Source organism: Furipterus horrens, unplaced genomic scaffold (genome assembly GCF_987537825.1).
Source record: "Furipterus horrens unplaced genomic scaffold, mFurHor1.1.pri manual_scaffold_2, whole genome shotgun sequence".
In the NCBI taxonomy this organism is placed as follows: domain Eukaryota; kingdom Metazoa; phylum Chordata; class Mammalia; order Chiroptera; family Furipteridae; genus Furipterus; species Furipterus horrens.
In genome coordinates, this window is record NW_028327172.1 from 8,183,697 (window position 1) to 8,252,421 (window position 68,725).

At 53.1% G+C, this 68,725-nt stretch overlaps 3 protein-coding genes across 5 annotated transcripts in view; 1 reads left to right on the forward strand and 2 right to left on the reverse strand.

The window, feature by feature from the left end:
* Positions 1-1,138: 1,138 nt before the first annotated feature.
* LOC150017689 (pepsin F-like) lies at positions 1,139-10,233 on the reverse strand. The gene is made up of 9 exons (XM_090267474.1): positions 10,181-10,233; positions 8,922-9,075; positions 7,967-8,084; positions 7,763-7,881; positions 6,394-6,593; positions 4,272-4,388; positions 2,778-2,922; positions 2,590-2,688; positions 1,139-1,456 (listed from the first exon to the last, which is right to left on the reverse strand). The coding sequence occupies exons 1-9, from the start codon at positions 10,231-10,233 to the stop codon at positions 1,310-1,312; spliced, it is 1,152 nt and encodes a 383-aa protein (XP_090123600.1). The 3' UTR covers positions 1,139-1,309.
* A 9,000-nt stretch (positions 10,234-19,233) lies between these two features.
* Positions 19,234-54,501, forward strand: VPS37C (VPS37C subunit of ESCRT-I). 3 transcript variants are annotated; one of them, XM_090260750.1, is made up of 6 exons: positions 19,234-19,310; positions 19,858-19,991; positions 48,384-48,482; positions 51,600-51,771; positions 52,726-52,808; positions 53,542-54,501. In XM_090260750.1, the coding sequence occupies exons 3-6, from the start codon at positions 48,390-48,392 to the stop codon at positions 54,280-54,282; spliced, it is 1,089 nt and encodes a 362-aa protein (XP_090116876.1). In that variant the 5' UTR covers positions 19,234-19,310; positions 19,858-19,991; positions 48,384-48,389; the 3' UTR covers positions 54,283-54,501. The 3 variants fall into 3 exon arrangements, with proteins under 3 accessions (XP_090116876.1, XP_090116869.1, XP_090116883.1); XM_090260743.1 differs by lacking the exons at positions 19,234-19,310; positions 19,858-19,991 and adding an exon at positions 28,404-28,671; XM_090260757.1 differs by lacking the exons at positions 19,234-19,310; positions 19,858-19,991 and adding an exon at positions 47,825-47,965.
* A 4,370-nt stretch (positions 54,502-58,871) lies between these two features.
* CD5 (CD5 molecule) overlaps positions 58,872-68,725 on the reverse strand; it is an 18,937-nt gene continuing 9,083 nt past the window's right edge. Inside the window, exons 2-11 of the mRNA XM_090260765.1 lie at positions 67,990-68,028; positions 66,407-66,712; positions 66,016-66,075; positions 65,416-65,754; positions 62,965-63,255; positions 62,161-62,286; positions 61,380-61,433; positions 60,303-60,425; positions 59,744-59,835; positions 58,872-59,313 (exon numbers count right to left, since the gene is read on the reverse strand). Of these exons, the coding sequence (XP_090116891.1) occupies positions 59,747-59,835; positions 60,303-60,425; positions 61,380-61,433; positions 62,161-62,286; positions 62,965-63,255; positions 65,416-65,754; positions 66,016-66,075; positions 66,407-66,712; positions 67,990-68,028 (1,427 nt within the window). The 3' untranslated portion in view covers positions 58,872-59,313; positions 59,744-59,746. The remainder of the gene's footprint in view (positions 59,314-59,743; positions 59,836-60,302; positions 60,426-61,379; positions 61,434-62,160; positions 62,287-62,964; positions 63,256-65,415; positions 65,755-66,015; positions 66,076-66,406; positions 66,713-67,989; positions 68,029-68,725) is intronic.

The following is a 68,725-nucleotide window of genomic DNA, read 5'->3' on the forward strand; positions in this document are numbered from 1 at the left end:
TCCACCTTTATTCTTTACTCTTTCCTTATTTCTTCCCATCCCTGGCCTCTGCTTGGGGTCTCCAGGTGGGAAGAAGTGATGCCCTGGTCCCAAACTTGCCACTCTGTGGCAGCTCAAACCAAATGGTTTGGAAGCTGTCCCCGGAGGAAGCTCAGGATCGTATGCTGTGAAAGGCTGAGGCTTTGTGCATCTTGGGTCTCCCTTTACGTGACAGCCTGCCTCCCCAAGACAATCCTGGAGGCCAAGGGCAGGGCCATGCTGGCATCTGGTGGGTAGGAATGGCCCAGGCATTCATGTGGACTCATCACTTGGGAAGCAGGACTAGGTGGCAGAGAGCTGGTGACTGGGGCGTTTGCCTGCCTCGGTGTTTGTGTGTCTGTTGGGGGGACAGTATGGAGCCATCCCAGTTTGAAGGGCCTCACCTAGAGCTCCCCTCAGGACGGAAGGGCACTACCGAAGTTCCTTTGAGATGAGAAAAACTAAATCTATTTTTATCATCCCTTTGAATGAGGGGGTGGTGGAGTTGGTGAGGGAGTCACAAACTCTTTTATCATTTAGAACATCTCTCTCCCACTTCTGGGGACGGCTTCTATCCAGCTCCAGCCAGTGGTTCTGGAGGAAACTGTCAATCACCAACCTTAGCACATGACCATGTGACCAAGAGCAGCCAATCATAGTACCCCATGCCTTGGCCATGATGATGGTCCAGGGCTGGATACATAACCTTACGTGGACCAATCAGATCGCTCCCTGGTGCTCTGCTCTTTTCTGTGCTTCTGTCCTGTTCAGTTAGATGCCTTAAGGATGCGAAACTCTGGGCCAGGTGGTGGCAAAGTCCTTCCCATATGGAGAAGCCCGACAAAAGAAAGCTGTCGGGAGAAGAGAATCAAAGATGAGAGGAGGGAGAGGGATGGAGAGAAAGAGTGAGCTGATGGGTTTTGATTTCTTGGGTCCAGTCACCAAGCTCTGGTTCCTACATCCTGGATCTTCAGTTTCCTTCCAAGAAGTGTCCTTTTCTGATTAAGCCAGTTGGAGTTGGGCTCCTCTCACGTGCGGTCCAGACTAGATTCTAGAGCCCTGCCTGATTCTGAGGCACTTCCCAGACCCAAAGACAGGCACCATTTCTATTAGCACCATCGGAGATGAGATCCTTTATTTCCTGCCGAGAATAGGGCTTTGCAGAGCAGCAGACGTAGTCCCAGCTGTTGCCCCCAGGCGGGAACGCCTCGACTGCATGTGTGAGTATGTCTGGAGTGGGGTGTGAGTGGGCCGGGGAGGGCCCGTCTGCTTCCTGGGGCACCGCCAGCATTTATGCAGCCGCGGGAGCCAAGCCTATCCTGTTGTTCGCCCGATCGAAAACGGTGAAATACAGCCTCAGGAAGACGTCCCCCAGGATCCAGAGGCTTGAGTGGCTTAAGGAGTCATCAAAGTTGCTGTAACAGGTGTCAAAGAGACCCTGCAGGAGAAGAAAACACAGCCTGAGGCCGCACCTGCCACGCCCTTCAGGATCAAGAGCCGGCCACTTCTCAGACTTGGTTCCTGGCTTTCCTATGAGCCAAGTGGCTCTTTCTGCGGCGACAGAAGTGGGGTGCCTATCCAGGAACTGAGCTGCAGAGCATGCCTTTCCTTCTCCCCTTCACCCCATGCAGTCTTGAAGACTGAGCGCAGCCACCTCTGGGCAGCCTTCCTGGATCCATGCCCCCCCCCCCACCTTGGCCTCTCCAAGCTGGGTGGGCTGATTTCCCTGGAGCGCCCTGTGTCTTTAGCCCTCGTCACACTGGATCTGCCCGGACGCCCCTTTGCCCAGCTCTCTGGGGTGCCATTTGCATGGAATCTAGTGTAGGCCTGCCTGGGTCTCCTTGTGCCTCCATGAGTCTGGGGGCTTAGAAATATTTAAATTCCTCTCTTCCTCAAGGTCTCCTTTGAGTCCGTTCACACCTCCTCTGAACTCCCATGGGGAAGTGGCATTTATTAAGCCTCAGCTATGTGCCAGGCACTGTGGGCACCATGCATCCTTTATTCATGTTGGCATCTAACCACCCCCACAAAGGGAGGAGCTGGTACCCCATTTCACAGAGGGGGAGCTGGGGCTTAGCAACCTAGGACTGGGGTGACCATATGATTTATCATTGGAATCAGGACACTTTCGAGATGGGAAGGGAATACAGTTAAAAATTATGGGTGGGACCACACACTGGGACTGTCCCCAGTCGACCCCACCTGTCCCTATTCCTTTGCCTGTTGCCAGGATTGCTGCAGCTGACTTTCCATGATCATCCATCCAAGCGCCCTGGTTGAACTGAAGCTCTTTGAGGGCAGAAGCCATTAGTATCCTGTCTCCTTGAGCCTAGCACCATGCCAGCATGGGGGTGGTCACTCCACATTTATCTGAGGATGATGGATGCCCCAAGCCTGCCCTTTGCTGTCATATCAAGAGGTTTGTTCTGTGGGAAGTGCCCCTCCAGCCTGGGGAGCTTGGCAGCACCTGCAATGGCATGGCTTGGCCTACAGGGGGCCTCTCCCAGCCACAGCCCCGTGGGCCCCACCAGTCCCAGCTTTGAGAACCAGCCCTGAGGGTTGGCCCCTCACCTTCCGGATGTAGGCACTGGCTGGCACTGGGTACATGAAGCCATTGATGGTGAAGACGATGGCAGGCAGGGTGTTGATGGCTTTACAATCTACGGCGTACTGTTAGAGAAAGAGGGAGGGAGATGGTGGTCTAGCTGACCCTGCTGTGTGTGCAGAGCCCAGGAGTGACCCTGTGCAGGACTCCTCACCTCGCCAGTGTTGGTGATCCCAGCGTTGATGGTCTTCAGGATGTCAAAGATATCGTAATTTGGGCCGATCAGCAATGAGGTCCCAGTATCGGCAATGGCCTGGCAGCCGCCTTCACAAGCAATAACCCTCCCGTTCATGGAGATGCTGAGAGACAGGGGGACAAAGAAGTCACCAAGATCATTCTGTAGCCTCCCCCCGCTGCTGCCCCCTCCCTGGCTATCTCCAAACCAGTCCCTCAGCGCATGCCCTCCTCTGTTTCCCTTTATTCTGATCCCACTGGTCTTCTTTGACTTCCTTTCAGTTCTTGGATACCTTGAGCTCTTTTGTGCCTCAGGGCCTTTGCACTTGCTGGTCACCCTTCCTAGAATGACCCCTACTCCCATTGTCTGGCTAATTTCTCCTATCCTCCAGGTTCCAGCTTAATCGTCACTTTTTCAGGGAAGTCTTCACTGACTAGATCAGACTCCTCTCTTGGTCCCCCTTGGGGTGCCCTTACTCATTTCTAGAGCGTATCAAAGTGGTAATTCAAGATTTGTGTGACTTGACCTCTCATGTACATCTGCCCTACTAGATGGGGAGAGCAAATGCCCAGCACACAGTGGATGCTCAGCATGTGTTTGCGGAATGAGCGAGTGGGGGAATGAGGGTCAGCTGAAGACATGTATTTGGTGTCTGACCAGCCACGAAAGGCACACAGTGAAGATGGAGATTCTCCTGAAAAGCAGATGCTCAGAGTGGTGGGAAGAGAGTTGCATGTTGTCCCCATCCCCCTTCCTTGGACACCGAGGCCCTTGGCCAGGGAATGCCTGAGCTAGTCCAGGGGACAGGACATGGACCTCCAAAGGACGCGGTATTATGCAGAATTCCATCAATTATTGTCCCCTTGTTCTCAGGCCGCTCCTGAATCCCCAGCTTCTTCATTCTCTCTGTTACATCTCCTGGTGCTGGGATGGGATGGGGGCGATATCCTTTTGTATGATTTGCTTTCGGGTCTCCAGAATGAAGCTGATGTCTCCCTATGCTGGGTAGATTCCCTCTAGGGTGACCAGCCTTCTGGTTTGCCCAGGACTTTCCCTGCTTTTAAACTGGTGTTCCTGTGTCCTGGGAACCCTCAGTCCTGGTGACATGGGATGGTTCATCACCTTGTCACAACCCTGTTCAGACTCCTGAAATTCTCCTGGACCTCCTCTCACTGTGGCTGCCCCACAGCATGCTGGGAGCAGACCTCCCAGGCTGCCTGAGCCTCTTCCCAGACCCTTCAGTCCCCAGGCCTGTCCCCTGTCATCGTGCTCCGTGACTCGGGCCCAGGCCAGCTTCTCTGGTCGGGACCCTGATCAGGGGGTGTTTATGAACCCGAGTTGGTGTGTGTGTCTATGCGTGTCTGTGTCTGAGTGTGTGTCTTAGTGTCTGTTCACGTCGGCATGTGTCTGTGCCTCTGTGCGTGTGTATGTGTGGGGGTGGCGCTGGTGTGGCCCTCAGAGGGCGGGGCTTACCTGTCCACAGTGAACTGCCAGAAGCCCTTTTTGCTCACCGGCACCCACTTGAGCTGCCCCTTGTAGTAGGAGCTGTCCACGCCACCGAACATCACCACGCTGCCCACCTTCCCGTTGCTGAGAGGGGAGGCAGAGAGAGGACTCGTGAGGGGGGACGATGCGTGGCTTTTCTGAAGCTCGGTGACACACCACGCCTCAGGGTTGCTCTTCCCCGCGATTGCTTATCCACACCTCACACAGCCCGTGGCGTAGGCACTATGGTTGTGTCCATTTTACAGGTGGGGAGGTTGAGGCACAGAGGGCTTGAGTACTCGCCCAAGGTCAGTCCCAGGGCTAATGAGTAGCAAAGCTGAGGTTTGAACATGGACAGTCGGACTGGGCTTTGACCGCCCACCATTCTGAAGACAGCCAGGTCCCCTCCAGCCGCCAGAGCGCTCGGAGATGCTCCCGGTGGGTGCTGTGACAGAGGGGTCTAGCCTGTCATTTTTCTGAAGAGCTGAGGCCACTGGGAAGCCTCGGGCTGTGTGCTCAGGCTCCCAGAGGGTTGGCTTCACAGGCCCGCGACATGTGCCATCCACAGGGCCCAGGCTCCCGAGGGCCCCACGCCCCTGCTGTTCCTGTCTTGAAACCCCTAGTACTTTTTGAACAAGCGGCCCCTCATTTTCATTTTGCGCTGGCTCCTGTAAATTCCGTAGCTGGTCCTAGGCTCCCAGTGACATGTTAGTGAGGGAGGAAACATCCCTGCTGCACCCCGCTCCTTTGGGGGGCATCGAATCTATCAGCACATCCTGTTGCCTTTTCCTTCTCCCTGTGTGCTGACTGCCTCACTGCTCTCCCTCTTCCCTCCACCTCCCTGGACCAAGCGGCCACCCTCTCCCTCCTAAGAGGCGCGGCAGCCTCTTCCCCGGCCTTCCTGCCTCCTCTCTGGTCCATCGTGCTCCCGCGCGCGCCCACGGTGAGCTTTCAAAAACGGAGATTGCGCAGTCTTTTCCCTGCGCAACCCCACGCCAGAGGCCTCCACTCTGCCTAGAACAAAACCCTGGGGTGGCCCTGCCCCTGCCTCCCGCAGACCTCCTGCCCTCTGCCTCTGCCTTCCTCCTTCCAGTGCTCCAGCCACACTGGCCCCTGCCATCTGCTGCGGCGCCTTCGGACCTCGGCCTCTCTCCCACCACGAACACGCAGTTCAGAGAGGTCCCGACACTGCCCATCGGAAGCCCCGCCCTCACCGCCGTCTGTCCTGCCACCTGTGTTCTTGCTTTCCCAGAACCAATGACTATCCAGAGTTAGCTTTTCCTTTTATTTATTTACCTCTGCCTGCCCTTTCTCCCTCTCATCTGCCTTCTCCATGTGAGCAGAGCAGCGCCCAGCAGGTGTAGGTGTTCAGTAAATATTTGTTGAATGAGTCATCTCTTTTGATTGGGTACAAATGTCTCAGAGGTCACGCCTTAGAGCTAGGAACGTGGGTCCCCGCAGAGCCTACTGCCTCAACCACACCCTCTGCCTCCTAATTGGCTGTATGGAGACAACCTCTGCCTTTGGTGGGAAGACGCAGGCTGTCAACAGCCTCCTCCTCCGGCCTCTGCTTCTCTCTCCTCATTCCATCCAGGCCCTCAGCCAGCCAGGGACGTTAGCTTTCCCTGCTGTCGAGCTTGGTGTCTAAAGACCTGCTGATGGCTTAAGTACCCCACACAGGGGACAGTCCCGTGGGCGGAGTTCGAGCCCTGCCGCTACCAGTGTACGCCTGGGCGACTTTGTGCAAAGGTCCTCTCTGAGCCGCAGTTTCCTATCAAAGAAGGGAATTGAACTACAGGGGCGAACACACTTTCTAAAATGCTAGTTCATCGTTATGTTGGGCTCTGCAGGCTGCATGGCCTCTAACACAGCTGCACGATGCTGCCACCGCAGAGCAAGGCAGCCATGGGCAGGCGTAACTGAATGAGCAGGGTTGTGTTCCAATAAAACTTTATTTATAAAAACAGGTGTCCCTGGGCCACTATGTGCTGACCCCTGGACTTGACTGTCTCTCCGGAAACTGGTGGATCAGGTCATCTATCATTTTTTCATGCAACTGAAAGCATCTTACAGCCGATTTGGAGAAAGGGCTTGTCCAGCCCGGACTTACCTGCTCAAGTAGAAAGCGAAAAGGTTCTCCGAAAGGACGCCTTGAACCCACAAGTTGTCAAAGACGGGAGTGGTGCCAGCGAGCGCTATGTTGGGGTAGCTCAGGCCCAGGATGCCATCAAAATCCCCATATTCCAAGGCCTTGCTGACCTCTGTCTTGCTCAGGCCAAACGCCTGGGATCGGCCGACGAGGCTCCCGATCTGTGGGAGAGGAGGGTAACCTCCTGTAAAGGTTTGGGAAGCAGGGCTGGGGCTGGGCTGGCGGGGAGGTGGGTAGAGAGAGACCACTAGCACTCCAGGGATAAACTGAGGCGTGGCTGTGACTGGCGTTGCCCTCAGATGGTCACAACAAGCCAGAGCAGGAATGCATTGTGCATTGCTGGGGAGTTCAACCAGCACCTGCTCCTCCTGCGAACATCATCCTAGTTAGAAAAGCATGCTTTCTCCTCTGTTTTTTTAATAGCTGGAGAAACCGAGTCTCAGAGTGAGACCAAGCGTTCCTACTTGAGGACCGAATGAGCAGAAAGCAGGATCATTTTCTTCCTGGCATTGCCGTGACCTGATGACAGAAGTGGAGGGGATGCGTTGTAATTCAAGGTGGATTCTGCACCCCCCAGGGGACAGAAGCAAGTTATACCATATAACCACCAGAGTTCTGGTGAGAAGTCTGCCTGGGAAACACGTTTCTGGATGTGTGTGTGTCCTCAGGCACTTTGGGGAGGTGCCCCAGTTTTTATCAAAGCCCCCCAAAGGAAGAATGTGTTTATCAGGGCCCTCCTGCCTCTGTGGCCCCCCGCTTCACCTGCTCTGGTGTCTGGAGCCCTCAGCAGCCCCCAGGGGCCTGAGATGAGTTCTGTCCTCTCCTGAAAAATGCCCCACACCTGCCTGAATCATGACTCACATCCCAGCTCTGTCTGGGACCCGGGGCAAGGCACTCCCTCTCTCTGGACCTCAGTTCCCTCTTCTGTACAGTGGACGTAACAGTAGCGCCTGCCATGTGAGGTTGTTGCAGGATTAAACAGGTGACTACAATAAAAGGGCCTGGCACAATCTGAGAATATAAAAATGGGTTTTTCCTCACCTCACCCTGCTCCCAGCAAAACCAGCCTGGAGCCCACCACGGGAAAAAGAGCTGCATGTCCACGCCTCCAAGCCCCTCCAACACCACGACCTGCTCTGTGGGTTAGCCATTCTGGGGGGTTGGCAGCAGGACCACTATCTCCCCGAGAGACACAGCCCCATGAGGCAGGCGACCAGCTGCTGGGAGACGTCGGGAACGACGGGTGCTTCCAGCTGCCCCTGCATCTGGCCCTGTGAGCAGAGGTCGCCCCCAGACCCAGCCCCGCCTCCGCCTCTGGTTCCCGCCTTACCCTGATGGTGTCGTAGCCCAGCAGCCCTGTCATGCTCCCGGAGCCGTAGTACAGCGCGAAGGACCGGTTTGTGCTCTGAAAGGTGGAGGACCTCCGAGGGTCGAAGGTCGTGTGTTTAACTGCAGACACAGAGAGTGGGTGTCCATCAGCCTGCTGGAGACTGGGGGTGGGGAGGGGTGCCGGGACAGGGCTTGGGGCACTCACCACAGGCAGGACTGGAGCAGTAGATGGAGGGCACCCATGAGTCAGCGGAGCCCGTGTCAAAGATGACCTTGAACTGCTGAGGGGGTGTTCCGATGCTGATGCTGCCAGCGTAATACATCTGCCGGGGCCAGAGAAGGGTGGTTAGGCCAAGCCCCAGGCCCCAGGGTGCCTGCCTCTGTCAGGATGTCCCATGTCTCCTGAAATCACTTTCCAACCACCCCACCGCACAGCCACTGCTCCGGCCAGTGCCTTCACTTGAAAACTTCCCCAGTCTCCCTTGTAGCTCTCTAAACCCTTCATGGTCCAGCTTGAGTGCTTCCTCCTCCAGGAAGCCTTCCTAGGTCACTCCAGGCCACTTTCTCCAAATTCAAAACCTGTAACATTCATATCATGCAAGTGGCCTTATTTGATTTATTTCCTCTCTGTCTCTTCTTGCTGAAGGGATGAGACTCTTTGTTATCAAGAACAATAACCATAATGTCAGTGATTATATAACCTCATACACTGTAGGGGCTCACTAACTTTTTACTGGCATCATTTTTGAGGGCTGTGGAGGCCGAACTTCCTCTGCCTGGAGTATCAAACTTGATTCACAATTGGCTTTGTTGTTTGATCAGACATGGCTCACCCTTCAACTATATAACTCAGTGGTTTGTTTAGTTCAAAAGGAACAGAATCTGCCAAACCAGTGCCATGGTTCACAGTTGTCCAATGATACATCCCTGGCACTGAAGTGGATATTCACCGGCCACCTGGTCATTGCTGGAACCAGTCATCACAGACCAAGAGTTGAGGGTGGGAGTGACCTCTCATTTGGGGATGGGATCCCTGTTCCCCAGTTGTGCTGCCTGCGGGGGCTTCAGCCCCAGCATCCTGGCTCCCGCCTCCAGATGAGCCCCAGTGCTGGACCAGGACTCTAGGGGGCACTGTGGAGGGCTACCCCCAGCGCACTCACATCCAGGTAGTTCCTCATGGATTTGTACGTTACTCCCGACTGTTTCTGAATAAACCTGTAGGCATGGCTGTAAGGATGCTCCTCCAGGTAACCTTTTAGCAGGTCTTTTTCCCTGAGACTTTCTCGCATGGACTTGATCTTCGTCAGAGGGATTCTTTCATCGGCAGAGGGAAACAAATAAAAATAAGACAACAATTCACTGCCCCATGTTTCAGTGTAACCACCACACCCTGCGTTGTCATCATACTCAGCGTTTTCCAAGTATTTTTTTATGAATGTCATGTTATTATCAGGGCAGGCCACCCCACAACATGGAAATACCATGGCAGTGGACCTAGGGTGGAATATAGGTTCTGTCGTAACCCTGGGTAAGTCATACGGCCTTTTGGAGCCTCAGCTTCCTCATCTATAAAGAAGTGGCATGATAATGCCCCTCCCCCCATAGAATGTTTTGGTTATTAAGTGACATGATGGCTGTAGCACACCTGACCCAGAGGCGATCTTGACCACGACAGCCCTTACTATGGCTACTGTCATCTCACATCTCTTTCTCAAAGGAACCTTGGGAGGAGGTAAAGTGGGGACCATCAGCCTCTGTTACAGGGGAGAGATCTGAAATGCAGGGCATGTGTGACTGGGCTGTGCTCACGCTGCCTGTGAAGGCAGCACCGGGCCTCGAAACATCCCTCCTGGCCTCTCTCCAGGGTGCAAGCAGAGGGGAAGGCTGAGAGAGGAGGCCAGGAGACGGGGGATATACCAGGAAAATTCAGAGGCTAGAGGAACAAGAATCAAAATAGAAAAAAACAAAACAAAACAACCCAGCAGTTTCGCATGTACAGAGACATCCAAAGAGATGGAGAGATGGAGGAGGGAGATGCAGGAGTGAGGACACAGGGACACACACATGCACGGAAACCGAGAGAGGGCAGCAGGAAGGCCTAGGAGCAAATTGGAGAGAAACGCTCTCCCTAGATGGCACCACACTTCCAGCCGCGTGGGTGGTGCCCTGAACATTTCCGGGGAACACCCTGCTCACAGAGCCCATGTGCCGCCTGCCAATGTGTAACCCCACGGGCCTGTCCCAAGGCCCCTGGGCCCCACAGTGCACACGGCAAGCTACTCATCAATGAATGGAGGCTTGGTCTTCAAGACAGGGAATGGCTGCATTCCCCTCTCTACCCCTGGATGGTGGAAGAACACGAGGACAGTGAGGAAGAGCCCAGAAGAGAGCTGGTGCTACCTGTGGTCCCCATACTCACATGACCAAGCACTCTGAGAGGGCCACCAGGCTGAGGAACCCAATCCACTTCATGCTTTCTCCTTGGACCCACGCACTCAGGGACGAGGGCGTTCTGAGCATGCAGTGATGGGCGGGAGCTGCGGGTTATATTTGCTCTCACCTGTCCTCATCACCCCCTTGGGGGGCTGTTGATGGCTCTGATAAGAAGAAATACAAACCTCCCGATAAGATCTTTATTCCCATCAGCGTTCTTGAGGAAGGAACTTAGAAATTTTTCAGAATACAGAGATCTTTATTGTAATCTCTTCCTTGGGGCTTGGCTGGAAAAAACAAACAAACCCCAAACCACACAATCTTAACAAAGAATGGAGAGATGCTTGCTATCTTGGAGATAAAAACACAGCTAATCATGTCATAAAAATCAATGCTAGGTACCATGCTTGACATTCTTGGTCTCATGCTGTCTTCATAGTGATCCTGTGAGCCGCACGTTGCTGTCTGCACTCGGAGAGATTGCTAGGAGGAGCAGAGGTCAAATGGCAGGGTGAAGACGTCAGGGCAGCCCGCTGACATACGAGCGGCTTTAGGTAATGGGGAGAGGCGGCACAAATCGGGCTTCCTTATGATGCCATTCTCCTTCCCAAACCTATGCTAGAGCAGCGTTACAACAGTATGGTTTTTTTCAACAATAGTCGTCGTCGTCGTCGGCAGCCGTCCGTCTCGAGAGACGATGGTGTAGCTTCTTAAGAGTCTATCTGCACCGCCGAGAATGGCTGTGCAGTCCGACTCGGGAGTGACACGGTATCTGTCTCCTCCCGTGTTGAATCGACATCTTGCGATGACGCTGGAGTGTCCTCTCCAGTGGAGCTGAAGCTACAGAGCCTGGGCAGGGTGATATGGAGGGTCTGCTGTTGCCCATGCAGCAGACCCCCCCTCTCTTCGCAGCTGAATGGTCCAAGGGAAAGACGGAGCCAATACAGCTTGGCTTCAGGTGCGCCGCAGGAGTTGCCGGTGTTGACTACAACGTCAAACCGCCTTAGGGACTCCAGCTCCGGATTTTCTGTCGGGGTTTACTCCCTTAGCCTTTCCCCTGAAGAGGTATGCCGCAAGGCAGCGGAGGTTTTTTGGAGTCAGACTTTTCCTTCTCTGTCAACAATAGTATAATTTGAATATCAGAAGAAATGCGATGCATGCATCTAAAAGATATCTTATTCATCCCACACACTTTTATTGAGGACCCGTTATAGGCTAGAGTCTGGGCTAGATGCTGGAAGGTCAAGTAGGACAGGCGGTCCTTGCCTTTGGGGAGCTTGCAGTCGAGGGCAGAGCTCAGGAACTCAAGGCCCAGAAGGCGAGGGGGGCACCCCAGCACGGGGCAGCACTGGCCCACCACAGAGGGCGGCCTCTCCTGAGCTCAGACCAGAGGCTGCCATGCTAGAAAGCAGGGTGGGTGGCCAGAGTTTCAAGAGATGTCTGAAGTCTGGATGTTTATGTGAACCCCCCTGATTTGTAAACGTTAGCAACTAATTTTTTTTTTTCAAAGTTTGTAGTGTGAGCCAAACTTCAAGCAACTGTTGGCTGGATTCAGCTTGCAGGCTGTGGAGGTTTTATTTCTTGCCTAGAGGTGGGAGTAGAGGGGACTCAGGGGCATGTTCAGTCCATGGTGGTTGATTGACTAACAGACTGAGAGCATCCTGACCATGTTAATTGTCCTTCCATTGGTAATAAAAAGACCCCCAGGGTCAGATAAACCAACAAACTTAAAAACATCCACTTGCGGAGCCCCTAATGTAATTTCCCCGTAGGACCCATGCCTTAGAAACACTTTGTCTGCCAAACCAGCCATCCAAAGGAGTAATCCATTTTTAAGTATCTTATCAATCGAAGAAGATAAAAACTGACCACCAGAGCTTCTGCTCAGCCCGAGAGGAACAGGATACCCAGGGAACGGGTCTATTCCAGCTGAAGTAAAGAGAATGGGATATACGTTCCCTCCGGGACCCCCAGGGCCTCGGAGTGTGAGGCCTGTGTGGGTCTGTCCCTTGCACAGAGGCTGGCCTAGTCCCCAGGCTGAGGTGGTAGGCGGAGTGGGGGCTCTGCATTTTACACCTCCTTACTGAACATTGTTAAAATTCAGTTTGGCTGGTTCAACCCCTATGGAAGGGGTCTGACAGCCTGTAGCAAATCACACACACATGTCCTTTAACTCAACCACTCTTCTAGGGCTCTATCCCAAAGACACACTGGCAAAAATAAAAAAAGATGTCGGTACAAGCTGTGCACTGTGATGTTCTTTCCAAAAGCAAAAGCTTAGAAACACTAGGAGGGCCCATCAGCAGGGGAGTGTTGGGTAAGCTCTCGTGCGTTCGCCCACCGGTATAACGCAGACGGAAAGAGCAATGAATGGGCCGGATCTCCAGGGTATATTGATTCGTTTTAAAAAAGGGGCAGAACTATGTTTACGATTTGCTGCTTTTACATACACATAGACAAATACACACATACGTATGTTTTCAATGAGACACAGGAGTTAAAAATAAACAAAAAACGAATAAAAATTGTAATTTAGAGTGAAGAGCAGGGATGGAGTGAGATTTTTCTTGTTTTATGTTCAACTTTGCAGTCAGATAAATGTGCTGCAGAATAAAAACCACATAAAAGTCACATCCCTCGAAAATGAGCACAAATGAAAACAAATGGGCCTAATTGTAGCATACAGAGCAAAACATGACTTCAGGTGGCTTTAAAATGAAGAATTTTTCCTGCAAACCTAAGTGTCGCTGGTTCGATTCCCAGTCAGGGCACATGAATAGGTTGTACATCAGGTCTCCAGTTGGGGGAACGTGAGAGGCAACCACACAGTGATGTTTCTCTCCCTCTCTTTCTCCTTTCAACTCTCTCTAAAAAAATAAATAGATAAACAAACAAATAAATAATAAATGAAATTGTAAAAAAAAATAGTGCTTTCTTAAAAAAAAAAAGAATTTTTGACTTTACATTCATTGTCAGATATTTTCTAAGCACAAGAACACACACACACACACACACACACCCCAAATTAAAAAAAAAAACAAACCCAAGAAATCTGAAACTGTTCCTGCAATCTCATTGTTGGTGATATCGCTACTATTACTTTGACACTTAACTACGCTGCAGGTCAAAGCACATAAGTAATTATGCTAATGTTGTTATGAAGCCAGATTTTTGGCGTAAAAGAGATGTAAGTATAAAACAACAAAAAATAAGGCAAGGAAAACCCTGCGATTTTAAAACTTGAATTGAAAATATAAGTTTGTACAAATGATTTTGTTCTAAAAATATGTGTCTTCTAGCTGAGCACACTGAAAAGCCTGGAAGCAATGAAAACCGATAACAGTGACTCGCCCGAGGCCTGGCATGTGGCCTCTGTCATTTTCCACTAAGGGAGGCAGAGGTGTCTGGAGCGATGGCTAACTCCGGAGCTGGGCCAGCAGATGCACCAGATGAGCCTGGGGCATCTTGAAGGGCCGGATGACTGGGATGACAAAATGCTCAGGAATGGATAGGAAGAGGCTTCCAGCTGGCCAAAAGTAGGACAATTTGAGCATCACATTACATCGATTGAAACAAGTTAAATATGTAAAAAGTCAGGAGTTTCAGCAGATGTACAGCAGCGAATATGTCACCCTGAGAGATGGCTAGGGTGCCAATTATTATATTACTGTGATCATCAAGAGAGCAGGGGAAATAATGACCCACAGGTATTGCTATTTTTGTCTGGATGAAGTATATTTCACACAGCTACACACAGTGGGTGGAAGAAAGTTGTTTTTCTATGGAAAATACCGGCAATGAAATTCAAAAGGAGTGGCAGTATGAGGAAATCGGTGTTTTACGACCCCTAATGAAGCGGTGGTTCTAGGCAAGATCATCAATGGATGCTCCGACCCAAAGACGAAAGGTCAAGAGGAAGTTTGTAACGAATGGATGAGGTTGGCAGCATCAGGACCCGCAGACCAGTCTCAGCATCCATAAAAGTGGGGTAACTAGACATTATGTGCCTCTTGAAATGATGCAATAAGAAGCTCATGGAACAACCCATAAACTATTCCAATAAAAGGTTTTGAACTCAAGTCTAGATCTAATGACCAGTTTTTAGGAAATACATAGAGCAGTGATTTTCAGCCTTTTTCATGTCATGGCACATATAAACTAATTACTACGATTCTGCGGCACACCAAAAATTTGTATCTTTTGCCAATCTGACACACACACACACGAAGCTATGAGTTCCATTCATTCACACTGGACAGCTATTGCTGTGTTGGCTGCTACAATTTTTTTAAAAATTTATTTTTATTGTTTTTCTATTATAGTTGTCCCACTTTTTTCCCCATCCCCCCCCCCCCAGCCCACCCCCTCTCCCACAGTCAATCCCCACCCCATTGTCCATTTCTACGGGTTATTTATACTAGCTCCTCTACTAAACCCTTCCCCTACTTACTCCCTGTAAATTTCTTTTTTTTTTAATTTGACAATCTAAGGGAAAAGAGGTCAGTGCCCCTGACTGAATAGTCAGGTATTGCCTGTTTAAAAACATTTTGGGGTACACCAGCTGAAAATTGCTGTCATACATAAAGGAACAAGAAAACAATCATCTAAACCCAAGACCTGAGACATTCTGTAGGACAAACGACCCCACTCCCTTTCACTTGTCAAACGAATAAATGGCATAAAAAAGGGAGAGACTTATGTATTAAAAGCCTTAAGAAACAACGACCAAATGCAACATCTGTATACATTTTCTAAATCTTGATTCCTGATTTGAAAACCAAACTGTTTAAAGGCATTTTTTTGAGAGAATCAGAGAAGTCTGAATATGGACGAGATATTAGGTGACATTAAAGTTGTTTATTTTGTTTGGGATAAAGTAGCATTGTGGTTAGCTATGTATTGTGAAATGATGATCTCTGCCTTAAAATAGTCCAGCACAAATGAATAAAGGATAGGACCCTTTAAATGACGGTCTCGATAAAACAACGATTTGCATAGTTTCTATGGATTGAATTGTGTCCCCCACCCTCACCCCAATTCCTGTGCCGAAGTCCTCACTCCCAATGTGATAGTATTTGGGGATGGGGCCTTGGGAGGTAGTTAGGCTTTGATGAGGTCATAAGGGTGCCTGCCCCATTCCCCCTGCAATGTGGAGACGCAGCGAGAAGACAGTTGTCTGCAAGCCAAGAAGAGGGTCCCCAGGAACCACACTGGCTGGCACCTTGATTTTGGACTTCTAGCCTCCAGTCTGTGGCAACCTGGGCTGACTGAGACAGTAATGTTGGAATTTTTGATGCTGAATGATGAAATAAATCATTTGTGATACTACTTTCTTTTTTTTACTCTCGTTATGTTTGAAATTTCTTTGCAAAAAGACGTTAAAAACCTTTCATTTTGAAGTTTCTGTCTTTAGCAACACCCTGAGGGGCCCAAGCCAAACAGACCGGGGAAGGCCCCCAGGGACTGAGTCATGGGAGCCTCACCTGCTAGTTTCTCCAGCTCCTCTCCTGTGAACTGACCCTGCCACCTCCCAGGGCTGCTTGACTGTCCGGCTTGAGATTTTTGAGGAGCCATGTCAGGGCCTGGAGGTGGAAAGAATGAGGAAATTTTTAGGGAGAATAAACTGGGCAGCTCCCTCCTTGGCTTCCTCTTCTTTACTGCAGGGGAAGGGCCAGGGCCTGAGTAGCAGCAGCCAGGGAGGGAAGCCATGGGATATTTTGAAGGCAAGCAGGGAGGGATGCACAGCCAAGTGACAGAGGAGGGCAGCCTGCGCAGGACCCAGCAGGGACTGGCATGGAGAAGAAGGCCGCAGGGAGGGAACAGTGCCTACCCTCAGGCCTTCCCGTCCTCCGTGCTACAGCGCCCATCCTTCCTGCTCAGGTCACGGAGGTGATCAGAGATGCTCGCTGTTTGTGAGTCACAGGAAAGAGGGACCACCACCTCCAGTGGCCTTCTGATGACTAACCGTTGGCTGCATTTCAAGCTGGACAACAAAAGGACAGTTCATGCAAAGCATTGAAAATATTGTCTCACTCATCTAACCTTCCAGGCATGCCTTGTACCCAGAGTTCTTTTATCGGCATCCATCCCTTTAGGAGAGACCATCCCTCAGCCTAGCTCGGTTTCTATTGAAGAATCCACAACACTCCCAGTAGGCAGCCTCTGCCTTATCACTGCCTGATCTCAGCCCACTAACTGCACGGCAGAGTGTTCCACTGGGCTGGGCCCAAAGGTCCTCCAGCTCACGGGTGGCAGTTACGTGGCACGTGGTCTGCTGCTCCCCGTTCCAGATCCAAGGCAGACATCGCACCCCTGGCTGCTGGATGTGGCCTCAGCCACCTGCTCCCCTTGTGGTCATCAACACTCAGTGTGGGACAAGTCCAACCTCTTCATCCTAGATATGGGGAAACTGAGGGCTGGGGCGGGAAGAAGCTAAGCCAAAAGGTTGCAAGGTAAGTCAGCAAAGTTCTGGGACCACCCTGTGGCTCTCAGGCTGGGAGAGCGCTGAGAAGGGACAGATCAGAGAAGACCGCCAGCTTCCATGGGCCAGCGCTGAAGTCCCTTCCCCTTCCCCGAGTCCGACCCCGCTGTAGCACCAGACCTGCGGCCTCGCAGCACAGGGGTCAGGAGCCAGGCGCAGTGGGGCCGCCCCAGCCGGAGCGGCACCAGGAGGCAGGCGGCAGTCGTACAGTTGGCAGCTGACTGGAGTCCAGCTCTGCAGTGCCACAGCTCCCCGTCCTCATTCATGTGACACCGACCCACGTGGGACTGCATGGCACTGGCCTGCATTAAGAGCAATGAGCATTTTCCTCTCAGCCTCAGACCCAATGTCTTACTCGTTCTCCTGGGAAGACTGGGCTGAGTCAGGAGGCTCAGACAAGCTGGGATTCAAGGAACTTGTTGCCTCTTTGATGTTCAAGAAAGACCTTGGAGCTTGGAAGGCGCTGGCCGAGGCTGAAGCCACTCGTGCTGTCTGGGGACTTTGCTTTATGGTCTGGATGGAGAAAAAGGGGAGGCCGGGACAGCCCCTGTGGGGAAAGGCTGGGCATGATGTGGGTCCCAACCAATGGCAAGTTGAGTTCCAACCACCAGGCCTTGGGCTCAGGTGCTCCTGTTGATGCCCTGTGGCCACCTTTTGAGCAGGAATAAAGTTACCAGGTTCTGCCAATGGAGCGACCACCTCCGGAAGCCCCATGATCACACAGAAGGATTAAACAGAACATTTACTTTCCTTTAGGTCCTAATGGTGTGCTGGCGGTTTCACCCAGGAGAGCAAGCTAACTGAGAGGGTCAGTCATTAGTGAGGATGTCCATTGTGCCTCCGGGGACGTGGCGGGGCTGTGGTGACCAGCTTATCCACATGGCCTTGGGCCCAGAGGAAACTCGGGATCCACTGATAGCCCTGATCTTGGAGCCTAGGGTTATATGCAGCCCCAGGGGTTTTATTCTGGGAAGGGGGTGATGACTCATTGCTGGTAACTAAAGTCAAGTGTGTGATGAGTTCATGACGGTGACTTGTGGCCTAGATGCATGCCCCTGGTGTGTCCAAGTGTGGAAGGAAGACGGGGTGAAAAAGTAGCAATTTACTGAGCTTGGTTACCTTTAGTCTCTGCAGTACTCCCCAGCCCAATCTAGAATATTCTTCTCCCAGCTCTCTGCATGGCTGATCCTTCTTCTGAGTTAAAAATCATCTCCACTGTGTCCTCCTCAGTGAGGTTTCCCTGGCCTCTCTGGTCTCTGAGACACAGACCCTGACTCATTTGAGGAGCCCCACAGACATCGAATGCATTTTCCCATGTGTTTTCATGGGAGCCCTACGAGGCTGAGAGTGTCCCTGATTTACAGATGAGGAAACTGAGGCTGAGAGGAGTTAAGAAATCCCCCTGAGGACATATGGCTAGGGAATGGCAGAGCTGAGATTTGAAACCAGGTCCCTCTGAATACAAATTCCATGGTCTTGACCACTCAGCTACTCATTGGTGCTGTGTGTGGGGGACCAGGAAGTGAAGCAGAGGAGAGAGAGGAGAGGAGGGGGTGGAAGATGCAGGGATAACTGGGAAGGGAGTCTCATCTTTCTTTCAGTGAACACTTCTTGAAGGTGCTCTAAGCCAGGTCCCCAAAATGCTTGCTTTATATAGGGGAGCCTGGCAGGCATGAGCAGCATGCAGACTGTGCCCGGAACACAGGTGCCAGGTCAGGGGGAAGGTGGCCTGAAGTCTAGTCCATGCCCATCGCTGAGCTAGGCCCCTAGGGACCTGCAATCACCTGGAGTGGTCAGATTTTCCGAAAGGGCTAGCCGTGGCTCTGGAGTCCAGTAAACAAAAAATCAGGAAAGAAGTGTGGCCAGACTGTCATGGAGTCATGCTCTAGGCATCCGGGGACTGGAGCTACCTGATGCTGCCTTGGGAGAAAATCTGGGAAGGCTTCCTAGTGGAGGTGGCAACTAAGCTGGGTCTCACTAGATGAAAGGGCTTGGCTGAGTGGGCATAAGGAGGAGGAAACATTGGCCAAGGAGGGCGGCACTGGCATTGTAGTGGGCTCAAGGGATTGTAAATCATCTGGCAAGCTTAGATTGCAAGGGTCCTAGGTCTCAGTGACATATTACATTAGTCAGGATGGCAGTATGGGCAGTCACAAGCAGCACCCAATTAAAAAAATCCTAGGGTTTCTCTCTTGCTCTCCCTGTCTGTCCATAAAACACTGTCTGGGGCTCTGATCAGAGAGACACCTTCACCCAGGATGCAGATATTGGAGGCTTCCCCATCTGCAACATCACTGGTTGCCATGGCAGGGGAAGGACACAGGCCAACGTGTGCACTGGCTATCGAAGCATTTGCCAGGAGTGACATGTGTCATGACAACTTGCATTTCATTGGCCCCCACAAGTCACGTGGCCACACTGAATTTCAAGGGAGTACGAACGTGTCATCCAGCAGGAGTTTAGGATGAGATTAGGAAAACCTGGAGAAGAGCACTCATGATACTCAGGAGAACGTGCGTGGAAGGTAGAGCCAAGCCCGGGGCCTGGGGCCCGGGGCAAGGGCAGGAGGTGGGCCTTGAAGGCCATGGTCAAGAGCATGGAATTCACTCTGTGGACGACGAAGAGACCTGAGTGGGTAAGTGAGATGCTCAACCGTGGAGAATGGAGGAGAGAAAGTACAGCGAGGTGAAAACGGGAGGAGGAGCAAGAGCCGAGAGGAGGGGAGGGAAAGGAGGAATATACAACAGAGAGAAGGGGGCTGTAGACATGAGGTGGGGGAGCACTCAGACTCTGAATGAAGGTTGGGGCCTTTGGCTTCCAGCCCCCCATTTCACTAGGAGAGCAACCGTGGAGGGAGGGTGATGAGAAGAGGGAGCGCTCAGGAAGACACCTTGGGGGGGGTCATTTACACTGAAGAATCAAGACTTGAGGGGCATGAGGACCAACCTCAAATTTCTAAAAGTTTTTAACAAAAACGACGGCTGAGTCTGATTCTCCGGTGCACTTTCAGCATGGAACAAGGACAGAGGTCAAGGTGTTAGAAGGCAGATTTAACTTGAAGTTGGTAACTTCTGTTACCTGCTTACTGTTGTTATTTGAACTACTCGCCAAGCGCTTTGCACAGACAGGGGTGCGTGTATGTGTAATATCTGGAAACGTGAATTTCGTTCCTGTTCTCACAGGGAGAAGAGAAGGAATGGCCCTGGAGGCTAGGATGAGAGTGGTCGTGAAGAGCTTTGCTGAGTCTGGAACTTCCCTGAAGGAAACCAGTGCCCTGTTAGTGTTTGGAAGATGAATTAAAAGAGAGTGCTCACAGGTGAGGAGTGGGGGCAGCGGAGTAAGTGCCTGGATGGGAAGAAGGAGGAAGCGCCCTCTGGAAGAAGAGGGGTGGTGGCTTCCATGCATGGCCGAGGCAGGCTCTCCTCCTGCTACGTGTGCAGGACGGGGCAGAACTCTGACTGGAGGTCAGTGGGTGCTGGGGCCTGACAGCCGAGCACGTGGCCTTGAGAGGAGCTGGTGGGATCCCCTAGGACTGGTGGCCCTTACCCTGGCCTGGGCCTTGGGAAGGACAGCTTTGCCCCCTGCCCAGAGTCACAGGGCACTGGCATGTCACTCTGTGGTTAGAGGAGCTGTGGCTATGAAGGTGGTGGCCATGGTGTCTGGACCCCACCCCCCACGTTTTTTTTTTTCTGAAACCACAATAGCTGGGAAGTCTCCAGAGTGGGATATACATTCTCTCTGGCCTACGGCCTACGGGAAGTGGTTCAGTGAAGACTGAACTTGAGTTAAAGAAATAAATATGTAACATTGTAACCAAACATAGGTCTGGCGGCCTGCCACTTTGAAAGCCAATGAGAGACAGGTGCTGATGTAAAGGAAAGTGGTTTATTCAGGTGCCGCCCACCTGGAAGGTGGGACTCTTGCCTCAAAGCCCCTCTCCACATCTCAGGGGTTCTTAAAAGGAAGGAGAAGGGAAGCAGAACAAAGAGATCAAGGGAGGGGGGTTGAAAAGTTCTCTATATGCAGACAAGCACAGTCCATTCCGATAAGGCAAGTGACAGTCCGGTGTGTGTCATCTCAGTTTAGTCATCCCGGCTTCACGGCTAAAGGTCAGCAAGTCTCCCAGAGCGGGGATGCCTGGAGGTCAGAGTCTATTTTTTGAAGTCAGTTCCTGGGATTTTTACACAAACATGTTTATCTACAACCTACATATTAGTCAGAGTCAGCACTTACAGGAACAATGTCAAAGGAATGGTGGTGTGGGTTACAGTTCTGCCCTGTTACAACATTGCCTGCAAAGCGAGAGGGAGCAAAGCGCAACCCCTGAGAACCCAGTGCTGGGTTCAAATCCCGGCTTGGCCATATACTAGCTGTGTGACCTTGGACGGGTTACTTTCTCTCTCTGTGCCTCACATTCCCATCTTCAGATGGAGAATAACAGAACCTAGTGAGTTAACATGTGTAGGGTGCTTAGACTTGTGGTAAGTGCTATGTAAGTCTTACATAAAACAAATCATATCTGTTATATTTGCCATATGTGGGGAGTTGTCTGGGACTTAGGGGTTAAGAGGGAGCTGCCTCTTAGTGTAATGTTATTTCTTGAGGGACCATCTAGTTGAGTCTCTGGCGTTACAGATGGCAAATTGAGACCCAGAGAGAGAAGAAGGGACTTGGTGAAGGTAGCCTTAGACTGAAGTCATCTAGTGACAAAGCAGGGACCTTTGTGGTGTGCGGCTGTCTAGCTGTGGGATAAATGGGCTGATCTGTGGGCCTCCACGCCTGAGACTGTCTGACCTCCAGCCTGTCCCAGGCTGCCTGGGGGGAGTGGCTGTCCTTTCACTCTGACATCCAGCTGGCTCTAGGGATTGAGGAGGCTGATTTGACCTCCTGGGGCCTTATCATGGCCATTGAGGATGGAAGCATGAGGCCAGAGCTGCAGTGAGACACTCAAGTCTTCAAGTTCCTGGGGGGAGACTGATCCTGGCCCATCTGGGCTGAGCGTTTTATCAGCAGTCACATGCCTCTCCACATCTTGCTCTTAGAAAACTCGTGTGTGCCTGTGTGGGGCTAGGGCTGGGTTTTCAATGCCGGAGGTGCCCCTGGGGTCAGTCAGGTGCACTCCTGTGCCAGCTGCCGACTCTTCCCTGGTTCATCAGAAATGGTGCCCCCCTACAGTTAGGGTGTCTTTGCCTCACCAGATTAGAAGGGGCTTTCCCCAAAGCCTTGATGGGTTTCCTGACGGGATGCTGGAGACAGCAGAGGTGGTATAGACCACACCTGTGTTCTCCAGGTTGCGTTTTTCTCCGATTAGATGGGCTTTTGCTTCTTGTGGCACCTGGAGGATCTTTGGAGAATCTGTTACAACAGCCCATAGGCACCTGTGGCCCCCAGCCAATGGCTGGGAGTCACTTGTGGGTTCGGAGCTTTTGAGGTTTGATTTATATTCCAGATTTCTTTGTGGGAGCAGGCGGGTGCTTCCTTCCGCAGGACTTGCATGAAATCACACTTGTCCTGGACCTCATACCTCATCCTGTGCCTATCCCACTTCCTCTGCTGCCTCGCTGATTTTTCTGGGAGCAGCTTTGAACTAAAACACTTGTACATGAAACCTCACCTCATGGGCTACTTCTGGGAAGCCTCACCTAAGACAGTCCCCTCCTTCAGGCAACTGACTAGTTTAGCTTCCCCTCTCCTGTGGCCCTAGAGCACCTTGAAGTTTCCCTGCCACGTGGCTTTGCCCTGGCTTAATTTTCTGAAAGCCCTGCTAAACCACTTGTTCAGAGAGCAGGGATCTTACTTGGTTCATTCATAAGCCCATGGAAGTAGACACAGTCTCTATCCATTACAGTGTAATTGTTAAGACAAGGCTAATACACAGGTTAGGTGTTAGGTTACAGGTATCGGGTTACAGACTCAACTGCTACAATGAAAGCCTAAATAACAGAGGCGTAAATAAAATACGCTTTCCCTTCTCTCTTGTGTAAGTGCAGGTGGCTCCACAGAGATGGGGACCCAAATTCTTTCTTGCTGCTTTGTCATCTTCACCATGGGGTATTCATCTCTTGGTTTACTGTGGCTGCTCCCGCGCCCGTCATTACACCTGCCTTCCAGCTAAGCTGGAAACAGAGGAGGGAAAGCAGGATGTGCCCCTTTCCCAAAGGACATAACCAGAAGTTGCAAATGATTCCCCCCCTTGCATCTCATTAGCTATAAGGAAGTCACAGGGGACTTTTAGGTGAAAGAGAGGCCAGGAAACATACTCTTTAACTGGACGGTCCCAGACTAGGGGTCTGATTACTAAAGGAAGAAGGAGACAATTAGCAGACCCTGTTGTACTCTTCTGTTTCAGTGAAGATACACTGAGTTACATACACGTTGAAGACATACAACTGCCAAATTTCAGTGTTTCAATACCACTAAGGTTTATTTTTTACTCACATCCAATACAGGTTGGCAGGGAGCCCTGGTCCTCATAGTTACTGAGGGAAAAAAGCTGATGGATGATCCCTCCTGAGGCAGGGGAAGGGGGTGTATGGCAGATTGGACTCTGGTTCTCAAAGACTTCCACCTGGAAGTGATACTCATCACCTCGGCTCACGTGCCATGTGCCAAAGTAAATTCCACAGTAATGGCAAACTTGGTGGGGGGATTGTAGAGCTGTGTGTGTGTGTGTGTGTGTGTGTGTGTGTGTGTGTGTGAGGTCCTGTTACAGCATACTTATGACAGGCAATAATGGCCACCACCCTTTATTCATATGCCTATACTTTATTCTTCTTTGGTCCTTCCCACTCTGCCTCTCAGCCTCTCTTAGATCATAGATGCATATTTGGGTAAGATTATATGAGAAGGAACTTCTGGCCAAGATGGAGGTGTAGGTAAACATGTTGCGCCTCCCTCCACGACTAAGAAGGAATATAACTAGCTCAAAACTGGAGACAACCAGAAGTTCCAGAAAACTGAGCTGCATGTAAATCCAAGAAGAAATATTTATCCAGATAGGTGCAACAGCTCTACCTAAGACACAGAGACAAACAGAGGAGCCTATCAAGTGGAGGAGACAGAGAAGTATGGCCCCAAAGAGGGAACAGATAGAGGTTCTAGTGATAGAACTAAGTGACAAGGAGATAGCCAACCTAACAGATGCAGAGTTCAAAACACTGATGATAAAGATACAGACAGACTTGACAGATACACTTGAGTATGACAAATGCATAAGGGAAAAAGTGAAGGCTGAGCTAAGTGAAATGAAGGAAAATTCACATGAAACCAATGGTGAAGGGAAGGAAACCAGGGTTCAAATCAATGATTTGGAACATAAGGAAGAAACAGCCAACAAGTACAGAACGAAGAAACAAGAATTGAAAAAAAAAAAAAATGAGGAGAGGCTTAGGAACCTCTGGGACAACTTTAAACATGCTAACATCCAAATCATAGAAGTGCCAGAAGGAGAAGAGGAAGAGCAAGAAATTGAAAACTTATTTGAAAGAATAACGAAGGAAAACTCCTCTAATTTGGCGAAGGAAATAGACATACAAGTCCAGAAAGCACAGAGAGTTCCAAAGAAGCTAGACCCAAAGAGGACCCCACCAAGACACATCAAAGGTTCAAGGTAAAGAGAGAATCTTAAAAGCAGCAAGAGAAAAGCAGAGAGTTACCTACAAAGGGGTGCCTACAATACTATCAGCTGATTTCTCAGAAGAAACTTTGCGGGCAAGAAGGGACTGGCAAGAAGTATTCAAGGTGATGAAAAGTAAGGATCTACAACCAAGATTATTCTATCCAGCAAAGCTATCATATAGAATGGAAGGGTAGATAAAGTGCTTCCCAGACAAGGTAAAGCTAAAGGAGTTCATCATCACCAAGCCCTTAGTATATGAAATGTTAAAGGGGCTTATTTAAGAAAGAGAGGATCAAAACTATGAGCATTAAAATGACAGAAACTCACAACTATCAACAACAGAACCTAAACAAATAAAAAGAAAAACAAACTAAATAAACAACCAGAATAGGAACAGAATCATAGGTATGGGGATCATTTGGAGGATTATCAGCTGGGAGGGGGGAGGGAGAGAAACAGGGAAATGGTGCAGGGATTAAGAAGCATAATTGTTTGGTACAAAATAGACAGGGGGAAGTTAATAATATAGGAAAGGGTGAAGCCAAAGAACTTATATGCATGATCCATGGACATGAACTAAGGGGGGTGGGTTTGCTGGAGGGAAGAGGGGTACTGGGTGGAGGGGCGCAAAGGGAAAAGAAATTGGGACAACTATAACATCATAATCAACAAAACATACTTAAAAGAAGATTATATGGGAAAACATACACTAGGCTTTAATAAGTGGGGAAACCAAGCAAAAAACGAAAAAAGAAAAAAAATCCCAAAACTCTACTTTAAGAAAGCATATTTATAATCAAAATTTTGTACTTTTACAAGGGTTCATATATGTGTGCGTAATGCATAAATTTAATTAAATAATAAAAAAAAGAATTTGATAAAATACAAATTTATTTTCTAAACTGAATCAAGTAATAATAAAGCTGTGTCATATTAACCACATAGTAGTATCACGTTTAAGTTTGGGTGCATGTTACGAAAAGCCTAAAAGAACCATAACTTAAACTAGATAAAACTTGATTATTTCCTCCCATTTAAAATAAATCTGGAGGTAGGCCATCCAGAGCTTGAATGGTTCCCATTTCCAAGGACGCCTCGTGGTTTAATACAACCACAGGAGTTCCAGCCATCACACCTGAAATCTAGACAGCAGTTAAAGTGGGGGAAGTGAAAAGACTCACCTTGCTCTGTTATAAAATATACTCTGTTTTTTAAAGGAAAACCAGGGAATGGATAATTTTGTAGGTAGCTCCCAGTCTCCATGCCAGAGGCACAAGCCCTTTCTGGATAAGCTGATGCACATAGTGTGGGATCCAGAAGGAAGGAGTGGGAGTGAGATATCAGCCAGACGGATCTGACTTCCAACTCCAGGGGGAAAAAAAAAAAAAAAAGCAAAGTCTTCACTGAGGATCTGAAGACCAAATTGGGGATTATATGTATCATATGGCTACACTTCTTTTCAAAACTGCTTTTCCAACCCAGTTCCCAAATCTTCCTCACTACCTCAGCTTCTCAAATATCTTGTCTTTGTGATCTCCGATGCTGACCTGCCTGTCCAGCCCTCCTCACTTCTGTTTACCTGACTTCTCCATCTAGTCAACCCGAATCACAAGATCCAGGGCTGAGGAGCTAAACACACAAATAACTTTGTAGAAAGGGGTAGAGAGGAAGCGCAATGAATATTTCTACATTAGCATATTTTTTTTTCCTGATCATGTTCATCTGCAGAACTGAGATGTCTTGGGATAACTTGGGGTAGGAAGACCTGTTTCCTTTTAAATCCCAACCACGAATGTGACTTTCCTGAGTTTGGAGAGGGTATCTGTTCATTTTTGTACCCATGGGTCTTAGCAGTACAGATATTCAGTGAACATGTGGAATGCATGACTGTCCCTCTGTCTGTCTCTCCATGCATCATAGCCACTCTGAATATGAATAAAATTAGGTGTAATCAAGGTCTGGTACACTGTGACATAGCTGCCAGTGAAAGGAGACCAGGACAAGCGGAGTGGGGTAGATCCAAGGTGGGGAGAGGAACTGGAAAAGCTGGAAGTGGCAAGCAGCAGAAAATGAGGCAGGCAGAGCACACTTTTCCAATGCCGCCTGCCTCGGATGGCTTGAATTTCCTGCCACTTTTGTTTTTTTTTTTTTCCCTCCTTCCTTTGCCCTTATTCGCTAGCTTTGGTTATTCAGAAGGGCCAGCTGCCTCCACCCCCACTTCTAACCAAAGAGGATCTTGGCAATGACCCATTTAATGCAGAGAGTATGTAGCAGTTTGCCATTTCCCCTCAAAAACCCTGGTGGAATCACTGTGTCTGTCACATTTACATCTGTAAGACGATGTATCAACCTCTGTCTGTCCTTACAGAAGTTACTATCCACGGGGAGTTACTGATTGTCGTAAATGCTTAGAAAGGGAAATATGTAGGGTGTTTGAAGAACGTACAACGGTGGGCACTTACCCTGTCTTGAGGGGTACAAGAGGGGCATTCTGGAAGTGGAGTGTAAAACCTAAAGCATGGGAGTGACAGAAATCACAAGACAACAGTGGCTTACAGAGTGATTTATGTCCCTTTCCTGTAAGAGCCCAGGGGTGGGTATCCAGCAGTGTCACGGAGCTCCGTGGTATGAGGACGCCGGCTCTGCCTATTTTGTTGTGACACCAGGTATGGCCTCCATTCCCATAGTCACCTCATGGTTCAGTATGACAGCTCTAGTTCCAGCCATCATATCCACATTCCACATTCCAGCTCAGCACCAGTGAGCGGAAGGATTGCTAAGTATATGAGACTCAAGCTAATCTATCAGTAATGTTTTCTAATCCCCACCACCCCCAAAGAAATACATATGCAGGATTAAAAATTATATAGCACAGAAGGGCTTAGGACAAAAAGTTAATGTCGTCTGCCTTGGTCCGCCCCACCCCTCAGAAATAGTTTCAACCCAGCTTTCTGGCAGCTGCTGTCAATGGGAGACAGTGACATTATGTTCGAAGTGAAATGTTTGCCAAACCAAACTGGCATCCCTCAAACGAGTCACTGGTGTCTCAGAAGAATCCTCACTGATCCCTTCTGGGCTTTAAGGGGTGATCACTGTTTGGAGAAGGGTGATCATGAGACCCAAGGTGGTTAATTGACAGGCTATCTGGCAGCCTATGAGATGGCAAGAAAGGGACTAGCCAATGATCTTAACTAATCAGATCCATTCTCTCTAGAATTTAAATATATATCTTGAGGCTATCTGCTGAATGGAAAAGGTGAGAACACAAAAGACAAAGAACAGAGTCAAGCAAAAAAGGATGAGGCCTTGAATACATATCGCAGTCCTTGGACTGCATGGTTATAGGACCCAAGGATTCCCCTTTTGAAGAAGCTGGTTTGCGTTGGGTTTCGGTCACTGGCAACGATTGTCTTAATTCCACATCTAAGACGTTTTCGAAGCTCTCCTCCTGAAGCTCCATTTTTACAAATCTGCAATTTTGGACGCTGCTGACAGGCAAAACCTGGAATGGGATTTACCTCCAGGCCCTGTGGTCCAACACGAGCGCCCGGAGAAGAGAGCTCAAGCATCCGGGCCCTCCCTCCTTCACGGGTCATCGGCCTCGTGATTCTGCACAAGTGACGAGGCATGAGGACGTCTGTCATTTTTAAAGCACTACCCACACAGAGGGACTAAAAGTGTAACCTAGGGCCTTGGGAAACAGATAACTTTAGGAGAAACGACTCAGGAGTTGTTTTGAGGGGCCTGCCAGTCTGGAACTGACTGACAGGCACTGCTGTAAGTTCTTTGGTCACTGCAGTCTTGGGGACAAACGGTGTCACGGAACTGGGCATTTGGTTAGCATGGGGCTCCGCAGTCTGAGCGCAGCCCATCTAGGGCGTCCTCTACGTGCTGGGATTGCGTTCGTTTTCTCTCGGGTCCCTTTCGCACCGCTCCCAGGAGCCTCCCCGAAGCCGAGCCCCGTAAAACAGCAAACCCCGGCCTGCCCAACCGAAAAGAGGCGGCAAATCTGCGCAGGCGCACTCGCTCAAGGCGGCCGGGCCTCCACCTAAGGGGCGGTGTTCCCTCTCGGGGGCGGGGCCAGAAGCCTGCGGGGGCGGGGCGTCCGCCGTGCAGTCGAGGTCTCGTGGGCCTTCCCGAGGGTGTGGCCCCTCGTGCTCGCGAGTGTGTCCGGTGCTGGGGCTGGTGTCATGACTCAGAGGAACGTCGGGTGCCCAACGTGGTAGCGGGACGAGCCGTGTGGAGCCCGCTCTCAGTCCCGGACGTTGGAGGGGTGTCACATCCGGCAGGAGTGGGCGGGCCTTGCGGACCCCGGAAGTGTGGGCGTGGGCTGTGGTTTAACCCAAGGCGGCTGTAGCAGCGGTGGCGGCCGGGGCAGGTGAGCGAGACCCGGGGAGGGGCGAGGACCGGGTTGGGGGTGGCGCTGCAATGGCCGCCGGCGCGCCCCCTCCTTCCCGCCTCAATCTGGTAGAGGCCGGTGATTGGGCGCGAGGGGCGCGTGACTGCCGCCGAGGTCTGGTTCCCCTGCCCCTCGCCGTGGGAGAGAGGGAGTGAGGGGCGGACGCCAGGCGCTGCCCCGGCTGACCCCCTCACGTCGTGCCTCCAGCCCCGCCCCCTCTCACCCCCGCCCTTCACCCCCGCCCCCTGTTTGAGGATTTTGCTGATCACAGTGCTGGTGACGTTAGAGCCAGTTTGCCCATTGTACAGATGGGGAGGGCAGCAGGCCCGAGAGGGGGGTCTCACTGGCAGAGGGCTCATGGGGGGCAGTGGCAGAGCGGGGTCGGAGGGTCACTCCGGCCCTGGACTCCCTGACTTGTGCCTTCCCCAGGGCCTTGACTCTGTTCTCATACTTTTTTCTGGACCCGCACTTGGACCACCCAGCATCACTGACGCATCCGTGTCCCTGGACTTGCTGGGTATCAAGGGCACTGGTGTGTGTGTGTCTGTCTCCATCGTTCTGTGCCTGGTCCTTCCTGGGCACAAAGGGCAGTGGGGGAGTGTGTGTATGTCTAGGTGTACTATAGGTAAATAGGCAGACAGACAGACAGACAGATACTCCTTGACTTACAACAGGGTTGCGTCCTGAAAAACCCATCGTAAATTGAAAATAATTCAAGATGCATTTAATAACACCCAACTTTCTGAACATTATAACTTAGCCGAGCCGACCTTGAATGAGCTCAGAACATTTAACATTAGCCTCCAGTGGGCACAATCTAACACAAAGCTCATTTTATAACACACTGCTGAGTAGCTCATGCCATTTATTGTGTGTATCACTTTTGCGCCATCATAAAGTCAAAAGTCGGGACCCTCCGTGTATCTTCAGCAGGTGCCTGGTTCCTCCTTATTTTCTCCCCACAACCAGTGAGGTGCTGATTTCCCACTGTAGGGACGAGGGACGAAGTGACCTGGGCTATGTTGTGAGTTACTGGCAGGGTTCACTCAATACTGCAGGGTCTCAGCCCCTAACAAGTCATTGCTTTCTCACCACAAGGTGTCTGGACTCACTCACCTGAGTAATACCCACCTTTAGCTCTGGAAACTTCGCAGAGTCTCTTCCCTTTGCTTCAGCAGTATCCCAGTAGTCTGTTGCTGACTCGGGCCTTTTCCACCCCTTCCATCGGCTTCCTGCCTTTTATTTATTCAAGAGTCTTATTTCACTACTGGTAGACCCAAGATGCTGCCACCTGACTCTCAGGTCTGCGCCCGTCAGCCCTAGAGCTGGAGGTGATGGTGGCAGAAGGATTTGGGGAGGAAAGTTTTTTTTATTTGCTGTTGTCCAAAGCTGCAACCCTGTGCAGGACCTCCCGCTGGTCCTGGGTGGGAGTGAGGCCTTGGGCAAAACACTGGACATTGAAGTGAGAGTCTGTGTTCTTGTCGGCCATAGTGCCCAGAAAAGCGTTTTTCCCTAAGTTGTCTCAGACATGGGGTTTGGTGCCTTTGTCATTCCCATTAGGTAAAACATTTTTAATGTAGATTTCTTCATCTGGGCAGCTACTGGTGGCTGTTTTTTAGGGAGCAATAACTGATGTCTTGCTCGGCTGCACGTGCTCCTCCTGGCACTGTTCAGGGGGCTTTGTGAACATACCGAACTGAGAACAAGGTCGGTGCTGGTCCCATTTTACAGATGAAAAGTGAGTTCATAAAGATGGTAGATAATTGACTAGCCAGTAAGTGGTCGAGTTGGAATTTTTAACCTGTTAGTCTCATTTCAAAGCTAATGTGTACTTGCTGGACCTTAAGAATCATTTGTGATGCTTCTGAAAAACCCAGGACCGCACATCTGGAGATTCTTGCTTAGACTGTCTGGTGGGGGTCCCAGGAATCTACAGATTTTAGCATAGGCTTATCATAAGGAAAGTTTGGGAAGCACACTACCTGAAGAAGTTTGTAGTTGCTGAGCTTGGAAGTGAGATTTTTCTTAGGGAGTCTTGTTTTCTTTTTCCTTATTGCTGTGAAATTGGCTAATCTGACCTAAATCCTAAAAGGGCATGGGCGTAACTGGCCATCTGAATCATTTTTTGGACACTGTTGGCCGGTGCTAATAGGGTTTTTCCAGACTGACCTAATCAGGTCTTTGAAAACTTGTTTTCATCTGATTGAATCTCTGATGTTTGGAAATGCTCTTAGTTTCTGCTGAGGGGCTGGAGTTTTTCAGAAGATTCTGATTTGTTCCTGGAAAGTCGTCTCTTATCAAAGAGATCTCTGTAATAGCAGTAGCCTCTGAGGTTTGGGGAGCTGTGAAGGCCAGTGCTTCCTGCACGGGATTTCTATCACCACTCACAAGTTTGTCCCTTTCACAAGCTTGTGAAAAACTTGGGCAAATACCGAACAGGTTTGACGTGATTCGTCTGGGGCCTTATAAACGGGTCCCCTGGGGCTTAGGATGGGCTCAAGAGGAGAGCAGAGAGAAGGAGAGACTCACCCATGTTTGGTAAACAAATAACCAGGTCAGGTATGCACGGCACAGAAGACATATATGAGTACTTTTAGTCCCACTGCTAATGTATCTGCTCCCTCCTCGGCAGGATTACAAGTAGTAAAAAGAGTCAAAGTCGACATTATCGTGTTACTTGGTTCTCTTTCTGTCCAGTAAATACTGATTTCTAATTTAACTTCTTTGTAAACAGAGGATGTATTTTGTATGATTTGAATCGTTTTGACTTCCTGAGACTTGTTTCATGGCCCAGGATAGGGTCTACTTTGGTAAACGTCCTATGGGCACTTGTGAAGAATGCGTTTTCTGTTGCCATGAGCGGAGTGTTCTGTAAATATTAATTAAGCCAAGTTCCTTGGTAGTCCTGCTACAAGTCTTCTGTGTACTTACCGCCCTTCTATCTACTTGTGCTGTCAGACATCGGAAGAGGGGCATTGAAACGTAATGATAATTGTGGATTTATCTATTTCTCCTTGCAGTTTGATCAGTTTTTGCTTCATGTGTTTTGAATCTCTGTTATTAAGTACATAAACATTTTGGAATGTTATGTTCCTTTGATGATTTGACTTCCTTTATCATGAAATAACCCTTTTAATCCCCAGTAACGTTTTTTTTTGCTATAAAATCTACTTTGTCTCATTTTAATATAGTCAATTCAGGTTTAAAAAAATTAATGTTAGTGGATTAATATCCAGAATATATAAAGATCTCCTACAGCTCAACAGCAAAAAAGCAACTTGATTAAAATGGGCACAGGACTTGACATTTCTCCAAAGAAAATGTACAAATGACTAATAAGCACATGAAGATATGCAAAATCACTAGTCATTGGGGAAATAAATACAAATCAAAATGACAATGAGAAACCACTTCACACCATTTAAGGTGGCTATTATAAAAACAATAAGAAGTGTTGGCAAAGATGTGGGGAAATTAGAACACTTATCTCTTGCTGGTGGGAATGTAACATACGCAGCTACTGGGAAAAAACAGTATGGCAATTTCTCAGAAAATTAAATATAGAATTGCCATATGATCCAGCAATTCCATTTCTGGGTCTAAGCCCTAAAGAGGTATAAGCAGAGACTCAGACATATTTGTACACCAGTGTTCATGGCAGCGTTATTCACAATAGCCAAAAGGCGGAAACCATCCAAGTGCCTATTGACAGAAGAGTGGGTAAACGGAATGTGGTACATACTCAGCTTTAAAAAGGAAGGAAATTTTGACACATGCTACAACATGGATGAAACTTGAAGAAGTCAGTGAATCAAGCCAGGCACTAAAAGAGAAATATTGCATGATTTCTCTTATATAAGGTTCCTAAAATAGTTAAGTTCATAGAGACAGAAAGAAGAGTGTTGGTTTCCAGGCACTGGGGGCGGAGGGAGGAACGGGGAGTTAATGGGGACAGAGTTTCAATTGGAGATGATGAAAAAGTTCTGTAGGCGGATGGTAGTGATGGTGATACCACAGTGTGAATGTACTTAATGTCCCTGAGTTGTACGCTTAAAAATGCGCCAGATGGTAAATTTTATGTTATGTATGTTTTACCACAATTAAAACAATGGGTCGGAATTTTAAAAATTAGTGTTATGATGTATTTCTTTATAGACTTTTAAACTATTCGTGTCTTTGTATTTAAAGAGGGAGGGTCTTTTGTAGGCAGCATATAGGTGGGTTTTGCATTTTGTAAAATCCAATTTTACAGTCTCTTCCTTTTAACTGGGATGTTTAGACCCTTTAGATGTAATATGTTTATCAGTAAAGTTGGGTTTAACTCTTTCATCTTGCTTTTTTTTTTCAATCTGTTCCATGTTCTTTCTTCCCGTTTCCCTTTTTTTCCTGACCTCTTTGGGTCTGAGTCATTTTTATGATTACATTTTGTTTCCTTTGATAGTTTATTAGTTGTAACTTTTTCTGTGGTTGCTTTAAGATTCAAGGTTTGCGTCTTTAACTTGTCGCAGTCCCCCATTAAGTGGTATTACACCGTGTCACATGCAGTGCAAGATTCTTATAATAGTATACTTTCATTGACTCCCCCTTGGCCTTTATAATGTTATAGTCACACATTTCACTTCCATATTGTTATAAATCCCACAGTACATTGTTATTCTTTTTGCTTTAAACAGTCAATTATTTTGTAAAGAGACAAAAAAGAAAATGTCTTTTTTATTTACTAACATGTTTATCATTTCCGGTACTCTCCACTCCTCTGTATAAATCCAGATTTCCATTTTGTTTCGCGGTCCTTCCGATTTGAGGACTTTATTTAATATTGCTTGTAGTGCTGGTCTGTTGGTGATGCATTCTTTCATCTGCTGGCTGTCTGAGAAAGTTTATTTTTTACTTTTGTTTTTGGAAGGTATTTTCTCTGGGTATAGAATTCTGTATTTATTATTTTTCTTTCAACATTTAAAGATGTAGTTCCAGTGTCTTCTGGCTTGCATTGTTTTATATGAGAAATTTGCTGTCACTTTTTTTTGTTTGTTCTGCTTGTAATGTATCTTTTTTTCCTTCTGACTGCTTTTCTTTTATCATTGATTTTAAACATTTTAATTATGATGTATCTTGGTATTGTTTTCTCCATATTTCTTGTGCTTGGGTTCACTGAGGTTTTGGAACTGTGTGTTTTTAGCTTTCATGAAATTTGGAAAATTTTCAGACAGTAATTCTTCAGATGTTTTCTCTATTCTCCTTTCTTTTTCCTCGGTGACTCCAGTTACACGTATATTTGGGTGCTCAAGGTTGTTCGGCAGCTCTGTGATGCTCCCCATGTATTCCCTAAGTATTCTTTTCTCGGTGGTTTGTTTTGGATGGTTGCTATTGCTGTTTCTTCAAGTTCACTGATCTTCTGCTGTTATTTCCATTTGATATACTTTTTATCTGAGACATTGTAGTTTTTATATCGAGAAGTTTGATTTTGGTCTTTTTTATATTTTCCATGTCTCCACTTAACATGCTCAGTCTTCCCTTTAGCTCCTTGAAGGTATGGACTATGGTTGTAGCAACCATGTTAATGTCCTTGCCTGCTAATTCTGTTACCTCTATTTCTGAGTCTGTTTCTGTTGATTGATTTTTTTCCCTCATTGTGGATCATTTTTATTGCTTCTTTGCTACTTTTTGATTGGATGTCAGATGTTGCAATTTTACCCTGTTGTGTGTTGGATATTTTTGTATTTCTGTGACTATTCTTAGCATTGTTTTGAGACACTGTTAAGTTACTTGGAAACATTTTGATCCTTTAAAGGCTTGCCTTTACATTTTGTTAGCTGAGATCAAAGCAGCCTTTAGATCAGAGTTAATTTTTTGCATTACCAAGGCAATCCCCTCTTCAGTGCTTTATTGATGTCCTATGAATTAATGAGGTTTCCCTGCTCTGGCTGGTGGGGACACAAATTGTTTTTGGCCCAATTTGAGGTCTAAGGATTGTTACCTCTAATTCTGATCATTACTCTTTGTACTCAGCTGAAAACTGGAGGGGGACCCTCTGCAGATTTCTGGAGTTCTCTCTTTGTGTAGCCCCTCTTTTCTGGTATTCTGCCCTGTGACCTCTGGCGCCCTTAGCTTCCCTGGACTCCCAGCTTCTTCTCCCCAACTTGAGGAGACTCTTGGGCTCTGCCTGGGTTCCCCCTTCCCTGTGCCATGGCTTGGAAACTCTCTTTAGGCAGTAAGTTGGGGCATTTGTAGGGCTTATCTTGTTTGTTTTCCCCTCCCAGGAATCTCTTGTGCAGTCTCTGATTCGGTGTCTGAAAACTGTTGTTCCATCAATTTGGTTCCTAGTTGTTTGAGGCAGGGGAAGAAGTCTGGTCCCTGTTCCTCTCTGTTGCCGAAAGCCCTGGTCTAGTTAGCAGTCACCGCGTGCCTTGCATGTGCTAGGCATGGACCTGGGTGCTGGGGGTACAGGCATGAGTGAGTCATCGGCTGTGTCCTGGGGGAGCTCACGTTCTTGCTGGATAAAGATGCCAAGTCCTACACAATAAATGCTACCTGATACTTACAGAGCACCATGGAGGGCAGGGTGAATTGTTTGGAAGAGGGAGAAAGGAACGCTTCCCAGGGGAGCTAAGGTGTGAAGGGTGGGCCCGCATTGTTAAGCTGGAGAAGGCGCAGGAAAGAAATTCCGGGAGGAGGGAACGGCAAGGGCACAGGCAAGGCAGCAGAGCTCAGGACTGTGTGAGGGCAAGGTCCCAATCTGTTGATCATTATGTAGATGCAAAATATTTGTCAAGTGATTGAAAGCCTGTTGCTTGTTCTGGGAATAGTGGGTAGAACAGAGAGAGCTGGGGTGGGGTGAGCATCCCCCGGGGGAGTGGAGGGAGATCTAGCTGAACAGGGACGCTTGAGGTCAGCTGATGCGGGGCCTCGTTGTCTAGGCCAAGGAGCACGAGATTTTGAATGTAATACCAAAGCCCTGGGGAGCCATGGAAGGTTCCAAGCAGGGATGTGATAGCTCCCGGTAACTGTTCCCTAGCGATTACTGGGGTGTGGGAGAGGGCTGGGCCTGTCGGGATCAGGAGGGCAGCGCTGGAGAGACTGGCTCAGAGCAGACGTTCTGCACGAGGACGAAAATGAGTCCAGAGCTCAGTGCAGCCTCTGGTGCTCCCACCTTTTGCCTGTTAGATGCTGGCCTTCGCGGGGTCCTGCCTGAGTCGGGAGCGGAATCAGGAGCCTCTGGCCTGCCTTCTTGTTCTCTGGCCACGCTACCGCCCTGAACACAGCTGGTTGCCTCTGGTGGACCCAGAAGTTTTTAGGCTCAGACATCACCGGCAGGGGTAGGGTACAATACGCCTTATGCCGGCCTGGGATGACCGCAGATCAGTGAGTCTCACCACCTTGGACTTTGAGAAGATACACCTTGATGATTCCATACAGACTCTTAGATATTTGTCCTGAGTGTGCTTTTGCCTTGACCTTAATCTTGATCCTTCCTAGAGGGAAGGTTGAGCCTGCCAGCTCAGCTTGCTCTGTGCAGATTAGGAAGTGTGGTGTGGGGATGGAGGCCTGGCAACAGCAGGCGGAGATCCTCCCAGGTCATCCGAACAGTTGGGACAAAGGAGAAACAAATAGAAGTTTGGTGTGAAGCAGCTTTGGATGGTTTTCTTTTCAAGTCAGAGCCATAGGCCGGGGAAGGAAGAGGCTTTGCCAGGTGGCTGGGTTTCAAGAACGGGCTCCTTATTAAATAACCTGTTTCCCGGCCACTGTATTGCCTGAAGCTGAATGCTATTGATCTGAGTTACATCCAGCCACTGGAGTTCTGCTGCTCTGTTGACTGATGCCATCCCTGGAGGAGTCTTAAGTTCTTCCTCTTCAGCGTTCACAGGGGAAGTGCTTGGGCTGCAGAGGTAGGGATGCGCTGAGTGCCTGAGCTCAGCCCCGGCGGTGCAGACCATGACCGTTCACTTCACGCCTGCAGAAACCTGCCCTATGGAAGAAGCCACAGTGTGGAGAGAGTCAGTAACTGCCCCAGCTCCCCAGCAAGTGGTGACTGAAAGCGCAGGGCTGTCTGCTTCCCAGGCTCTGAGTCTCCGATCGTGGGGCTTCCCCTCAGGGCCGAGGTGGGAGGAGGTGCTGCTCCCCCAGCCACTGCGAGACCCAGGGCCCCAGGCCCTGTGCGCCTGGCCCAGGAGTTTGGCCTCATCCTGAGGGATGGTAAAGGAGAACAGGTGCCACGCTAGCTTTGTTGAGTGACAGCAGTCCCTCTCTATATCGCTGTTCACTTACCGCGGCCTCACTGGATCGCAGGATTTAAAAATATTATATTTAATTATGTATTGTGGATTTTTCACTATATCGCGGGATTTTGCGGTACCGTATACGTATGTTGTTAAAGTTATGTAGGTTTAAGAGTGTAGAATAAATGGAAGGTTCCTACTTCGCGGGAGGGTCTAGAATGTAATACCCGCAATAAGTGAGGGAATGTATTCTGGGTTCTGAACATCAAGACGCCCTGGACTTGAGGAGTTTAGTTGAGCGATAGGAGTTGTAACGACCGTTGATTAAGTTTGTACTCAGAGCTGGGCACTGTGTTTCATGGACATGGACGTGACTGAGAGGCGACGCAGTGCAGCGTGGATGTGGGCCCTAACACCAGACAGGCTCTACGACTTCCCTTTGGCCCAGTTTTCTCGTCTGTCAAATGAGGAACACCACGGCATACACAGTGGCGACGGCCCGTCATGAGGGTCACGCAAGGTGCGGGGTGCAGGGCGCCTAGGACAGTGCTCTGTGCATGGTAAGCGCTGTACACGTGAGCCCTGGTCACTGGCATCTCTGCTGTTTCACTGGTGAGGCTCGGAGAGGGGAGCAGGGGTAGGTGGTGGAGCCCGGTGCCCCCCCGGCCCTCGGGGAGGCTGTCCCCAGCTGTGCCGCCCGCCTCTGCCCGCAGCCTCTTGCCGGCACTTTCTGCGCCCTGACGCGCCTGCTCATCCTTCGGGTGCCGGCTCCTCTGTGCCGGTGCCCCTTCGCCTGCTCCTTCTCCCGGGACTTCCTCCGGCCCCAGCCCCGCTCTGTAAGCACCAGGTAGCATTTCCCCACTCTGCCCTGGGGGTGGGTGAGATGTCACAGCTGAAAGGGAGTAGAGGAGGGGGCGTGGGCAGTGGCCAGCCCAGCAGGGTTGGGATGAGCAGAGGTGAGGCGTTAGGACACTGGTTTTCAAACCACATCTGGTAGAGCACCTGGTGGGGGTCCCTCTTGAGGCTTAGGCGGGATAGGGCTCTCCCTCTACCCCTTTGCCCAGAGAATGGCCTCTGATTTGTTCTGTGCACTGAGGGTTTTGGGGTAATGGGTAGTGTTCGAAAAAAACACACAAAAATATTCCCTTTAAAAAAAAAAAAGCTAAGCCCTGGCCAGATGGCTCAGTTGGTTGGCGCGCTGTCTCACACACCAGAAAGGTTGCAGGTTCAGTTCCCATTTAGGGCATATACTAGATTGTGGGTTTGATCCCCGGTCAGGGCACACGCCTAGGCTGCAGGTTTGATCTGCGGTCGTAGCATGTACAGGAGGCACCCAGTCTCTCTCACATGGATGTCTCTCTCGCTCTCTTAAAAAAAAAAAAAGTTGAAACGGTTTAGAAAAACAACAGGAGTGGTTACACCACGTAGGAAAAGAGCCTGGAGGTGGCGTGTCCTGGCACTATGTCCCGACAGCTGCCGCTGGAGGCATAGGTGGGCGGTCAGGGGAGGCGGGAGGGGGCGGGGCCTAGCTTTAGGGACGGCAGAGGGAGTGGGGAGAAGTGTTGAAAAAAAATTAATCCTGACGGTTGTAAGGAGGAGACGCTGGAGGTGGGAAGACTCGTTTGGAGTTTGCTGAAGGACAGGGATGGAGGCACTGAAGACACTTTGGAAGAGCGACTAGATAAAAGCTGGTGATCGGCCACCAGAGGTCGGGGGGCCTGTGCCTCGGAGATGGCCAGGATGGAGGGTTGGAAGTGAGGGTCCTGATGGAAACGGAGGTGGGGGAAAACCAGGGGATGAGAGTGCCCCCCCACCACACACTTGGCATGGTAATTGGGCTCATCACTCCTGAGCCTTCTCACTGGGGGGCCTGCCTCTGGGAAGAGAGGGGTCAGCTGGAGTTACTCAGTGGGCACCGGGAGCATCCTGTCGGTTATGTCAATATTGATGTGCGGATGAGTTTCCTTCGGAAGCCCTGCCCTGAGAGATTGCGCACTGCCCCACAGATGTAAGGGCACGCTTGCATTGGAGGACCTTCGTTCAGATTCGTTTGGAGCCTGTTTCAGAAAGTCGCACCCTTTGCTTTCCTCCGGGAGCTGCGCTTCTGCACCCTCCCAGCGGGGTGCCTGGAAAGGCTGCCAGGCAGTATTTTACTCAGTGAGGTGGGAGAGGTGGGGGTGCCTGTGAATTAACGCCACCTCGCACCTGCGCAGTGCTTTTTCCTGCACCTCCCGGGGCGCTCGTTTAAGTCTCACTAAATCCTTGGAGCCACCCGATGATGGTGGGAGGGGCACCATTCTGCCAATGAGAAACAGAAGAAGAAAGGCTGAATAATTTTTAAAAAATCATCACCTGAGGGTACGCTTATCAATTAGAGAGAGAGAGGAAGTGGGGAGAGAGAGAAAAAAATGCCGATGTGAGAGAGAACATCTATTGGTGGCCCCCGGTATGCCTCCTGTTGGTGTACGGGGTGACACTCCAGCCAACCAAGCCGCCTGGCCAGGGCAGGAAGGCTGAGTAATTTGCCCAAGGTTAAGTAGCTAGTAAAAGGCCACTCCGGGATGGAAATCCAGGACTGTTTGGCTCTAAAGCCCTTAAGTCTTTTCACTACCTTTCATGCTGTCTTAATGATTCAGCATGGGGGATGGGAGGGATCCCCAACCCCAACTCCAGAAATTCCTCTGCAAGACTGAACGCTGAAGAGGCCTCCCTTCTGGGGCTTCCATGCCAGCCTTTCAGAACTGCAGGGCGGGCGTATTCGATGGTGTTTTGGGCCAGGGGAGACTCACCAGTGTGAAGTCAGGTGACTCACCAGTCTGACACTTGGCTGCGTGGCTGGAATCATTGTGGAAAAAGAAAGATAGATTGGATCAACAAATATCTTCTCATTAAGAAGCAGGATTAGGAAGTTTTACTCTGGCACCCGCAGGTATTCCTGACGCGAGGAGTTGGGAGGGGGCCAGGTTTGGATACGGCTCTGGGGGTGAGCTGTGTAGGTTACTATGGTAACGACTTCCTTCCTACCATACGTGGATGTGGGAAATTTACAAGAAACCCCAAGGCCTTTCTAACTCTCCTTGCAGGGTGATTTCAAGCTGGGAAATAGCTGGCAGGGAGATGTCTGGTAATAGCGAGAGGGGATCAGAGCCAGGGAAAGCCGCAGCCCTGCCCAGTGACAGCTCTGCCTCATGATTCCTTCATAGCAGTCCTTTGCTTGAGTCAATATTGAGCCCCAGGGCCGTCTGGAGTCGCCCCTAAGATTACACGCAAGAAGCAGAATAACTAATATTTGTTCAGTGCTGGGGGGCCTGCACAGCCCTGCCCATCTGAGGCATTATCATCAGAGCGCCCATTTTCTAGAGAAGGAAGCTGAGGCTAAGGGACTTGATCAAGGCCACACAGCTAAACAGCCGTGGAGCCCAAGTGCAAAGTCAGAGCATCTGTTCCCCAACCCTGTTCTTTTTCCTTCTTCATTCTGTGGAGGGCAGAGCGGGTTTTAACTGTATTCAGGCGGGGGGCACCACAAGCCTCTCTAGGACTGGTGTGCCTTACTCTGATCTGAGCACCTTGTGCTTAGAAAATGCTGTATTTTCCTTCCTGTTTTTACTTTTTTCCCCACTCTGAGTTTACTCTCTAAAGGATCTGCTATCAGTTGAAGCTGTTTGTTTTTGAGCTGAACAATCCTGGCAAAGATCCTCATTGAGCAAGATCAGTCCATCAATACGTTGCTTTTCCCCCCTATTAAGGACAGATCTGGAAGGCTGCCCTGCGTTTGAGCCCTCGCCAGCATCACCTCAACACGTAGACATTCTGCGGCCCCTCCCCCGCCCAACTCCAGGGCAGGAAAGGATACTGCCTCTGGCCTGAATCCACTAGGGTGCAGTGTAATCTCCTTTGAGCCTCATATCTTCCGCTTGATCATGTTCTCGGTGTTCAAGGCATATGAGATTGATTCAGTCAAGATACAAAGTAATGGAAAGAAGTTGAGACTGAGGGCTGCCAGCAGCAGGGCCAGCGGCCAGAAGCCTTGTCTGGTAGTGTGTGGATTGCAAAGGCCTGGGGGCAGCACCTGTGGAGTGCAGGACTCCTGTGATGTGTCACCTGGCCCCTCGGTCCTCCCTCCTTTCTGTGGAATCCATGCTCCTGGCAGCTGTCGCTCTTGCAGGGCGTGTTGATTTTTGGTTTAAACCACAGTCCTCTCAGTTTTTGAGAACTTTGAGTTGGCTACTGAAATTGAAAAATGGGGAGATGGCACATGGATCTAGATTCCTAGCTTCCTTTGGAGACCTGCCCTCCTACCTGCAGGAGGTGCGTGAGCTGGGCTGGAGCCTCCCACTTTCCGGGGGGCGACACACTCCCCGCCCAGAGGCTTGGCCTCTGACGCACCTGCCTCGTCCTTGGAGGTGCAGCGTTTGTGACTTCTGTGATCTCTGGTGGATGCCAGAGCTGCAGAGGAGACCAAACAAAAGAAAATGGGAAAAAGAAAGAGAAAGAAAAGGAGGCTTTTTTCTCCCTCTCACGGCTTGTTATCAAGGATTAAATGACGTTTTCTCCTCGTGATGGAGGGAACACAGGTTAGCCCTTGGCCTGCCTTTCCACCTTGTTCCCCCCTGGTCTCCGTTTGCCCCCCAAAGAGCTGCTGTCTTCGCTGTACCTGCGAACACTCTGCAGCCACCTGCTGTCCTCATCAGCCTCGTCCTCCCGCCTCCTGGCCGTGCGGACCTGCTGTGGCTCCCACGGGGACCCTGCTGTCATCTGTCCTCAACCCTTGGGCTCCTGTCCCAGTAGGAGCAACCCCTTCCGTGAGGCCTTGGGGGCTCCTCACACACCCCACCCCTCAGCTGGCCACTTTCCATGCTCCATTGGTCACTGTCACGGTCCCTCTCACTGTGAACTGTTTTGCTTTTTAAGACCACACTGAGTTCCTGGAAAATTAGCACCAGCTTTTACATTTTAAGATTATGCCTGGCATGTAGTAAGAACTCAGTAAATACTTACTTACACCCCTCTGTCCCTGTTTATTCTTCCTTTCTTTGGGTTCTTGTATGGTCCTTGGCATGTAGTAGTGAATACACAATAAATGTTTACTCAGTTAAAGCACACAGAGGAGTGAGACGTGGCGAGAGGAAGAAGGCCTGTTCTCATGTCCCCACGTCCTGGACGACTCGTGCGTCAGCTGACCGATGGCTCTGTCCCCTCTGCAGACATTGCTAGGAGCTCTCTGTGCTGTGGGGAATACAAAGGTGACCCCTTTCCTTCCCTTTCCCTCTTCTCACCTCGCTCTTCTTTCCTGTCCCCTCCTTCCAAATAGCAGACTCCAGACACTGCCCCCTGACCCCCAGTACCCAGCATCTCCTGGGCACCTTAGTAAGGGGGGGGGGGGCGGATTCCTGGTCAGGCCTGGGTGCCGAGGGGGGTGAGGTAATTGGGCTTGTCAGGCCCTCCAGACACCAAAGCTCATGGCCTCTGGGTCCCCAGATAGCTGCTCAGTAACCCCCCAGTTCTCTGCACCGTGACCTCCCTGGTGGTTGTGGCCCTGCTGAGTAGCATTGGTTTTGATTTTTCTGCTACGTTAGGTGACTGGGAGGCAGAACACTGCCCATACCAGGTGCCCAGGCCGCAGGGACCTTGGGCAACATATTGTCTTGTTCTTTCCTCATTTTCCAAACTAAGGACCCAGAGAAGCGTTTGCCGCTTTCTGCCTCACTGGCTGGGATTTCTGGAAGAAAGGCACCGGTAGCTTCCAGGGCCTGGTGGTGCTCACAAGACAGGCATTTGCCTGCCGGGGTTTGAGATGCTGTCGTGGGGCCAGGGGAGGGGAGGTGGCTGGGCCCAGGGGCCTGGTGCTTTCACACCTGTAATCTTGGCACCTGCAGCTCATCTCCTGACTCCCCCGTGAGGAACTGAGGTGCGAGGGAGCAGGTGGGCAAGGGTGCTTGTGCAATTTAATTACCAAACGGCTTGTCAGGCCTTCGGCAGTACTTTCGCTGATTCTTTCTGGGCTTCCTTTCATCCCTGAAATAGGGGCAATTAAGCCTCGTGTTCGCTCTGCTTACCAGAGTGATTGTGTAAGACAGCGATTTCAGCCGTGCGCTGCAAGAATCTTTACAATGCAACACCTGGCTGTTGAGTCAGGCGCACTGACCTCTTTTCCCCTTAGAGTCTGAAACTGAAAAAAAAAAAAAAAAGGACAACAGCCATCACAGCAGTGGCCATCTGGTGTGAATGAACCAAAATTATACCTGTTTTTTGGTCAGAACGGCAAACGTGTTTTTTGGTGTGCTGCAGAACGTTAGTAATTGGTTTCTGCGTGCCATACAATGGCAGAGGTTGGAAATCACTGATGTAACTTGAAGGGAGAGTTTGCAAAGGGCCTTGATGTCAGAAGAAAGGATCCCTGTGACATTCCGGCATGTTTACCCACATTATAGGTAGCGAAAGGGGCCCCAAGAAGAGAATGCTGGCACCTGTGGGGGTGGGACCCTGCTTGCCCCTCTGCCAGCAGGGCCTTGTGAGGCGGTGTGAGCCGAGGCGCCTGGGTGGTGGAGTCTGGTGGAAGGAACAGCAGGCCAGGATGGTGTCCCCTCCTTTGTCACCACAGGGACGCTGCGTGCCACTCTGCCTTAACAGTGGACTTGGGCGGGATGTCAAACGAGAAAGCAGAGAGAGTGGAATTAGAAGGAAGTGCTATAGCCCACATCCCACTGTGGCCAACTGCGTCTCAATTGAGAACCAGCTGCGTGGGCTGGGGCCCCTTCCTGTGGTGTCATGGACACCAGAGCCTGCAGGCAGACCGCGGGAGGTCTGGTGAAATGGACGTGTTTCCCACCTGAAGTCACGAGGCCCTGAAAGTGCACGTGGCCCTCAGCGAAGGGGAAAGGACGCGGGGCAGAGCCTTTTGATGACTGTGGGGCTGAGCTGGCTCTTTTCTGAATTTGGGGGTCTTTCCCAGTCGGGGGGCGCCAGAGATCATCGCAGACAGGAGCCAGAACCTCCTGTCCCTTTCATCTCCCGGGTTCCACACCCCTGGAGCCGGGAGGTCGCACTTCCCACACAGAATGGAATCCTCCTCCCCAGAGAAGGACCACGTCCGGGGGGCCTGAGGCCAGGCAGAGGGTGGCCTAATTAGGAGAGCAGTACGTTTCGGGCATCGCCCACTTTGGGGAGACTTCTCCCTGTCTGAAAGACCATGTGACTCTTCAGATCAGCAGGTGAATGTTATAGGACTCTTGCCACCTGGAGTTCAAGGGCATCAAACAGAGCCCGGGGGTGGTGCGTTAGATTCCAGAGAGATTATCCTTTGGGTGGTGGTTGGAGGGGACTGGATCTAAGGGGGCTGCACACTTTAGTGCACCCCGAATGATCTGGGGCGCTCACTTGCTCATTAACTTCTTGATTGGCTACCGTTCTTTATTTAACAGAGGAAAGTTTCCTTTCTCGCTTAACACAGGGTGGGGCAGACGTAAGCGGACGACTGTGAGTATGTGAAACAGTTTATCCTTGCATTTTTATTTACTGGTATTACCACTATCAACCCACCCTGTATTTATAGTCACTTATTACCAAGATTTGGTGACAAGTTACACCCCTTCTGCTGCTGCTGTCTCTGTCCCTTTTGAAAGCAGCAGCAGCAGCCTCACAGGAATTTTAGCAACATCAGGCCCCCCCCTTTGGGCCACCTGGGACTTTCAAGCCTAGTGGATGGGGCTTGGGAACTTTGCTTTCACAGACTCAGCCACCAAACCCCACGTTCACTACAAGTTCAGGAAGGGTGGACGTGCACACTAGATCCACAGAAGTATCAATAGCACCCTTTTGTCAGCCCCGGCCGGAAAACAATTCAGGATGCTGTGACATACTTGAATGTTTTACAGAGGTTTTATTTTGGTAACTTTAATAAAAACGTATCCTTTTCTGGGGAAAAAAGCGGCTGGTGAGAGCGAGCCGGTTGGCGGTAGGCGGGGTCCTCGTCAGTGTCACCTCTCAGGGAAGCCCCCGGTGCCTGCCGGGGTCACCCGCACAAGCCAAACCGGAGGCACTGCAGGGCGTGCACTCGGGGTCCTGCCTCCCCCCCCCCCCCCCCCCGCTCCCCTCCTTGTTTTGCCTCTGTCAAAGGAGGCCTCGCCCGCCAGATGAGGCAGGGACACTCGAGTTCCCTCGGGTGCAGGAGGAAAGTAAGATCACAAATGCAAAGCTAGTTTGACCCGGGCAGCTTCATTAAAATAACTCCATTCCCCCTGGAGCCCTGGCTCGTGTGGCCCGGTTGGCGCGTCTTCCTGTACACCAAAAGGTTGGGGTTTTATTCCCAGTCAGGGCACACACCTGGGCTGTGGGTTCAACCCCTGGTGGGGGTGCACAGGGGGGGCGCATATAGGAGGCAGACAGTCGATATTTCTCTCTCACATCAATGTTTTTCTCTCCCCTTCTCTCTTAAAAAAATTAATAAATGTATTTTAAAAAAACCCTGGAGATTCTAAAGTTGTAGGCCTGGAGGTCTTAGACTCTGGCTTTTAGCAAGGACTCCGGGTGAATCTGATGCACATGGTGGTAACCCCCCCCAGCCCCCCACTGGTGAGGGCACTGCCACTGCCCCGCTGTGTGACGTTGGGCACGTGCAACATTCAGTGAGATGACGTGGGCAGAGCGCTGGCGCAGCGGGCGACCTGGCCTGGAAGGAGTGCTGACAGAAGACCGCAGGTGTCCACGCACCCACAGGAGAGCCCTGGGCAGAGCCGCAGCGTCCCCCTCAACCCCTCCCCAGGGAGGTGTCGGGCGCAGCAGCTGCCACACCAGGCAGCACAGCCTCGGCAGCGGACCGCAGCTGCTGGTCCCAGGACACCTTTTGCTCCTAACGTAAGAAGATCCCAGAGTTTTCATTGATGTGGGGTTTTAACTGTCAATAGTTACTGCATTAGAAATTAAAAGGGAGGAAGGTTTAAAACGTAACTTGTAAGCACACACATTGGCTGCCAGAATGATGATGTGATCACGTGCCAGGCACCCTCTGAAAACTCCACTGTATACTCATGCGAAAAAGAGAGTAGAAAGAAGAGTAATGTCTTGGATTATGAAAGTCATTCAGACCCCATGGCCAGCCTGAAAGGGTCTTGGAGACCACCCCAGAGTTCCCGGGAACACGCTTTGAGAACCACTGGCCTAGAGGCTGGGAGAATACACTCTGGAGCGAGACGGCCTGGGTGTGACCCCCGCCGCCATCACCAGCCGTGTCGCTTAGCCGTCCCGTGCCTTAGTGCCGCACCTGGGAGAACAGCCATGCCTGGAGCGGAGCCAGCACTACGGACGTCTGCAGAACCACGTCCCTTCAGTGCCCTGTCCAGTGGCAGGTCCCTCCCTGGGTGGAGTGGGGCCGGGCCACCCTGAGGCCTTAGGAATAAGTGAGTTCTGGGGTGATGGAGCCTCTTCCTGGCATCCGTTCTAGTTCAGTCCTCACACTAACCCAGCTCCGCCTACCGTATCTCACTGATTCGCACTGACCCATCTTGGGCGAGGTCCTGTAGCTGGTAAGGGCCGGGCCCGGGGCTCAGACTTGGTCTGTGTGACTGACCCCAGGCTCCCGACATTGGTCAGAATGCTGCCCTGCTTGTCCCGCTCCTTCCCGGGGCCTGGGCAGTCTTCTGTGCCCTGCCCCAGCGGGAGGAGCGGGGGGTGGGGGGGGGGGGTGCAGACAGAGTGCAGGTTTGAATTTTGACTCTGTCATCTGCAAGGGGGACAGTTGCCACCTCACAGGACAAGGGGGGACAGCACAGTCATTGTAAAACTCATACTTCGGTGCTCAGTGTCCGGCGGCCTCCCTTGTCACGCAGCTAGCAAGGAGCCATCTCCCGGCTTCCTCAGAATCGGGGCCTGGGTCGGCTGCACGTGCCTTTCCTGGAGGGACTCTGCATTGCCGGCTTGCCCTGCAGGTGGGGCTCAGGTGCACACCAACGCCTGGCATTGCTTCCCTGCAAGGCTGGGGGCTCCACTGGACCTTCAGTGGGTCACAGGTGTGGTGGCGGCCCTATTCAGGTAGCTCTTTATCCGTAAGATGGCCGTATACAGCTGGACCTGTTTCACTGCGTTTCAGAGGTGTTGGGTTATTTACAAATTGAAGGCAAGCCCCTCCACCAGCAGAAAGATTTAGACTCACATTATTGTGACAGACACTTCATCGCGGTGTCCTGGAACCAACCCTGCACTGTCTCTGAGGTCTGCCTGTGATTTGTCTAAACTGGGACATTTCTGAGCTTGGAAAGGGGCACCAGTAATAGCTGCACTGGGAGGGGAGGGGTAAAGCAAGGCTTTCCTGGGCAACGGGGGGGGGGGGGGGGTGCGGTCAGTATTTATCATTCCTGTTTTCAACTCCCATGACCCTAGGAGACGCTTCCCTTTCTATTACAGATGGGGGAACTGATGCCCAGAGGAGGCTGCTTCTGGCTATAGCTTTGGTCCCTGTTTCCGAAACAGCTCGTTGGCCATGGGGTTGGTGGGGACTCCGTGGAGGCCAGCGCTGGTGTGGGAGTACAGGGGGCTTCAGGTTTCCCATCGTGTCTGAATCTTCGGAAAACTCACTACCTCTGTAACGAGAAGACCAACAGTAAGGCTATAAACGCCTATCTAGAAAAGATAAACGCGGAGAAACGCAGGACCCTGTCAATGGAAAGGAAGCGCATCCTGGGCATGTCTCTGTGCGTTTGTGCTTTCCCTTCTTGGTCCCTGGGCTCTGGCTGTCCCCCGGGTCGTGCAGACGGTCTGTCCGCGTCCCTCTGGGCGGAACGACAGAGGGCGAGGACTTCCGTCCCAGCCGACATTCTGTCCAGGTCAGCCAGTTTCTTTTCCTCCTGGTGGCCTTAGAAGCCAATTTGGGGAATTTTTTTTTTTCTTCCTGTTGTGATGAGGACGAGGATGCGAACGTGCCAGTCAAGTTTTGCGGCATGTGGGGAGGCCGGCAGTGGCAGGGAACCCCGGAGGGGACCCAGGGCTGTCAGTCCCCTACAGAGAACCGGCAGCGGCGTTGGAGCCTGTGACGCTGAAGCCCGCCGGCCCGCGCTTGCGCAGGGGTTTGTGTCTGGTTCACACGGAAAGGGGCGCCTCTCGGAGTGGTGCTGTCTGCTGGGCACGCAGGCCGCCTTGGGCCAGTTTCTCCTCTGTCGCTGGCAGCCTGGCTCTCTCCTCCGGCCTTTCCGCCGGCTCCTTGGGGGGCTTCATCTGTGTTTTCCCTCTGGCTGCCGAGTGCTTGCCCATGTCCTGCTGCCCAAGGTTTGGGTGGAAGGAGCAGCCCCTCGGTCTCCCCGGGGAGAGGGGCAGGCAAGGTGGCAGGAACACACTGAATGGGACCCTTACCCCTCTTTGAGCCACTACCCCCCCACCCCGGCCCCCTGAGGTGGGAGCATTGCAGAAAACTCACTTGTCTTTCATAGACAGTACACGTGGCCTCAGGGGTCTCTTCGTTAAGTCTGCACTCTTCTGTGTTTACAGGGCGAGATGGAGACCCTGAAAGACAAGACCCTGCAGGAGCTGGAGGCCATGCAGAACGACCCGGAGGCCATTGACCGGCTGGCCCAGGAGGCCCCTGAGGTAGAGGCGGCTGTCACGGGGCCCAAGAAAGGCCCGTGGGTGGGACCAAGGTGCTTACGGAGTTTGAGTCAAGTTTATTTCCCTCTTCTGTGGCCTTCCCTGTGGTGGGGACCCAGCCAGAGGCCCCTGAGGTGTCAGCCCGGTTACCTGGGGGCAGTGCTGGGGAGTCCAGGGCCCTCTCGTGAACCTGCACCCCCCAGGAGGTCCGCACTATTGTCGCCGGTTGAATCTGGAGGCGGTTTCCAGGGCATGTAGCTGCCCTCCGCCAGGGGCCTGTGGCCCCACATCCTCGCAAGGTGCCGTCTCAGGTGGGGGCGTGGGCTCATCTGATGGATCCTGTTTCCTGTCATGACTGGCACCCAGTCCTCTCAGCCCCTGATCGCAGTCCTCGTGGGCATAAAAAGAACCCTCTGTCTGTATAGAGCATCACACTTTATAACGGGTTCGCCCTCCCTCCCCGGAGGTGGCCGCCGAGCTGGACATACGCACAGTCGCCCCTTGAGTGGCCACAGCCTGTTCACTGCTCTGGGAGCTACCACGGGCTGCCCTTGATGCCAGGGAGACGCAGCCATGAGTCCGCCAAGCTCATTTGATTGGCATTCGGAATATGTCGTTATTTTGCTGATGCACAGGTGTGGTGTGACTCCTCTAGGAATTCACAGTATGGTCACCAAAAAAAAAGGAAGCCACCCCATCCAGCCTCTCCCTGCTTCCGCCTCTGCAGAGCAAATCCCTCTCTGTTAGGGGTGTTCTCACTCCTGCCCTCGCTGTGTCCCCCACCGTCCTTCTACCCAAATGAGCAGTCCTTGCTGTGGCTGGAGAGGACGAGTGTCAGGCAGGGTGTGAGGGCAGGTGTGGGGACCTGATACGGCACACCCCGCCACCCTGAGTGCATTCATCAAGGACAAGGAGCAAGGCTCGTCCTGGTTAAACTCCAGGGCGGACTCAGATGGTTCATGGGCCGTGAGCTCTGCCAGGGCCTGGCCCTGAGCTGGCGCAGTGCTGGGCGCAGCACAGGTCTTCGCGCCTCTGTCATCCCCTCTCCGCTGGTCACATATTAGGCACCAAGTGTTTCTTGAATCTGCCATGAGCACCATGTTAACAGGGATTCCAAGGCCTGCTCTAAAGTGTGCACTTCATAGAAGCAAACCTTTACGTAATTACATGATTACATAATTACATAATTACAAACCTTTCCATAATAGACATCCAAGCTGGGCAGGCTGATGGAATCTGTGGCGAAGTGCAGAATCACAGACCATCAAAGCAGGAGCCACCTCTTGAGCAGACGGCAACTTGAATTCTGTAGCAGGCGGCCATGCCTGACTCACTGATGTAAATTCTCTGTGGGGAGAAGCGCTGCTGTCATCAAAGGGAACGGCGGAGGGCGGGATGCTTAGGCTTTCGCAGCCCCTAGGACGGGTTTCTCCTGCCACAGGCTATAAAACAGCAGCCGAGTCACGGTGGGACTGCGAGGAGACGCAGGGGCTCCTGTCGTTCGGATGTGGATGCTGGGGAGAAGGGAGCTAGTAGGATGGGGGCCCTGTGTCCCTGCAGAGGAGTGTGAGCAGGGGGAGTCGAGCGAGGCCGGGCGGGAGAGCTCTCGGGGACCTCTTATAAACGGATGGCGGGGGCTTCAGAGTGAACTCCCAGTGGAGGAAGATTTGGGGAGGCAGTGGGAGAGGGGACGTGCTTTAGGGGAAATGATACAGCAGAGATTTTTGGCTCAGACTCAGGGAAAAGGCTGTGGACGGAGAATTGGGGGCCCCCAACGGGCCACTGAGCAGAGGGCTTCAGGCCCCTCTCTCCGTGCCAGTCACAGAAGTAAAGAGTTTTCATGGGTAATAAAAATGAGATTGACACTTGCCAATGTCAGCCTCCCTGAGCCAATGTGTTTGCCGAGTGGCTCAAGGTGGCATCGTGGCAGCAAAGCAGACTGCCCACGTGGGGGGGCACGTGCCATGGCAAGCAGACCCGCGGCGAGGGCTGGGCCCGCCCTTGCTTGGCCCTGGCAGCTGGGCTCTTTGGAGGGAAGGCAGCGTGGTGTCCCCCTTTCCACGAAGAGCAGACCCCAGGCCTGCCCTGGAGCGCAGGGCTTGAGGCCCTAGGACGGCATCGTCCAAGGTGCCCCTGCCTCCCACATCTGGTGGGCGCAGGCCAGGCAGGCTCGGCTCATCACGTGCTGACTGCGGCGGAGAAGCTGGTCTTGGCCCGCTGTGCCCTGAGCCCTCCACTGGGTGTGCCACATGGTGCTATAGGTGTATTGTCCCCGCTGTCACAGGGGGGCTGGGTCTGAGTCTTCACCCTCCTCCCAGTAAAGTGACTCCCTGGCAAATGGACAGAGCTTCAGATCATAGCAGGTCCCCAAAGGGTTCCTGTGGCTGGTGGCCAGGACCTGGCTGAAGGGCAAAGCAGTGCTCGGCTTGGAGAGTGCATTCAGGGGACACGTTCAGGTGCAAAGGTTGGCATTAGGGCCTTAGGTGGTCACAGGTCACTTGTTGGCAGGAGTCCTCTGGCCATGGGGACTTCCCTCCAGTTCTCAGGGGCCCCTCTGTTAGCTTGTCTGTACAACTTCTCTGCAGGACACGCATGTAGCTTTGGAGGCAAGGACAGGTCTCCTAAATCAATGTCGCAGTCTGTCCCTGGCTTCCTCATCCCGCAGAGTAACTTTATTTTGGGGCCTCACTGCACATGTGGCTTGTGGCCTGGACCACCTTAGTCTACCTCAGAGTAGGTCTCTTGACTCTGAATCTTGTGGATAAGTGGTTGGGACTTTTGGTCCATTACCTCCTAGAAAGCCTATGACTTTCTCCTAGAAATTGGTCCACCCCCCTCCCTGGAGGTCTGCACAGCTCGTGGTGGGGCCTTGGGCAGGCCGCTAATCTTCAGTGCCCGTCCCCCACGTCTCCACCACATGGGCTGCTGCATTAGCATCTGGTGGGATGCCTGGTCAGAGTGCTTGCTCAGGCTTTGCACCCAGGTCCGTCGGACTACCTGAGGGCTCGGTATTGTGGCTCCCCCCACCAGCGGGCAGTGAGTCCCAGAAACCCCTGGGTCAGCCTGCCATGCAGTGAGTGGCAGTGGTGGTTCTCATGGTCAAGTGTCCTGTTCTTTTAGGTCCAGGACCTGCAGCTGGAACGGGAGATGGCACTGGCCACCAACCGGAGCCTGGCTGAGCGGAACCTGGAGTTCCAAGGTCCCCTGGAGATCAGCCGCTCAAACCTCTCGGACAAGTACCAGGAGCTCCGGAAGCTTGTAGAGCGGTGCCAGGAGCAGAAGGCCAAGCTGGGTAGGGGCGACCGGGCCCCGGGAGTGTGCTCTGGGGGCTCCTCCGTTAACTCGGGGTCCTGTTCAAGGTTGGACTGGGGAGAGCTGCTGGAGTAGCATGGAAGGCCCTGGCTAGTGTGGCTCTGTGGGCTGGGCATCGCCCTGCAGACCAATAGGTCACCGGTTCTGTTCTGATCAGGGCATGTGCCTGGGCTACGGGCTAGGTCCACGGTTGGGGCGCGAGCGAGAGGCAACCGATCGATGTTTCTCTCGCACATCGATGTTTCTCTCCTTCTTTTTCTCCCTCCTTCCCCCTCTCTCTAAAAATAAATAACTAAAACCTTTAAAAAGCGTAGCATGGAAGAATAGTTGCCCTCTCCCTTCCCCACGACAGGAGAGGGCCAGCAGTTACTGAGGGTCACCACGTCCCAGCCCTGTGCAAACGCTTTGTGTACATTTTTGTCACTCCAGCCATAGAAGGGTAGGTCTGGCTGTTGCTCTCACTTCATAGATGAGAAAAAGGAGGCTCAGTGGGATCCCAGGACGTGGCCAGCGTGGCACAGCTAGCTAGGGGTGCAGCTGGGGTTCACACGCAGGGAGCCCACGCCCTGTGCTGCCGCTGCCCGCACGGCTCAGCGCAGCCCTCCGCAGAGCTGGTCCCAGCTCTCTGTCCTGGGCCCTGCCATCTGTGACAGTGGTGGCGGCGGGGGCTGTCCTGGCCTTGACAGTGAGGAAGCTCGGTAGCCCTGTGAGGCAGGACAGGGTTGGGGGTAGGGGGCCGGTTAGCGAAGGGCTGGGCTGGGCTGGGTCGAGCTCCTCCTCGCTCAGGAAGGTGACCTAAGGGAGCCACCCCAGGGTGGTGGGTTGGCCTCAGCACACACACGGGACACTCTGGGAGCCTTGGCGGAAACCGTGGCTTCCATCACTGAATCGAGAGGCACTTTTGAAATGTCGACCTTTCTGACCCCTGTTGCAGAGAAATTTTCTTCAGCACTGCAGCCAGGGACCTTGTTAGACCTTCTGCAGATCGAAAGCATGAAAGTTGAAGAAGAATCCGAGGTAAGACGGTCATCCACACGCCCTCTTCCTGGGACAGGGTCAGCCCCGGTGTCAGCAAAGGGTGAGACAAGGTCACATGAGTGGGCAGCAAAGACGAGTGACACCCTTTGTCCCAGGGGAGGCCCTTTTGGACGCAGAGAACAGGAACCCGGTCTCCCTGGCTGAAGCAGTCATGGGTGGCTGATGGCAAGGTCATGGGCAAGGTCGTGGGCAGCTGGCAGACCCGGATGGAGGGCGGAGCAGCAAGGTCCCCCTGAGGACCGAGGTCAGCTCCCCAGCCCCTCTGCTCACCTGCGGCTGCCTGGTCTCTGTCTGCTTCCCTCTGAGCATCTGTCCCTTCAGTGTCTGTGGGCAGGCGGCGTCTCCACTGCTGTGGGCTCTGGGTGGCAGGTCCTCCCAGCCCCCGAGCTGGCGTGCACCAGCGACTGAGGAGCCTGCATTCGTCACTTGTGCAGCACTTACGTGCAGTAGCCACGGGGGGCCTGGCACAGTGCTGGGGCAGGCGCAGCGGTGGCTGTGACAGGCAGTCCCTGCCCTCCAGGAGCTGGCATGCTGGTGAGGGAGACAGAGAATAAAGTCGAGTGTGTGTGTCTGCAGTGATGGGGGCCAGAGAGGGCAGGGAATGCCTGGGGCAGCCGAGGGGGGAGGGCTGCAGCTGGTCCTTGACCTGGGGGACCACGAGTGGCTTTGTTCCCAGCGGGCCGCTGTTGTCACCTGACCTTATGTCTTCCAGGCCATGGCTGAGAAGTTCCTGGAGGGCGAGGTGCCCTTGGAAACATTTCTGGAGAACTTTTCCGCCATGAGGATGCTGTCCCATCTGCGCAGAGTTCGTGTAGAGAAGCTCCAGGATGTGGTGAGGAAGCCCAGAGCTTCCCAGGAGCCGGCCGCGGACACCGCCCCCCTCCGCCCGCCTCCCCCTCCTCGCCCAGCCCCCCAGGCGACGCCCCCTGTGGCTGAAGAGCAGCCACCCGCACCCCTGCTGCCGGCTGCCCCAGCAGGAGGGCCTCCCTACCCTCTGCCCTACAGCCCGTCCCCGGGTTTGCCCGCGGGCCCCACTGCCCAAGGCCCGCTCCCGCCGGCCCCCTTCCCGGCGGTGTCCCAGCCGTCCCTCCCCTACGGTGGGCCGTACGGCCCCCCTTACCCAGCAGCCCAGCCGGGACCCAGGGCCGCTGCGGGCTTCTCCTGGTCCCCACAGAGGAGCATGCCGCCCCGGCCTGGCTATCCTGTGCCCCCCTCTGGTGCCTCGGGCCCCGGGTACCCCTTGGCAGGGGGCCGGGCTCCCAGTCCTGGTTATCCTCAGCAGCCCTCCTACCTCTCGACAGGAGGAAAGCCTCCCTACCCAACGCAGCCCCAGTTCCCGGGCTTCCCAGGCCAGCCCCAGCCCTCAGGCCCCCCTCAGCCTCCCTATCCCTCTGGGCCTGCGCCCCCCTATGGGTTTCCACCACCTCAAGGCCCTGCCTGGCCTGGGTATTAGATAGGGTCCTGGTCCTTGGCCCACCTCCTGCTGAGATTCAAGGTTAAATTGGAAGTGGAGTTGGCACTCCCATGGACTTGGGGGGACCTGGGTGGGTGCCTACAGGCCCCGGAGAGGTACCAGGCGGTCACAGCACTTACTGGCCTCCCGGGGGAAGGGAGAGCCTCCTTCCAGTGACTGCTGTAGCCTGTCTGGTGCGAGCCAGGCTGGGGGTGCGGCGCCTCTGGGTGTCTGCATGAGTGAGCGCTGCATCTGTGACTGTCCGATTGTGTCTGCACTCCTGGACATCTGCACCCATGCAGACTTGGCTCGATGGCAGGCGGGCTGGTCCTCCGGCCCCTGCTCACCCCCGTCCTCTGGGATTCGGCGTATTTGACATGGTGCCCGCACCAAGGGATGCAGCTTCTGTGTCTCTCTGGTCCCAGGATGGCCTGCCCCACGCACCATGGCCAGGGTTGGGTCACAGGGAGGGGACAGTTAGGGGAAGTGCTTCATGATTTTGAAGTCCCATAAAGCCATAACGAACTCCGATGGGCTGGCATCGCGTCACCGTGTGCTGTGTGCTGGTTTGTGTGACAGCAGCAGGGCCAGCGCAGTGGGATGATGGGTTGTGCGGGCAGACCCCGGACCTTGCTTGTGCTGGTTGGAAAACGGGGGGCAGGTCACCTTGGACCATCTGGTGGGAATGGGATGGGGCAGCTCTGGCCCAGGATGTCATGTCATGTTGGGGGCCGGGTCGCCTCCTCAGCTGCGCTCTCTTCTCTGGGTTCCTCCGCTTCCGGTGGACTTCCCAAGGCCCACCCCACCCGTCCACTCCTTCAGTGCCTTGAATCTCGTTTGCAGCAACTCCCTCATCCCCTTCCTCTGGCTCCCTGGATGTAACCCCCCGCCCCCCAACATCCCTCCTAAGACAGACATCGAAAGATGCCCTAACAGCAACCTCCCAAATGGTGCTCCCCTGAAACACCGTCTCCCTATGTCGGGGTCCGTTTCTGTGCGCCTCTCGTCTTCAGAATGTAAAGGGCAAGGACTGTGACCCCGAGCCACACGTAGCCCCCAGCACACTGGGGGTGTTAAGCATGTTCAGTAACCAAGACAACAGCAGACCAAAGGGGGTGTGAGGAGCAGAGCATTAACTTGGTTGTCCCAGATGTGAACCAGGTCTCAAGGGCAGACCCTGGAGCTGCTACCGCTTAGGAAGTCATATGTGCCTTGAAATGTCCACTACACGAGCACCTAGTGTCTGGTGGCCTGGGTTGCTGGGGGCCCACAAGGAAACCCGACCTTCTGGTGCCTGCCCCCTCCCAGACCGCGTGCCATCAGTGGGCGCGGACGAGACGCTCGATTCGCGCCCTCGGTCCCTTGCCAATTGTGCTGGCTTCTCCTAAGTTATTTATAGAGAAATCACTAATGGACTCTACTGGTTTGAATGCTTCGGAACTGGATGAATGACTGCTTGTACGTTGTATAAGTAATTGCCATAATAAACTGCGGTGTTCTGTGCAGTGTGGTGGCTCCGGTGCCTTTGAGAGGTGGAGTGGGCTGCTTGGGCCGGGGCTGGGGGCGGGGGCGGGGGCGCCGATTTCTTCCACCGCCTTCAGGATTGCGCTCTGCTGAAGGCCGCCTCGGTTCCTGTCCACAAAGCCCCCTCTGTCTGGGTCTCGCCTCCGGAGCTGCCGCCCTCCCCTACCCCTTCACCCCTGGGCCTGGCTCTTAAGCATCTCCCTTTCCTCTTCCGCTGTGGCTTTCCATCTTGGGCAATCCACGCCTGACGGTGGAGAGCTTGGACCCTGCGAGGCCACAGGACCTTGCTAGGCCGCATGTGCGTTCCTGCCGCCTGCTGGGCTGGTGACATCTGCTGTTGGCCTGTCCAGGAGCCCCAGCTGGGGTCCGAGTCCCCGCATCTAGTTTCTACACTAGGACAGAGGGGCAGCGCGCTGCTAAACCGGCTGAGGAGTCCAGTGGTCCCCTGGCATGGGCCAGCCTCCCTCCCTCCCAGCTCCTCCTGAGCTCAGCGGGTTTCACGCGGCCTGGGAGGGGCTTCTGCTCTCAGCAGGAAGGGCAGCTTCTGTGGAGTCAGGAGCCCAGGTTTCTGATGGATCAGCTTGTCCTTGCATGGTGACACAAGGTGACAAGGGCAGGCCCAGAATCACCAATGTCAACAACAGGGCCACACACATTGTGCGAAGCTCAGTGTGCCTCATCGTGGGTCCTCAACATCACCTTGATCCCTCCATCCATTTTAAACAAGGGCAGGAGGTTCAGTGACCGGGGTGCACAGCCTAGAGGGGTGGGGCTTGCACCCAGCTCTGTCTGAGCTGGCCTCAGGGGCTCCTCTGCCAGCCTCTGTGGAGCCAGAAGGCATCAGGCTTCGAAAGGCCACAGTCCTGGGGGAAATCTGAGCCCACTGTTGAGAGCCCCTGGGTCCCGGCCAGATGTTCCCTGCCCTCGGCGCCCTCCTTGGCCTTGCCTTGCCAGTGCCCGGGGGCTGAGAACGCAGGACAGAGGAGGACCTAGAGAGCACTGGCTCTGTAGGAAGAGGCTGCAAATTTCACTGGAGGGGCACAATGAGTCACTTGCTTTGGGTTGGCTCCAGGGTGGTGGCAGGGTGCGCAGAGCAGCTGAAGAGAGGGCATGCCACTTGCTAAGAAAGGACCTGGTTCAGAGCCGCTTCAACCGGTCTCTCAGGTGTGGCACCCCTGCTGGCCCTCGCTCTTCCTTCTTGCAGGCTGCCCACACCTCAGATCGAGCACATCCTGGCTCCTGAGCACTCCCTGGGCCTCCCTCCCCACCCAACACACTCCGCACAGACCACAGTGGGCCTCCTGCTGCAGAGTGGCAGGTCTCAGGGTCAAATTCAGAACCTCAAAGACTCCTAGCTTAGTGAGAAAGGACACTTCATTGAAATGTCCTTTCAGCTGTCAAGTTCGTTCCGTTCAGTCCTCCCGGGTCCTAGGTGCAGGACAACGTCCAAGCCAGATTGTTGCTGGGTGGTCCAAGTGAGCTTTCCTTTTGGGTTCTCAGCTCCCATGACTTAACACGGAGACAATGTGCCAGAATCAGATGGCACACTGGACTGCCTCTGAGGGTCAGGTGATAGCACAGTTCAGGGGAGTGGGCTGGCAGGGCACACAGGTGGGTGCTGACCTGTCAGGCTGAGGGGCGGCCCCTGCTTTACTCTGGCAGGTGGCCGTGAGGCAGGAATGTGGACCAAGAGGTCACCTTTGGCGGGAGGGCACGGCATCCTGTAGGACTGAGGGAGACGGCCTGGCAGGCGCATCTTCCTGGGGCTGGGTCTCCCTGCCAAGGCGAGAACTTGGCAAAGGTGCCTCCAAGGCTGAGACAGACCCTGTTCAGTTGCTTAAGCAGATCTTTTGGGAATGCATTGCCTGCCACTACCCGAAAAGCTGAGACTTTTGCCTCAACACAGCTCTTGAGGGGGCTGGGCAGGGGGAGTGTGCTTTTTAAGGTAGGCCATGCTGGTGTTGAGGGCCTTGTGTGGTGGCCAAGCTAGAGATTGGGGAGCTTTTACGAAGAAAGGCTCTGCTAGGGGACATCTGCTTCACACCCTCTGCCCGACCTAAGAGTAGCCTCTCAGCTTCCTTTTGAGGACCCTTTCACGCCCCACGCACGGGAAGGGGTGGGCGGCCCCTGTGTCCGGACTCCTGGCACGGTCAGGGGCAGATCCACGCCCCGGGCTTGGCCCCTGGACTTCACAGGACCCAAGTCCCGAGCAGGGGCAGGGCGGAGGCCTGCCGGGAGGGTGTTGGTGGTGCCGGAGCGCTCTCCAGGACCTCCCCTCTCCCCAGGATGCGCCTGGTAAGCCTGGTGCTCTCCCAGAGTGGCTTCTGTGGCTGAGACCCCTGACATGTGCTGCTCCCGGTGGATACAGTGACCCGCTGGGGGAAGGAAGGCCCCAGATCCGAGACGTGTTCTCGTGTTCTCGGGGAGCCCTCTGAGGCCCAGGGGCGCAGTGAGGCCTGGCACAGCCTCTCCCTACACGCCCTCTTCTCGCTTGTGATTAAGGAAGCCTGGGCGCCGCAGGATTCGGTGTGCGTCTAGGCTCTGAGCAGGAGGGGAGCCTGTCTCTGTTGAGGGAGTTAGTTAACCCACAGAAATATTCAGCCCTGATCTCTGGCTCTCCAGGGAGGAGGTTAACTGGGATTGGCTGAAACCCCTTTAGCTTTGGACTTTTAACTGCTGTGCAAAGCAAAACCCCAAACCGGCTAGGGTTTACTGGTCCCCGCTTTGTGTCAGGTTGTGAGGTGGCCCTGGGGCCCTTTTGGCTTAACAGCCAGCATTCCTGCTCTCTTTTAGGGGAGGCACCTTGAAGCAAGGGGCCGTGGGGAGCCACAGATGGAGGAGTGGAGCTGGGCGCGGGGCCGGGTGGCCATGTGAAGTCCGGGCGCCCACACACCGCCCCTGCTGGGCGCTGCTGTGACATGCTGAGCTATCCTTGTGTCAGCTCTGCAGCCCTCTGAGCACGGGGACTGTGACCTCCTGCAGCAGGTGTCCCCGGTCCCCAGGCATCTCCAGAGGGACAGGGGGGTGCCCCTGGACTGAGGAGGCCGGGTACTCTGATGCCCAGAAAATAGAAAAGGCATTATTAACAAAGAACATATTAAAAATACACTAGAGCACTCAGCTCCCACCTCTCCCCCCGGCTGTGAGCGTCCTGTCAGTCCTCATTGGGGTCCAGGTCTGAGGAGAGAGCCGATTCTGCTGGGGTGCTGCTTCCCACAGACAGGGGAGGGGCCTTCCAGGGCCTGCCCCCCCCCCAGGTGCCTCTGCCTGGGGGGGCTGCTTATTTGTGGGCTCTGCCCTTTCACAGCTGCCACACTTGAGGGGTCGGCCGAGTTGTTGTGTGGGTCTCCCCTGGGCCAGACTCCTGCGTGGGCATTTGAAAGGCCCCCTGCACCCCCGCCCATGTCCTGGCTGGGGCACAAAGGGGGACATATTTCCAAGCGGCAAATGCAGAATGTTCTCAGGACACAAGGTCTGGCTCTGGATGTCTGTTCCCGTGTCCTGGGTCTGTGGGTGAGAAGGAATCACGTCAGATGAGGAAGCCTCACACACTGGAGGTGGTTTCGGGAGGTGGGGGCGCAGGCCCCAGGCCCCTGCTCAGTGTCAGGGTCCTTGGCTGTCCCTCTGGGTCAGGGGCTTCTCCTTCCTGCTGGCAGCTCTGGCGCAAGTCCACCAGGAAACCTCTTAGGGGCTCCTGTGGGCGGTCTCCTGAGATGGACTGTAGGGGGGGTTCAGGTGAGTGCGTCCTCAGCTCTAATTGTTCAGTCAGCTCCCATCACTTAAATCCTCGAGGCCCACTTATTCTTTCCTTTTACGCAAGTCAGGACATTGGACCTGCCCATTCGGGGACGGGCAGGGTGGGCAGCAGGTAGGAGCCCAGTGGCCGGTGCTCACCCCCAGGGCTGTGTGGGACCCCTGGGGGCTGGGCCGCGCTCACCGTTTACAGCCTCTGAGCCCCGTGAAGATCATAGTCACTGTCAGAGGAGTTGTCGGGCTGCGTGGAGACACGACGCAGGGCCCCTTCCAGAGCTGCGGAAAGAAAGGAGAGGCCTGCAGCGGGCTTCCCCCTGCCCCCAGGCTGCACAGACAGAGCCTTCAGAGCCCAGAGCCCCGCGGGGTGCCGGAGATCAGAGGAGCTGGGAGCTTGGCAGCCAAATGTTCACTAATGATGCTGAACTCCAGGCTCCCTGGGGCTTCATTGTTGGGGCCAGTCAGGGAGCATTCAATACAGGGTTCCCACGGGCCTCCGGGGGTCGCTGCTCTGCCTCATTTACCATCTCGCCCACCACCTCCTGCAGAGAAGCAGGTCTGTGGGGTCACGGCCGTGCTGGGGCTAACGGCATCCCAGTGCCTTCTCTGTCGTTAAGGCTGTATTCCTCCTGCACCCAGCTGTGAGCGCTGTCAGCCGGCAGTTCACCCACTTCGCTTTGGGTGATCACGTGACCCCGCTCCAGCCCTGCCCTGTCTCCTAGGGCACCCCGATCGATCGTGCTTACCTGGATACGCTGAGACCTGGGAGTTCCTGGGAGGCTGACTGTACTCATTCTCCACGTGTGAGGCTGTGGGGTTCTCAGCCTGGGACCGGCGGACAGTCATCGCGTGATCGCGGTGGAAAGACACTGAGCAGACAGATGCAGGAGACAATGTCATTCCTCCTGCTGCTCTGACTCCTCACCCTCCTTCCCACCGGGAGCTCAGAACTTAATTTCTGTTCCCACTGTGTAACGGGGCGGGAGGAGCTGCAAGGGCACCCACGGCTCCTTTAACACATCCCTCTTTTCCTTTCTTCTTGGACAGGTTCCTACTGGTGAGAGTCTGACTTAGAGCAGCTTGGGGTTGGCCAGCCAGCTGATTGGCAGGTTGGGCCTTCAGTTGGTCTGTCAGTCAGTCATCAAGCATATTTTCAGCAGGGAATGGAAACACAAGAGGTAGGGTGAATATATCCCCTTGCCCTCCCAGAGCTGAAGGCCTTTATTTATTAAAAAAAAAAAAAAAGACAACACAGAGCCTTCTTGAAGGATTTGGCTCTTGACCAAGGGGGGAAGAACACGAAGCGGGAGGGAGGAGGGGAGCTGCAGTTCCCTCCATGAGGGTGCCCTGGCCGTGGCTAGGAGGACAGAAGGTGAAGGCTGGGTGGGGGTGGGGCACGCTGCATCAAAATGCTTTACAACCAGCCGTTGAAAGTTGTTCCATGATAACACTCGCTTGAACAACCCTCCTTCACGTGTCCCTGCTTTGCAGATGAACAATGCAAAAATGCCCATTAAGGTTCTGATAAGTCCTGCAATACAGAACCCTGTCCAGCTTTGCCTCACTCGGGGGTACACACATCTGTTTGATCATGGAGTCCTGCTTTCTGAGTACCACCTGGTAACACCAGCTGGCTCAGGCACACGGTAGCCTCGCGCGGGGTGGAGATCAGCGCTCTTCCTCGGCCACTGGCTCCACCTACAGTCCAGCCGTGAGCCTCAACTCTGCCTCCAGGGCTTCCTTCCTGAACTGGGCGGTGTTGGGGCAGTGGGAGGGGGGCCTGGCTGGGACTGAGGGAGGACACTGCCTCCGGGGACACTTACTGTTCTGGCTCATTCCTGTCGGGCCAATCCACTGGCGCTGCTTCTTCTGGCGGACTGGGTGACAGGAAAGACACATCAGGGTGGAGGCAGGAGCGGGGAGGGGAAGGGAAGGGGGTGTAGGGGGAGCGGCAAGTGCAGTCGAGGGGGCGACTGCTGGACTCTGCCCCCTGAAACCTTTGGGGGCCTTGGTTTCCTGACTTGCTGGGGAGGAAACTGCACCCATCTCTTGCTAGAGGTGATTGGTTCTCCAGCAGAAACGACTGTTTAGTTTAGAACCAGAATTAAGATCTGGGAGGATGGTAGGGACCCAGCCAACACCGCCCGCCTCTAAGCTCTCTTCCTTGTCTTTTGAACAATTTTTTCCGGAGTTCTGCAAGACAAAGATAGCAACCTGCTATATTCACTAGGTGAGCAATCGCCCATTTTGCAGGTGAGGAAACTGAGGCTCAGAGAGGAAGTGTCTTAATCGCCATCACGTAGATGGTGCCACCAGGCCTGGGACCTGTGTTTCCAGAGGTCAGAGGCCGTGCTGCTGTCCCTCTCGGCCCATCACTGGCTAAAGAATGGACGCACCCTCCTTTTGGCTGGGAGAAGGTCTCAGTGGCGCCGAGGTGCAAGGGAATCATCAACTACAATGTTCCTGACTTTCTGGCACTTTGGGCAGAATGAGTCCCGTAGAAAGGAGAGGGGCGGGGCTGGGTGTCGAGGCAAAGGCAGGGTCCTCCCTATTCTCCCCCAACAGGGGGCTGAAAGCGGAGTGGTTTGGGGCACCGGTACCTACATTTCTTCACCAGCTTCTTGTAGGCGAGAGGGCCGCACATGACCAGCAGCACTGCCAGGAGCACGAGGGCCAGGATGATGCTCGCCACGGCGCCGGCGTCCAGGCCCGCCGCCTTCACACCCTTACCTGGGGGAGGCAGAGAACTCAGTCCCACCCTGCTGGCATCGAATCAGCCTATCCGGAGGGAAGCTGCTGCCTGGCTTCCCCCAGTCGCCCACCAGCACGTGTGTGGAAGGCAGCTGTCTATGTGGGCCACTCTTCACTGTCTCTGGAATTCTCTGCTACGCACTCATCCATCTACCATTTATCATCTAACAACTAACCATCCGGCTATCACTAGCCACTTTGGTCATCAATCGTTGAGCTTCCTACCATTTGCCAGTTATAAGCGATCACCTTGCTGTCACGTAAGGCACCGATATGTGACCATGTACCAATAGCCGGCTGTCTATCCCTCCATCTCTCTCTTTAATGTGTCACTCAGTTACCATTCATCTACCGATACGTCCCACCTGTCCCCCGCTTTACTATCGTCCATCCTGGAAGAGGAGAAGATAGAACAGCTTCCTGTCATTCATTGGCTGCCTGACAGTGACGGCCAGTACCCTCTTCATGGCTCACACTCAGTGCTGCCTGAGCTCTCTTGCTCCCCTCCCCCCATCTGCCGTCTCCCCTCCTTTTCTGGGGGCCTGGGGCTCTCTGTCCAGCTCCTGGGCCTGCTCTTCAGAAACGTGCTCACTGACTGAGCCCTGGAGGGAAAACCCAGAACTGCCCCCTGCCCGCCGTGGTCTGTGGCCGACTCACATGTGACGAACATCCTCTTGCAGGAGGATGCTTTCTGAAGCTGGTAGCACTGAGACAGCTTCTCCTGGGGACAGAAGAGCCCCCTGGAGGTCCTGTCGCTGGCATCCGGCACCTGGTAGGAGCTGACGTTGCCACACTGCTGCTCCTGGCACACCTCCTCCCACAATGAGGAGCCTTTGGCAAGGCGGTTGGGGCACAGGGCTTCCCACTGCCCGCCCTGGCGCACCTCCACGAAGCCTGCGCACATGCCGTTGTCCCCCACCAGGCGGCTCTGCACCTTGGGCTGGAAATCTGGGGAGGGGAAGCGATGGGAGATGAGGCGGCAGAGCCTGCACGCCTGGCTACTGGGACCCCGTGCCACTGGCAGAGAGGGGGCCACCTCGCCGGGGCTTAGGCCGTTCACAGGTGGGACGGAAGCCAGAAATACTGCTGCCCAGGCCCTGCTTGTCAGGGCGGGGCCTGGGGTCCATCACTGAGGCCCCACGGTTCAGTGTGGAGGGACCTGCGATCTCACCAGCTTCGGCTGGTTTCCATAGGAACATCCACCTTCTAAGCTCTAGTAAATCTTCTGGTTAGAACAAGAGTCAAAGGCCAGCCCCCCGGGTGTGGTTTGCAGGTTGCAGCCTGCAGGAGGGCTGGCTGGGGCTGAGAGCCAGCCTTTCTCCCCTGCTCAGGCCGAGACCCTTGGGGACAGCTTCTGCCTGGAGGGGGCAGCGTTGGCTAATTCACACCAGGCATCCAATAAGTGGGGGCCACCGCAGGAGAGCCCAGGAGTCCACTACAACGGTTCCCAGCTTCGTGCTCGTGAATCCCTGGACCCTGCTGAAGTGCAGACCCTGATTCTGTAGGTGGGGGGTGGGCCCCGGGAGTCTGCATTTCTAACCAGCCCCCAATGAAGTCCATGCTGCTGGCGCTGGACCACACTCTGAGTAGCCAAGGCTTAGACAGCAGGCTCTGGCGTGACCGTGCTTGAGTAGAAACCAGCCGGTGTCCTATGATTCTATGACAGTGATTTTCAACCAGTGTGCCACAGGGATGTTTAAAACATGCAATAACTGACCATGTAATCAGGAACACGACCTCTTTTCCCTTAGAGCAGTGGTTCTCAACCTGCCTAATGCCGCGACCCTTCAATACAGTTCCTCACGTTGTGGTGACCCCCAACCATAAAATTATTTTCGTTGTTACTTCATAACTGTCATTTTGCTACTGTTATGAATCGTAATGTAAATATCTGATATGCAGGATGTATTTTCATTGATACAAATTGAACGTAATTAAAGCATAGTGATGAATCACAAAAACAATAGGTAATTACATATGTGTTTTCCGATAGTCTTAGGCGACCCCTGTGAAAGGGTCGTTCGACCCCCAAAGAGGTCACGACCCACAGGTTGAGAATCGCTGCCTTAGATTGTCAAATAAAAAAATGACAACAGCCAGTACAATAGCCATATGGTGTAAATGAATCAAAATTATACCTTTTTTCTGTCAAATTGGCAAAAATTGTATTTTTGGTGTGACGCAGAATTTTAGTGATTAGCTTATGTGTGCCATGAGATGAAAAAGGTTGAAAATCGCTGATCTTTGATATTGGGCAAGAAATGGAACCTCTCTGAGCGCCCGCCTGCTCTTCCGTAACATGGGGATAATGGTGGTACCCACCTCTGAAAATGAAAAGAGCGCCCTCGCCTGACGGAAGGCTCCTTGAAGTCTGGACTCCAGAAGAGCCCTCCCTCTGATGGAAGTGCATCCCTCCCCAGGCAGGCAATGATTTTCTTCCTCATCTTGAACTGTAGTCTCTTTCCCCTCATTTTCTCCACTGATCCTGGCTTTGGGGTCCCATGGACCAGACTCATCGGCCACCTTCCCTCCACACCAGCATCAGCAGTTTCTTCAACTTGCTGGTCTGTGGCCAGGCAGCCTGTGCGGGAGGCCATCTGGGGACCTGCTCTGGCCCCCCTCTGTCTGCTGTGCCCTGGGGACCTCCCGCCTCTCACCCTGTGTGACCTCGCTGTCCCTGGGATTCACAAACTCCCTTCCTGTGAGACCTGTCCTGCCAACCGCCCCATCCTGCTCTGGTCCTTGGCACACAATTCACGACTCCCGCCTACAAGCCTTCTCTCCTTTGATCCACTGCGTTCACCTCCTCCTTCAAAACCCACTGAGAAGACCTCGCCTCCTCCTGGAAGTCCTGCTGACCCCGCCTCCCTGTGTGGCATTTGGGGCATTTGGGCTTGTTCAAGTTACTTTGCAGAGATTCCCAAGATCCCCAAGGCCCCTGGTGTGCCTGCAGCCACCCTGCCTACCGCAGGGAGGCCGACCCTCAGCCGCTGCCTCCCTTGTGTTCTCCAAAGTGCCCCGAGCCCTGAGCTCCACGCAGGGGTTTGGGGGAACACGTGGTGACTGACCATCTGGGGACGCCTGTGGGTCTGACCCAGCCTCACTCACCAGAACAGACAAGGGCAAGAGCTCGGCCGTCCATCTGGGGCTGGACTTTCCTGAAACACTGCTCCAGGCGGGCACAGCTGGTGTTCTGGATGTTCCATCGGATCGGCAAGGGCCCGCTCCTCCCTACGGCTGCTGTCCTGGCTGTCTCAGCCTCTGGCAGGAACTTCAGGAGGGAGCCACACTGGAGGTCCTCACAGAGGCGTTTCCCCAGGTCCTTCATCCTGTCCTCGTCCAGGTCTTCGTAGCGGATGGCGCCGCCCAGGCTGCCGCTGTAGAATTGCACCAGGCCGGCACAGCGCAGGCCCCCGGGCCCCGGCACCAGCTGCAGCCTGGGCGGCGCTGGGGAGAGAGGGAAGAGTGCTGTGGGCTGAGCACTGACAGCGGCAGCGGGGCCCTCCTTGCTCCTGGATCTGTGGCTCCCACGCTCGGACAAATGAATGACCGGCCCATGGCCCTGGGAAATGGCGAGGTCCTGAATATTGCATGGGCCATAATTCCACTAAAACTTGTGTTTACCTGAAGTTCAACTGTGGCTGGGCATCCTGTGTTTTCATCACTAAATTGGACACCCACCCCCAGGGGGCCTCAGAATCCTCCTACCTGTGGGCTCTGGTGTTGTGGGCGGTGGCCTGGTGGTCGGTGGACTCGTCTTCTGTGGCTCTGCAATGAGACATTCGGTGAGCGGGCAGGAGGGAAGGATGGGGATGTGGGGAGGACTGGGGGCAACTGTTGAGAAGGACCTGGAACTTGCCCCCCACATCTCTAAGCCTCCTGTGAGGTCGGCAGCACCAGCCCATTTTACAGTTGGGAAAACGGAGGTTAAGAGGAGACAGTGAAGTTAGCAGGTCCTTGACCTTTTCCATCCTACCAGCACCCCTCTGCCTCCCCCCGTCCAGTTCCCCACCAGTGAATGTTTGGGGGACACTGTAAATCAGGGACCCCCCTTCCACCTGCCTGCTCAGGCCCCGGGTCTCAGGCTGAGGGAACGCACCTGAGCAGATCAGGCCCAGAGGGGCCCCCTGGTGGGCCTCGCTGGAGTTGCACCTGGAAAAGGACCCCAGAGGTCCGAAGCAGGTGACCTGGTTCTGGGGGCTGTTGAAGGAAGGGATGTGGGCCAGGGCCAAGGCGTCCCCGCAGTTCAGCTTCCGGCAGAGCTTGGAGACCGGCTTGGGGTCGTCCCAGGAGTCCTGGCTCTGGCTCCAGCTCCAGCTGTCCACCGTGTGCCACTTGCCATCGAAGTAGACCTGCAGCTGGCCCCGGCACTGTGAGTGGGAGCCTGCTAGTCTCACCTGGAGCTCTAGGGGCCAGAGAGTTGGGGAGGGTCAGTCTGGGAAGGGCCCCTCCTGCCTGCCCCCGGGTCTCCTCCTGGGCCCCCACCCCCAGCCAGGCTCCTGTGACTCATCCTTGAGTCCCACTGCAGGGACTTCCCAGAAGCTCAGGGGCCTCTTCTGACCCAGGTGACCCTGACGCCGCCTGGAGCCGGCCCCAAAGGTTGGGGCTCAGAGCTCAGAGCCGAGGGGAACTTGGGACAGTGGGCAGGGGACCCTCGGCTCCCCTGTGCAGCAGGATTGCCCCGCTCCTGCGATCTGAGATGGGCCTGGTGCCTGCTTCTTGTTCTCTCTAACTTTTAAAATCCACTTTATTGAGGTACAGTTTACATGCAGTGATGTGCACTCATTTTAAGGGTACTCGTTTAATGGAATTGGACAAATGTGCCCGTGTCTGTAATCACCAACGCCCTCTAGATCTGGAATATTTCCATCACCTGGCAAGTCCCCTGAATCCAGCCTCGGGCAAACCACTGATCTGCTTTCTGTGGCTAAAGATTACTTTTGCCTGTTCTAAAATGTCATATAAATGGAATCATTTAGCATTGTTGTTTGTTTGTCTTTTTTTTTTTTTTTTTTTTTTTTTTTCAGACTGGCTTCCTTCACTCAGTGTTTGGGATTTCTCCTGCGGCTGCAGGGATCTGAGTCCATCCTTTTTCGATAGCTGAGTAACGTGCCCTTGTGTGGATGCGCCACAGGTGTGTGCGTCCCCTCGCCGTTTGGGTTGGTTTCAGGTTTTGGCTAATCTGACCACTCATGTACCGATCTCTGTCTTTTTGTGGGTAGATGTTCCCATTTCTCTTGGGAAAATACCTAGAAGTGGAATTGCGGGGTCATAGGTAGGAACGTGGCTTTTGTGATTTGCTAAAGCTCTCTGAAAGAAAAAGAATAAGGAGATATGTTTGCACTTGCATAGAGAGATTCTGGGAAGATATGCAAGAAAGGCATAAATGTGGTTATTGGGGTGTGAGGATGGGGGAAGAACCGGACACATGGGGTGCTTTATGGTCGTGGAGGGCATCCACGTGCGGGTAGGTGAGTTAAATGTGTGTGTGTGTGTGTGTGTGTGTGTGCACGTGGTGGGATTCTCTCTCTCTCTCTCTCTCTCACTATGGGGTGAGATTCACCCTGGAGGAAGTGCTGATTTCTTAATTGGCAGGACCCCCTGCAGCTTGATAGAATCACAGCCCTGCTCCCCGTCCCTGTCCCCACCGCTGCTGCCAGGCCTCCTGTGGCTCTTCCTCACCTGAGTCCAGCCTGTGGGGCCATCCGAGGCAGGAAGTGACTGCGGAAAGGAGAGAGGAGCAAGGTCAGGAAGCGAAGTCTCCCGCTCGCCCCCTTCACCCGCAGGCTGAGCGCTGGCCTTCTCGGCCTGCCCCCACGACGCGGCGTTCGGGCGCAGGCCTTTGCGTACTACCTTTGTACCCCCTGGGTGGGTCCCGAAGTCAGTTTAGTGGGTTGCAACCGTGATCGTTTTTTCCTGTTTTAAAACTTTACTTTTTCAAAGAACATGCAATACAATCGATTTTCCTTCAGTGCATGAGCCCCTGGCTGTCAGAGCTGTAGGTCAGAGAATTGCCCCCACGGTCAAGGTAGATGGCAGTTCCATCACCCTCCCCGCAACCTCTCCTGCTGTCCCTGTGTGTGAATAAGCAGTATCACAAACAGTGATTAGAAACAAAATGAAATGGACTAGAATAGAGGATGTCAGGATGCACCGTGCGTTGTGAGGGTAAGGGTCACTTCCTGTGTCCTGTTGTGTTGCTTTCAATCAAAAAAGTGTGTGCTCCATCATTCTAAAGAACCAGGAAATGAACCAGTGAGGGAATCCAAGACCAGGTTGCTACTTTCTAGAATTCCCAAGGCAGGACAAGGACAACGGAGATTTATCTACCGCTGCTCTACTTTCCAGGGGAGGGCATCGAAGCTCAGACTTCGACCGGAAGGGACTTGGCCATGGTGGCCCAGCCAGTTGGCAGGGG

Excerpts from the sequence above, each read along its gene's own strand:
- LOC150017689 (XM_090267474.1), bottom strand. The coding sequence starts at position 10,233 with ATGAAGTGGATTGGGTTCCTCAGCCTGGTGGCCCTCTCAGAGTGCTTG. Across the intron at positions 7,882-7,966 it reads CTGCTCCAGTCCTGCCTGTG|TTAAACACACGACCTTCGAC; the intron begins GTGAGTGCCCCA and ends CTGTGTCTGCAG. Across the intron at positions 2,689-2,777 it reads GGATCACCAACACTGGCGAG|TACGCCGTAGATTGTAAAGC; the intron begins GTGAGGAGTCCT and ends TTTCTCTAACAG.
- VPS37C (XM_090260750.1), top strand. The coding sequence starts at position 48,390 with ATGGAGACCCTGAAAGACAAGACCCTGCAGGAGCTGGAGGCCATGCAG. Across the intron at positions 51,772-52,725 it reads GGAGCAGAAGGCCAAGCTGG|AGAAATTTTCTTCAGCACTG; the intron begins GTAGGGGCGACC and ends CCCCTGTTGCAG. Across the intron at positions 52,809-53,541 it reads AAGTTGAAGAAGAATCCGAG|GCCATGGCTGAGAAGTTCCT; the intron begins GTAAGACGGTCA and ends TATGTCTTCCAG.